Here is a 72,089-nt window from a genome sequence, read left to right as displayed (position 1 = left end):
CCATGAATTGACTAAGGAAAAATGAAAATGATCATTGGCAAGAAGATCCCGTCTGGCCCAAGTTTTTCTATTTGACGCCACTTCGACAAATTGCGAGTCTTTGTGATGAAGATGAGATGAAGTCTCCGAGCATAGAGAATATCCAACCCGGCCGAGAATCGACTGCGAGGCTGCGCGATCTAGAGGCAATGGCAATAACCGATAGTCAACAAATTGCAGACTTAGTTCAGAATACACGTTTAAGAAAGGTAGATCTAAGTTGGTAGAGCGGTTTTAGGCGCTTCAGTCGCAGAACGCAGCATGTCATTCTCAATGGAGAGAAGTCTTCCGAAGTCAGAGTGATTTCAGGTGTGCCACAGTGGAGTGTCATGGGGCCGTTGCTGTTCACAATATACGTAAATGACCTGGTGGATGACATCGGAAGTTCACTGAGGCTTTTTGCAGATGATGCTGTGGTGTATCGAGAGGTTGTAACAATGGAAAATTGTACTGAAATGCAGGAGGATCTGCAGCGAATTGACGCGTGGTACAGGGAATGGCAATTGAATCTCAATGTAGACAAGTGTAATGTGCTGCGAATACATAGAAAGATAGATCCCTTATCATTTAGCTACAAAATAGCAGGTCAGCAACTGGAAGCAGTTAATTCCATAAATAATCTGGGAGTACGCATTAGGAGTGATTTAAAATGGAATGATCGTACAAAGTTGATCGTCGGTAAAGCAGATGCCAGACTGAGATTCATTGGAAGAATCCTAAGGAAATGCAATCCGAAACCAAAGGAAGTAGGTTACAGTACGCTTGTTCGCCCACTGCTTGAGTACTGCTCAGCAGTGTGGGATCCATACCAGATAGGGTTGATAGAAGAGATTGAGAAGATCCAACGGAGAGCAGCGCGCTTCGTTAGAGGATCATTTAGTAATCGCGAAAGCGTTACGGAGATGATAGATAAACTCCAGTGGAAGACTCTGCAGGAGAGACGCTCAGTAGCTCGGTACGGGCTTTTGTTAAAGTTTCGAGAACATACCTTCACCGAGGAGTGAAGCAGTATATTGCTCCCTCCTACGTATATCTCGCGAAGAGACCATGAGGATAAAATCAGAGAGATTAGAGCCCACACGGAAGCATACCGACAATCCACCTTTCCACCAACAATACGAGACTGGAATAGGAGGGAGAACCGATAGAGGTACTCAGGGTACCCTCCGCCACACACCGTCAGGTGGCTTGCGGAGTATGGATGTAGATGTAGATGTAGATGAACCGCGCTGCTGCTACGGTCGCAGGTTCGAATCCTGCCTCGGGCATGGATGTGTGTGATATCCTTAGGTTAATTAGTTTTAAGTAGTTCTAAGTCTAGGGGACTGATGACTTCAGATGTTTAACGTCCCATAGTGCTTAGAGCCATTAGAACCAATTATAGATCTACGTCGTTAGCATTTGTGTAGATTAGCGTGGTGAGTTGCATCAAATCAGTTTTCAGACTGAAAACAGCAACATCAAGGATATCAGCTCTCTGTCGCCAAAACCATAAATTTTTTTTTTTGTTTATCTTTAACAATCTGTCGTGGACAATAGCTATAAGAGAGTGGAAGGTCAGAATGATAACAAGTATTTAGTCGGCTATGGTTGAGTCAGCGTAAGTTGATCCTTGACAGTTGCAGTGGGCTGCGCGTGGCAGCTTCGCACGCCTACCTCTGCCAATAACGTAACGTCATTTTTGGTTGGTTCAAATGGCTCTGAGCACTATGGGACTCAACTGCTATGGTCATTAGTCCCCTAGAACTTAGAACTAGTTAAACCTAACTAACCTAAGGACATCACAAACATCCATGCCCGAGGCAGGATTCGAACCTCCGACCGTAGCGGTCTTGCGGTTCCAGACTGCAGCGCCTTTAACCGCACGGCCACTTCGGCCGGCCGTGATATTTTGCGATTTTGTAAATGTCTCCATGGAAACGCCTGTGTGTTGTCACAGCTGTGTAAGGGGATACTGTTCTCGCCTTAAGCCGTTAGGGCATCGTAGTAGAAAACTGGCAACCGTGCCGCGAGCTGTCAGGGGTCATCTTACGCCGCCTGTACTACAGTGCACGGTCAGCCAAAATGATCAAAACAATTTTTAATCTGTCAAACAGGTTACCTGTTACACTACTTTCCGTTGAAATTGCTACACGAAGAAGAAATGCAGATGATAAACCGGTATTCATTGGACAAATATATTATACTAAAACTGACATGTGATTACATTTTCACGCAATTTGGGTGCATCGATCCTGAGAAATCAGTACCCAGAACAACCACCTCTGGCCGTAATGACGGCCTTGATACGCCTGGGCGTTGAGTCAATCAGAGCTTGGATGGCGTGTACAGGTACAGCTGCCTATGCAGCTTCAACACGATACCACAGTTCATCAAGAGTAGTGACTGGCGTATTGGGACGACGTTTTCAATTGGTGAGAGATCTGGAGAATGTGCTGGCCAAGGCAGCAGTCGAACATTTTCTGTATCCAGAAAGGCCCGTACAGGACCTGCAACATGCGGTCGTGCATTATCCTGCTCAGATGTAGCGTTTCGCAGGGATCGAATGAAGGGTAGAGCCACGGGCCATAACACATCTGAAATGTAACGTCCACTGTTCAAAGTGCCGTCAATGCGAACAAGAGGTGACCGAGACGTGTAACCAATGGCACCCCATACCATCACGCCGGGTTATACGCCAGTATTTCGATGACGAATAGACGCTTCCAATGTGCGTTCACCGCGATGTCGCCAAACACGGATGCGACCGTCAGGATGCTGTAAACAGAACCTGGATTCATCCGAAAAAATGACGTTTTGCCATTCGTGCACCCAGGTTCGTCGCTGAGTACACCATCGCAGGCGCTCCTGTCTGTGATGCAACGGAAAGGGTAACCGCAGCCACGGTCTCCGAGCTGATATTCCGTGCTGCTGCAAACGTCGTCGAACTGTTCGTGCAGATGGTTGTTGTCTTGCAAACGTCCCCATCTGTTGCCTCAGGGATCGAGACGCGTCTGCACGATCCGTTACAGCCATGGAGATAAGATGCCTGTCATCTCGACTGCTAGTGAAACGAGGCCTTTGGGATCGAGCATGGCGTTCCGTATTACCCTCCTGAACCCACCGATTCCATATTCTGCTAACAGTCATTGGATCTCGACCATCGCGAGCAGCAATGTCGCGATAGGATAAACCGCAATCGTGATAGGCTACAATCCGACTTTTATCAAAGTCGGAAACGTGATGGTACGCATTTCTCCTCCTTACGCGAGGCATCACAACAACGTTTTACTAGGCAACGCCGGTCAACTGCTGTTTGTGTTTGAGAAATCGGTTGGAAACTTTCTTCATGTCAGCACGTTGTAGGTGTCGCCACCGGCGCCAAGCTTGCGTGAATGCTCTGAAAAGCTAACCATTTGCATATCACAGCATGTTCTTCCTGTCGGTTAAATTTCGCGTCTGTTGCACGTCATCTTCATGGTGTAGCAATTTTAATGGCCAGAAGTGTATATTTCTGTTGTACAGAAAGTTGGCAAGAAGGGGTAGCTGAAGGTGAGAGGGGACGGAGGGGCAAAGCCTGGGAGAGCCGTAGAAGATGAACCGCCAGTTTGCAGGACTGCCCTACAAGACATCGCTGCCCCTGGAGGGCGCAGCCGCAAGCGTGGCTGGGCTATCGCCCGCTAACTGCTGCCTACAGCTTGCTGACGCCAGCTGCGACTCATCGCTCAGCCGTCAGCGGCGGCGACCGCAGCGCTGCAACTCGTAACAAGGCGCGGCGCGCAACTTGCCCCTGACGAAGGCGTCCGGGGCTGCGGCCGAAACGCAAGGGGCGACCGCGACCGCAGCGAGACAGGAGGGACGGCGCGAGGCGGCGTCTTGGCTTCTGGTCTTCCAGCCGTCCCTGCAGTCTGGAGAAGAGGGCGGGGCACGTTAAGCCTCTAATTGACAGCGCTGCTCTCCTGAAGAAACACTGCTTTCCAATGGAGGCTGGCTGTACAAAAGTCACAGGAAGGGTCGCCACATTTTTAAGATTCTGCGTGTGAAACGCCCGAATATTGTTGCTAGATGCGATTTACCCATTGGTGTAGCCAAGATACCTGAGCAGACTGTTAAAACACGTGTGAGGTGACTATGATTTCGCACCTTACAAGCACTCGCCCACATACTTTCCATGAACTACAACCACAAAATGGTTCAAATGCATCTGAGCACTATGGGACTTAACATCTAACGTCATCAACACACACATCCATGCCCGAGGCACGATTCGAACATGCGACCGTAGCGGTCACGTGGTTCCAGACTGAAGCGCCTAGAACCGCTCAGGCCCACCGGCAGGCAACTACATCCACAATTAGATGTCGTTTGATAGGTTGTACATCGTATATATGGATATATAAAGGAGACTGACATTGTCACCTACGTCTTGTAAATAATTGTTAACGCTTATTGCATGAAAAGTGACGGAGTGTCTTTTTTATTAGAATGGCGTAATGAATGATTGCCTATACTAGTAGAGGTTGGAACGCCAGTGGATATGAAACGGCAGGCAGAACTCAAGCTCTGGGTGGAAGGCCCGCACAGGTGTTGGTCCTGTTTAAACACAGGAAGTAGCTAGACAGACGTCGTGGCACGTTCGCTCTGGAGCACAATAGGGTGACGGCCGGCCGCTATTGTAGTAGGGCCAGAACGATAACGAGGAACTCTGCAAATCTTGGATACAGGTGAGAGGAACGAAGAAGCGGCACCTTGGCAACCACGCAGGCTGGGTTATTTCCAAGGACTTTTACTTGGCTGGCCGCTGTGGGCTAGCGGTTCTAGGCGCTTCAGTCCGGAACCACGCTGCTGCTACGGTCGCACGTTCGAATCCTGCCTCGGGCATGGATGTGTGTGACGTCCTTAGGTTAGTTAGGTTTAAGTATTTCTCAGTCTAGGAGACTGATGACCTCAGATGTCCCATAGTGCTGAGAGCGATTTGAACCATTTTTTATTTTACTCAGAAATGTACCTAACTTTCCGCGCTGGACGACAAAGAACTAAAATATGGTTGGTCGGCGTTCGGAAGAATCTGTAGAGAGGGAGAATGTTCCGTGGTTTCGGGAATATGATTCGTTTTCGGAATTACGAGGGTGGGGAGCCGAGCCTTGCTGGGAAGCCAGCAGTGGAGAGACGGAGTCTTCAGCTGTGAGCGCCCGTCTGTGACGGTTGCTCGGTATCAGCTTTGTTGGTAGAGACGGACTTGCTGCCTTTGATCTCAGAAGAGTTTATAGTTAGAACAGTTAGGCACTGTACTGTTGCGATACCGTAAGATTCTGAAATTCAACTCCGGGTTGGAAGTCATTGTTGAGTACGCAGTGTTGAGTAGCTGAGAGCACTACTTCTGCCTATACTTACGTTGAGACACTAGTACTCCGTCCTTGTGGCTGGGAGTTCGCGTTTCTCGTCTGTAGAACACAGAGAGGAGAAGACAGTATTAGAGTATATTAGCCAGAGGACCGCCTTCTGCCGTCCTAGTGTTTGAAAGAGTTTATTTGTGGCTGGAGTTGTTCCATCGTCGCAGACGAGAATGAGAACATCACTCCGAGGCACCGGACGCAGTACATACGGTGATATCGCAAACTGCTGTGACTTATTAGGGCTGTAAAGCTGAACAGCTGTGATCTCGTTAGTTTATTTCCACTGAGGTTCCACACCAGCGTAGATCATCTCTGAAAGTAGTGTCTTGTAGTGTTTGGTACGTGGATGATGTCAGTCATTTCGCGTTATTGGTATTAGATCGTGCAGTCATAATAAGGGGCAGAGTTGCGCAATTGATTAATAATTTTAGTTGGGAAATATCGTCAGTTGTACTTAAATGGTTGATTTTAATCTATAATAAATATATACTGAACAACAACGTTTATTATTTAGTAGTATTAGTTACCTTCATCATTCATTTATGTTTAGATTGTACGAGGGTAATCCCAAAAGTAAAGTCTCCTATTTTTTTTATAAGCACATAGACCTGTTTATTCCTACAGTGATTTACATCAGTTTACAGCTGGAACATCTAGCTATTTTTCGACGTAATCACCATTTCTGTCGATGCATTTTTGTAGACGCTGTGGCATTTTTTGTATGGCCATGTCATACCAGCTCGCCGCCATGCTGTTCAGAAAGTTATGAACCTCTCCTTTCACCTCGTCATCGGAGCTGTATCGCTTTTTGGCCAGATGTTCTTTTAACCTAGGTAGCAGGTGATAGTCACTGGGCGCCAAGTCAGGACTCTAAGGTGGGTGGGTGATTATGTTCCACTGAAAATGTTGCAGGAGAGCAACGGTTTGCCGAGCGATGTGTGGGCGAGCGTTGTCCCCGAAAATGTGTACGCCCTTGCTCAACATCCCTCTTCTCCGGTTCTGAATTGCCCGTTTAACTTTTTTCAGAGTCTGACAGTGCCTGTCAGCGTTAATAGTGGTCCAAGTGATTCAGCTGGTAATAATTCAGTGGTAATAATATATGCTCTACATCCTCGGCGAAGATCGGATTTTTGAACTTGGTGAGCAACCCCTTTCGTTTAGCTCGTCGTCTGTCTTCAAGTGTGTCCCACTTGAAACTGTCTATGAAATTTGTAACGCTTCGCGACGATTAAATCGACCAGTCACGAATCTTGCCGCTCTTCTTTGGGTCTTATCAGCCTCTTGAATCAGATCCAACTAGTAAGGGTCCCATACAAACGAATAATACTCTAAGACTAGACGAACTAAAGTATTGTAAGCAGTTTCCTTTGTTGAAGGGCTGCATCGCTTCAGGATTCTACCAATAAACCGAATCTAGAGTTCCATTACCCGTTACTTGTGTAGTCTGATCGTTCCATTTGAGATCTTTTCGAATAGTCACACCCAGATACTTGACGGATGTTACCGCTTCTTGAGCGTTTATTTTGTACTCGTACATTAATAGGGATTTTCGCTTTGTTATACGCAGTAGGTTACATTTACTAATATTGAGAAATAACTGCCAGTCATTACACCACGCATTTATTTTATGCAAATCCTCATTGATTTGTTCACAACTTTCGTGTGATACTACTTTCCTACTTTACAGCCTCATCGGCAAACAGTCCAATGCCGCTGTCAATACCATCAACCAGATCGTTCATGTAAATCGTAAAAAGCAGAGGACCTATTACGCTGCCCTGGGGCACACCTGAAGTTACTCTTGTTTCTGTTGAAGTCACCCCCTTCAGGACGACATACTGCTCCCTGTCTGTTACAAAACTTTCTTTCCAACCGCACATGTCATCGTATAGACCGTAAGCGCGCACTCTTTGTACCAAGCGATAGTGCGCAACTGAGTCGAACGCCTTTCGACAGTCGAGAAATATGGCATCAACCAGGGAGCCGGTACCTAGAGGCTGTTGTATATCATGCACAAAGAGGGCCAGCTGTGTCTCGCATGACCGCTGTTTCCTAAACCCGTGCTGGTTTCTGCAGATGAGCTTCTCACAGTCTAGAAAGGTCATTATGCCTCAACACAAAATATGTTCCATGATTCTATAACAAATCGATATCTGTGAAATTATGTGCAACCGATTTTCTACCCTTTATAGATTGCTATGACCTGGGCCTTCTTCCAGTCCCGTGCAACTTCCCACTGTTCCAATCATCTCTGATACATGATGCATAAGAAAGGTGCTATATTTGTAGCACGGCTGGTCCCGGCGGAGGTTCGAGTCCTCCCTCGGGGATGGGTGTGTGTGTTTGTACTTAGGATAATTTAGGTTAAGTCGTGTGTAAGCTTAGGGACTGATGACGTTAGCAGTTAAGTCCCATAAGATTTCACACACATTTGAACATTTTTGAACATTTGTAGCATGGTCAACATAAAATCTTACGGGGGTACCGTCTGGGCCAGATGCCTTCCTGGTGTCTAAGAATCTTAACTACATTACAATCCCAGATACACTAAACACTATGTCAGCCATCCTTTCGTTTGTTCGATAATTGAAAGGCGGAATGGTGCTGCAATCCTCTACCGTAAACGAGTTTGTGAAAGCTAGGTTTAGAATTTCGGCTTTCTGTTTATCATCATCCGTTACATTACCAGTACTGTCAGCAAGAGAAGGTATTGAATTATTTGTAGTGTTCATAGATTTTACGTACGAACAAACTTTTATGGTGTTATTTTTGGAATCTGCAGATACAATATTGCTTTCAAATTCGTTAAAAGAATCTCTCATTGACCTTTTGACAGATGCTTTCACTTCGCATAATTTCTGTTTGTCAGCGAGGCAGTGACTACGTTTAAAACGACTGTGCAAAATTATCTGCTTTCTCAGCAACTTCCTAATATGTTTGTTGAACCAAGGTGGGTCCTTTCCGTCCCCTACGTTTTTGCTAGCCACATATTTCTCTAGCACGTGGTGAACAATACCTTCCAATTCTGACCTTTGTGCCCCGCGGTGAATGCTTGAAGCTGACTATGAAGATATTCATTAATGACACTTCTATTTGCTTTCCCAAACAAGAAAACTCTACGCTGTTTCTTTCGTTGTTTTGCAACTTCCACTGATATAGAAGCCACAACGACATTATGGTCGCTAATACGTTCTTCTAGATTAACTTCCTCAAAAGGATCAGGTCTGTTTGTCGCCAAGATATCTAATATGTTCCAGTCTCGAATTGGTTTTCTTACCAGTTGCTCAAGGTTGTATGTTGAGAGCGCTCCCAGAATAGCTTCACACGTGTCTTTGCTTCCGCCCCCTGTGATAAACGTGTAATTTTCCCAGTCAATGGACGCCAGATTAAAGTCTCCACCTATAACTAATGGATAATTGGGATATTTATTTCCTATGTATTCAAGACTTTCCCTGAAACGTTCTGCGACGTTTGTTGCGGATGCTGGTGGTCTATAAAAACAATCTAATACAATGGTCACTCCGTGACTGATTGACAGCTTTATCCAGACTATTTGACAGTTCGACACAGTATCGATCTCATCTGCCCTTAAACCGCTTTTAACTGCAATAACACACCACCTACCATAGCATCAGTCCTATCCTTCCTAAACATTGTCCAATCCGAGTTCAAAATTTCACTGTTGTTTATGTCTGGTTTCAACCAGCTTCCGGTACCTAATACAATATTGGCATTACTACTGTTGTTTATGCCATTCGCTCTTGTCATTTCATGCCTATTGGATGATCGACCGGCTATTAGCTTACCACAAACAGTGCCAGCCTGTAGCTTTTGGTCACTCAGTTCATGAACACCAGGGGTCCTGAAGGTGAAATCTGGTGTGCGATCAGGCCGCGTCGTATTCCTCTTCAACGTCTCTCTTCAAACTCTACGTTTCAACCCATCCGGTGGGATGCTCCTCATGAGTTTACCGGTATTCAGTTTTCCAGGATTCTCTACATGGGGTCCTCTTGCAAACGACGAGAGTAACCATCACTCAGTTAAAAAGACGGAACCTTGTAACAGATGCTCGTTTACGTAGTCTTACAGGTGGGTCGCACAGTCTTAAATGCCTGTCCTATCTCTCTTCTACTAAAAATAAAAGCTGGCTTTACACACAGTCGTACAGTCGAGCCAATCTTTAACACAACTGTGATTCAGAACAATCAGTGGAAGTAGCCGACACAAAAACTGTAGGAATGAATTAAGTGATTTATTCTTATTCATAGTTACTTAGGTAGTCCATAGATCACACTCGCGATAAATGTTTTCATTCGGGACATATAAGTCCAACATGAATTGTGGAGACAGTTGTATATAGAACTACGATGGTAGTAGCAGAAATTCAGAAATTACAAAAGTTCCGTTTGAAAAAGTGAAGTTGATACCTATAGCTATGATATTTAATCTCTCTCTTTCCAAGCATTCATTCTGACATGCAGGGTCTGCTGTTATGGTTAACCAGATTTGGCATGTTAATTTTTAAGGGGTGGCCGGATGCTCTTACTGTTGCCACCCCATACCCCCCCTTCCCCCCCTCCCTTGGGACGGACTGTGTTTACCCAAATTGTATGCGTCTAGTGTAATCCATGGAATAGTGCGGACGTGTTTCAGATGTCTGCGATTCGTGTAACTGAGTCGGAAGGTGGGGACGAGTCCAGTATTCACCTACGTCTGGAAAACCGCCCAAAAACCACTCATCCGGGCTGGCCGGCACACTGGCCCTTGTCGTTAGTCCACCGGGCGGATTCGATCCGGGGCCGGCCAGCCTACTGGAGTCCAGGAAGCATCGCGTTAGGGCTCTCGGCTACCCTTGCGGGTTAACTCCGATATTTAATGTAGTTATGAAAAGAAATGAGGATTCTCTCACAGTTCATCTTGGTAAAAACAGAATTAGAGTGTCTCAAGCGCTTTTGGGACTATGTGGGGTGAACAGCTTAGCTTTTTAACGGTGTCCACCGGCTTACAGTTCGTTTCTCAAAGTTAGATGAGGAATCCAATAAAAGAAAGGATTTATTTTAAGAGATACCTTTTTGCATTACATGACTTCTTGACTGTGCTATGTTTCAACTACATTTTATGCGGACGAATGGGATGAATTTTTACAACCCGATAGCAATGTAAATTATAAATTATAATCCCATCTGTATTTATCTGGTCACTGATTAAATTCTAAAGAATTTTCTTTTGTATTTCAGGTAAGCAAGACCAGTTGGTTACAAACGCTGAAGTTGTTTTGGTAAGTGTTACTGCAAAGATGATTGACAAACGTGTTATTGTTAAATACTATTTTTCTAATGTCTTCCTTCAGAAAGTTCGACAGATTGAAACGTTATTTGTATTCTCCATGTTACAATTAAAATTTTAAATGTCTACGCTGCTGCGTTAGGCAATTATTTGGAAGATGATGAAATCGATAACGACTACGCAATGTATAAGTCTATCACACCGGCTATAGTTTTACGTGTCAAGAAGTCGTTTCTGAAAGTAGTTGTATGGAGTGTAGCCATGTATGGAAGTGAAACATGGACGATAAATAGTTTGGACAAGAAGTGAATAGAAGCTTTCGAAATGTGGTGCTACAGAAGAATGCTGAAGATTAGGTGGGTAGATCACATAACTAATGAGGAGGCATTGAACAGAATTGGGGAGAAGAGGAGTTTGTGGCTCAACTTGACCAGAAGACTGGATGGGTTGGTAGGACATGTTCTGAGGCATCAAGGGATCACCCATTTAGTATTGGAGGGCAGCGTGGAGGGTAAAAATCGTAGAGGGAGACCAAGAGATGAATACACTAAGCAGATTCAGAAGGATGTAGGCTGCAGTAGGTACTGGGAGATGAAGAAGCTTGCACAGGATAGAGTAGCATGGAGAGCTGCATCAAACGAGTGTCAGGACTGAAGAGGACAACCACAACAACAACAAGTCTATCACAGTTGCTGACGGGGTTTCAATATGCTAAAAATTCTTAAAATGTTGTCATCACCAACTCATTAAAATCTGTGATCTTCTATTAACGATTTAACCCAAAATATAAGTTTCAAAGTTGGAAACTTTGTGTATGTCTCGATGCAGTGTAACTTATGCCACATCACCGAAATTAAATTGATCTAGTCTTTGAGAATGAAAGCCCTTGCAGACTTGCAACACACTGTGACATGTCTGCCGCATAACGCTAAGTGATACTGTTTCGTTTTGTGCCAGTATTTCGTGGTTATTTTATTGAGAGTACTGGGCATATGGGCTTGTTGGGGAGGGGGGGTGGAGGGGGAAGGCTTTGATTTTTTTGCACTGGGAAGGTGTACTCCCAAGTTTGTCAACGCGTATTTTTATATGAAGAGTAGGAAGTTTCTGCTGCATTCCCTTGTACTTTCATGTAATAAGCGATACTATCGTCTGTCATATGGTGACAGCACTGAATCATTCCCTCCGTCTAGACTTTTTTGAAAGTATAGAGAACGGAAAAGTAATTTTCGAGGCATTCGTGTTCCCCTGCTGTGCCGTTCGCCTCCCGGCCGCTGTCTGGTATTGTTAGCCATATTGCTGATTTTCGCGAAATGTAGGCTAAGTTTCGCTCTCTCGCGTAGCTCGATTCATATTCTTAACAGCTCACTACTTGTTTGTTCTGTCACGCAATTTGACTTGCTGATTTTATTATGATTTTCTTACGATAACATTAAATTCGTGGGCTGTGCAAATAGGGATGCAGTCCTCCATAAAATTTGGCACCTCCCTATAGCGCCGCACGGGTTAGCCGCGCGGTCTCAGGCGCCTTGTCACGGTCCGCGCGGCTCCCCCCGTCGGAGGTTCGAGTCTTCCCTCGGGCATGGGTGTGTGTGTTGTCCTTAGTGTACGTTTGTTTAAGTTAGATTAAGTAGTGCCTAAGCTTTGGGACCGATGATCTCCGAAGTTTGGTCCCATATGCAAAAAACTGGTGATTTCTCAAATTGGGGAACAATCAATAATGGGGCGCCGCAAGGTTCGGTCTTGGGTCCTCTGCTGTTCTTAATATATATTAATGACTGGCCATTCTATATTCACGAAGATGCAAAGCTGGTACTTTTTGCCGATGATACAAGTATAGCAATCACACCCAACAGACAAGAATTAACTGATGAAATTGTAAACGATGTTCTTCAGAAAATCATTAAGTGGTTCTCTGCAAATGGGCTCTCATTAAACTTTGACAAAACACAGTATATACAGTTCCACATAGTAAATGGAATGACACCATTAATAAATATAGACCTCGATGAGAAATCGGTAGCTAAGGTAGAATATTCAAAATTTCTAGCTGTATGCATTGATAAGGGGCTGAACTGGAAAAAACACACTGATGGTCTGCTGAAACGTTTGAGTTCAGCTACTTATGCTATTAGGGTCATTGCAAATTTTGGCGATATACATCTCAGTAAATTAGCTTACCACGCCTGTTTTCATTCTCTGCTTTCGTATGGTATCATATTCTGGGGTAACTCATCATTGAGTAAAAGAGTGTTCATTGCACAAAAGCGTGTAATCAGAATAATTGCCTGAGCTCATCCAAGATCATCCTGCAGACACTTATTTAAAGAGCTTTAGATCTTCATTGTAGCCTCACAATATATATAATCACTTTGAAATTTGTTGTTAACAATCCGAACGAATTCAAAAGTAATAGTAGTGTACATGGCTACAACACTAGGAGAAAGGATGATCTTCACTACTCAAGGTTAAACATAACTTTGGCTCAGAAGGGGGTAAATTATGATGCCACAAAAGGCAGCAGAGGATCAAGTAGGTAAAAAGACGAGGGCTAATAGAAATCCTTAGGTAACAGAAGAAATATTGAATTTAATTGATGAAAGGAGAAAATATAAAAATGCAGTAAATGAAGCAGGCAAAAAGGAATACAAACGTCTCAAAAATGAGATCGACAGGGAGTGCAAAATGGCTAAGCAGGGATGGCTAGAGGACAAATGTAAGGATGTAGAGGCTTGTCTCACTAGGGGTAAGATAGATACTGCCTACAGGAAAATTAAAGAGACCTTTGGAGAGAAGAGAACCACTTGTATGAATATCAAGAGCTCAGATGACAACCCAGTTCTAAGCAAAGAAGGGAAGGCAGAAAATGGAAGGAGTATATAGAGAGTTTATACAAGGGCGATGTACTTGAAGACAATATTACGGAAATGGAAGAGGATGTAGATGAAGATGAAATGGGAGATAAGATACTGCGTGAAGAGTTTGACAGAGCACTGAAAGACCTGAGTCGAAACAAGGCCCCGGGAGTAGACAACATTCCATTAGAACTACTCATGGCCTTGGGAGAGCCAGTCATGACAAAACTCTACCATCTGGTGAGCAAGATGAATGAGACAGGCGAAATACCCACAGACTTCAAGAAGAATATAATAATTCCAATCCCAAAGAAAGCAGGTGTTGACAGATGTGAAAATTACCGAACTATCAGTTTAATAAGTCACAGCTGCAAAATACTAACGCGAATTCTTTACAGACGAATGCAAAAACTGGTAGAAGCGGACCTCGGGGAAGATCAGTTTGGATTCCATAGAAATGTTGGAACACGTGAGGCAATACTAACCTTACGACTTATCTTAGAAGAAAGATTAAGAAAAGGCAAACCTACGTTTGTAGCATTTGTAGACTTAGAGAAAGCTTTTGACAACGTTAACTGGAATACTCTCTTTCAAATTCTGAAGGTGGCAGGGGTAAAATACAGGGAGCGAAAGGCTATTTACAATTTGTACAGATACCAGATGGCAGTTATAAGAGTCGAGGGGCATGAAAGGGAAGCAGTGGTTGGGAAAGGAGTGAGACAGGGTTGTAGCCTCTCCCCGATGTTATTCAATCTGTATATTGAGCAAGCAGTAAAGAAAACAAAAGAAAAATTCGGAGTAGGTATTAAAATCCATGGAGAAGAAATAAAAACTTTGAGGTTCGCCGATGACATTGTAATTCTGCCAGAGACAGAAAAGGATCTGGAAGAGCAGCTGAATGGAATGGACAGCGTCCTGAAAGGGGGATATAAGATGAACATCAACGAAAGCAAAACGTAGTCAAATTAAATCGGGTGATGCTGAGGGGATTAGATTAGGAAATGAGACACTTAAAGTAGTAAAGGAGTTTTGCTATTTAGGGAGTAAAATAACTGATGATGGTCGAAGTAGAGAGGATATAAAATGTAGACTGGCAATGGCAAGGAAATCGTTTCTGAAGAAGAGAAATTTGTTAACATTGAGTATAGATTTAAGTGTGAGGAAGTCGTTTCTGAAAGTATTTGTATGGAGTGTAGCCATGTATGGAAGTGAAACATGGACGATAACCAGTTTGGACAGGAAGAGAATAGAAGCTTTCGAAATGTGGTGCTACAGAAGAATGCTGAAGATAAGGTGAGTAGATCACGTAACTAATGAGGAGGTATTGAATAGGATTGGGGAGAAGAGAAGTTTGTGGCACAACTTGACTAGAAGAAGGGATCGGTTGGTAGGACATGTTTTGAGGCATCAAGGGATCACAAATTTAGCATTGGAAGGCAGCGTGGAGGGTGAAAATCGTGGAGTGAGACCAAGAGAACAATACACTAAGCAGATTCAGAAGGATGTAGGTTGCAGTAGGTACTGGGAGATGAAGAAGCTTGCACAGGATAGAGTAGCATGGAGAGCTGCATCAAACCAGTCTCAGGACTGAAGACCACAACAACAACAACAACAAAAGTCTTTGGTCACTTACCTAATAGAATCAAAAATCTGACAGATAGCCATAGAGCATTTAAAAGGAAATTAAAAGAATTTATTGCTGGCAACTCCTTCTATTCATTAGACGAATTTTGGATATAGTAAGTGGGTAATTTCCTCAACCCCCACAAAAAAATTAAAAATTAGACACCTTTTATTAACCTGACACGTTCCACATCATTACGAAGTGTCGTATTCATGATCTATGAGACAAGTACTAATCTAATCTAAGACCTTACCACAAATTTCCAAATTTCGCTATACCGTTAGGATCATTTTGTGTGAAATCAGTCCAGATTTTTGGAAAACTTTTAACAGAGGCGGCAGCGCGGGGTGAAGTGAAACACGACTCGCTGCCCCCCTTTGAGCAAAGCGCCTCTCGCTGACAACACTGCGCCCACTCCCATCACACCTCCCTCTGCCTCCACGTGTCTCGCCCTCACGGGAAGTCCTCACACCTCCGGCCCCTCTGTGTCCCGCCGTAATCACGTTAAGTAGCGGCTTTGACGTCCGGCGACTCCGGACACCGGACACTTCTTCTGTTCCCGGCCACTCTCCCTGTGGACTCTGCCACCGCTGTCTTCTCACCCCGGGGCAGCTGACGTGCTGCCATTACGACAACACACAGTGGTCCACCGACAACCAAAGCACTGGGTTTTGCACAGATCTACGTCTACATCTACATTTATACTCCGCAAGCCACCCAACGGTGTGTGGCGGAGGGCACTTTACGTGCCACTGTCATTACCTCCCCTTCCTGTTCCAGTCCCGTATGGGTCGCGGGAAGAACGACTGTCTGAAAGCCTCCGTGCGAGCTCTAATCTCTCTAATTTTACATTCGTGATCTCCTCGGGAGGTATAAGTAGGGGGAAGCAATATATTCGATACCTCATCCAGAAACGCACCCTCTCGAAACCTGGCGAGCAACCTACACCGCGATGCAGAGCGCCTCTCTTGCAGAGTCTGCCACTCGAGTTTGCTAAACATCTCCGTAACGCTATCACGGTTACCAAATAACCCTGTGACGAAACGCGCCGCTCTTCTTTGGATCTTCTCTATCTCCTCCGTCAAACCGATCTGGTACGGACCCCACACTGATGAGCAATACTCAAGTATAGGTCGAAGGAGTGTTTTGTAAGCCACCTCCTTTGTTGATGGACTACATTTTCTAAGGACTCTCCCAATGAATCTCAACCTGGTACCCGCCTTACCAACAATTAATTTTATATGATCATTCCACTTCAAATCGTTCCGCACGCATACTCCCAGATATTTTACGGAAGTAACTGCTACCACTGTTTGTTCCGCTATCATATAATCATACAATAAAGGATCCTTCTTTCTATGTATTCGCAATACATTACATTTGTCTATGTTAAGGGACAGTTGCCACTCCCTGCACCAAGTGCCTATCCGCTGCTGATCTTCCTGCATTTCGCCACAATTTTCTACTGCTGCAACTTCTCTGTATACTACAGCATCATCCGCGAAAAGCCGCATGGAACTTCCGACACTATCTACTAGGTCATTTATATATATTGTGAAAAGCAATGGTCCCATAACACTCCAGAGGAGCGACTCGTGGTAACCTGAAAATTTCACAACTGCGGTAAATATCATTGTTGTCGTGCATTCCAGTACAAACATTACTTCTACATCTACGTGCTTACTCTGCTATTCACAATAAAGTGCCTGGCAGAGGGTTTAATGAACCACCTTCATGCTGTATCTCTACCGTTCCACTCTCGAACGGGACGCGGGCGAAACGAGCTCTTAAATTTTTCCGTCCCAGCCCTGATTTCTCTTATTTTATCGAGATGATCATTTCTCCCTATGTACGTGGGTGGCAACAGAGGAGGAGAAAACTGGTGATTGAAATTTCATGAGAAGATCCCGTCGCAACGAAAAACGCCTTTGTTTTAATGATTGCCACTCCAATTCACGTATCATGTCTGTGGCACTATCTCCCCTATTTCGCGATAATACAAAACGAGCTGCCCTTCTTTGTATTTTTTCGATGTCATCTGTCTGTCCCACGTGATGCGGATCCCACACCGCACAGCAATGCTCCAGAATAGGGCGGACAAGCGTAGTGTAAGCAGTCTCTTTAGTAGACGTGTTGCACCTTCTAAATGTTCTGCCAATGAATCGCAGTCTTCGGTTTGCTCTGCCCACAATATTATATATGTGATCGTTCCAGTTTAGGTTGTTTGTAATTGTAATCCCTAAGTATTTAGTTGAATTTACAGCCTTCAGATTTGTGTGACTTATCGCGTAATCGAAATTTAGCGTATTTCTTTTAGTACTCATGTGAATAACTTCACTCTCTTCTTTATTCAGGTTCAATTGCCACTTTTCGCAACATATAGATATCTTGTCTAAATCATTTTGCAAGTCGTTTTGATCATCTGATGACTTTACAAGACGGTAAATGACAGCATCATCTGCAAACAATTTAAGACAGCTACTGAGATTGTCTCCTATGTCGTTAATATAGATCAGGAACAATAGAGGGCCTATAACACGCCGGATATTACTTCTGTTTTACTCGATGACTTTCCGTCTATTACTACGAACTGTGACCTTTCTCACAGGAAATCACGTATCCAGTCGCACAACTGAGGCGATACTCCGTAGGCACGCAGTTTGGTTAGAAGACGCTTGTGAGGAACGGTGTCGAAAGCCTTTTCATAATCTAAAAATATGGAATCAATTTGACATCCCCTGTCCATATCACTTATTACTTCATGAGTATAAAGTGCTAGTTGTGTTTCACAAGAACGATAGCTCATCGCGCTGTTCTATCCTGTCCAAGCCACTTCATCTGTGCTTAGCTACCACAACCGCTACGATTTGAGCTTGTTTGTTGTGTTCGAGTCTTGGTCTCCCTCCACAACTTTTACCTCCTCACTTCTCTCTGTTGTCAGCCGTTATCGCCGAGTGGTTCTAGGCGCTTCAGTCTGGAACCGCGCTGCTGCTACGGTCACAGGTTCGAATTCTTCCTCGGGCACAGATGTGTGTGATGTCCTTAGATTAGTTAGGTGTAAGTACTTCTAAGTCTAGGGGACTGAAGACCTGAGATGTTAAAGTCCCATAGTGCTTACAGCCATTTGAACCATTTTTTTCTCTCCGTTGTGTGAGACTTCGTACACAACGGTAAGGAAAGATAGGTGCGGCAACTGTCGTCATAGGAAAGGTGGACAGGAGCAGAAATGATTAGCGAACAAGTTGACACAACAAACACAAGGTTTACTTAACTTGTATTTCTCCAAGCCTGTGAAGGGTCATAACAAATAATGCGGCAATACAATACCAACAGGCAGCGTCTGCATAACGTTACGTAGCGAAGTGGCTTTGATTGTGGCCGTCCTATACTGCATTGGTAGAGGGCGCTCGTAGTACCTGTGGGTCAGCGGGTGTGCGCCATTGGTCCACCGAATCCGTCACGATTACATCGGCGTCTGATGGGAACTTACATTGCTGTTGCCAACTTTGATATACTCATCTTTCCTGACTGCAACTGAAACATGTCAACGCAAGCCGGGGGATAATCCATTTCCTGACAGGCCACGGGCTGTATCTGGTACATTTAAACCGCATGGGACTAACTAACGATGAAGTATGTGTATACGGAGAAACTGGACAGCAGAATATGTCACACCGCTGTGCAACATGCTAGCACAAGTGAGACCTATACGGAATGACAATGACATCGCCAGAATAATACGTAATCCCAATGACTGGAACATGATAATAGCATAGCCGATATTGTATCGAACATGTGGTGTCACCGCCAGACACCACACTTGCTAGGTGGTAGCCTTGAAATCGGCCGCGGTCCGTTAGTATATGTCGGACCCGCGTGTCGCCACTATCAGTGATTGCTAACCGAGCGCCGCCACACGGCAGGTCTAGTCTAGAGAGACTGCCTAGCACTCGCCCCCGTTGTACAGCCGACTTTGCTAGCGATGGTTCACTGTCTACATACGCTCTTATTTGCCGAGACGATAGTTAGCATAGCCTTCAGCTACATCATTTGCTGCGACCTAGCAAGGCGCCATTATCATTTGCTATTTATCTTGTGATGCAAGTACCGTCAGACCGATGTTCACCCATTATGAATTAAAGTTAAGTATTCCAGAACCTACGTACTTTTTTTACTAGACTCAACTCCTTTAACTGTTCCAGACCTCACGCCAGCCTGCGTGAGCTTAAACGCGTGCCTTTGGGCTATCTCGTAGTGGCTTGGCTGTCTTGCCAAGTCACAACAGAACACTCTGCACGAAGAATACAAACGCCTAAATTTATATCGAAGGAAGTGTAGACCAGCACAAACAACACAACAAACCACATGAGAGGACAGGAACACGACCACAATTTCCTAAACCGAGGAAGAAACAGTAAGTGAACGTGATTCAGAAGGGTTCAACATGTAAGGGACCAAAACCAACAGCGCATGACTCTGTATGCCACTACAGTGTCAAACAACACAACAATCATAAAACAATAAACACCGGCACCACATACTAAGACTGTAGTAATAAGGTAATGTCGCTTCGGAGGAGAAGGCTCGAAGAACTTTTATGACATACTGCATAGTGTTTAAAGTGCACTGCACACATGCAGTAATATATTGCTCGTCTTATTGTGTGCAGACAGAAGTATATTCTCTTCTCTATTCAAAGCTACAATCAATGAATTTTATATAGCAGTAGTGTATTATTTAAGGAATAATGCATTCAAATAGCATTGAACTATATTCTATTTGTACTAACAAGTTAAATAAGTATATTACTCATGTAAATCTAAAATGCATGTATCCCATGTATGAAGTGCTCAGTATTTAATCTGCGTAAACATACATTAGCACAAACCATTTCAGATGAGAAGAGCTCAAGGTTGTACCCAGACCTGCTCACCTGAAATAGGTAGAACTAGGTCATTACTAGCCAACATGCTATTTAGACTATATTGTTGTTGTTGTTGTGGTCTTCAGTCCTGAGACTGGTTTGATGCAGCTCTCCATGCTACTCTATCCTGTGCAAGCTTTTTCATCTCCCAGTACCTACTGCAACCTACTTCCTTCTGAATCTGCTTAGTGTATTCATCTCTTGGTCTCCCTCTACGATTTTTACCCTCCACACTGCCCTCCAATACTAAATTGGTGATCCCTTGATGCCTCAGAACATGTCCTACCAACCGATCCCTTCTTCTGGTCAAGTTGTGCCACAAACTTCTCTTCTCCCCAATCCTATTCAATACTTCCTCATTAGTTATGTGATCTACCCATCTAATCTTCAGCATTCTTCTGTAGCACCACATTTCGAAAGCTTCTATTCTCTTCTTGTCCAAACTATTTATCGTCCATGTTTCACTTCCATACATGGCTACACTCCATACGAATACTTTCAGAAATGACTTCCTGACACTTAAATCAATACTGGATGTTAACAAATTTCTCTTCTTCAGAAACGCTTTCCTTGCCATTGCCAGTCTACATTTTATATCCTCTCTACTTCGACCATCATCAGTTATTTTGCTCCTCAAATAGCAAAACTCCTTTACTACTTTAAGTGCCTCATTTCCTAATCTAATTCCCTCAGCATCACCCGACTTAATTAGACTACATTCCATTATCCTTGTTTTGCTTTTGTTGATGTTCATCTTATATCCTCCTTTCAAGACACTGTCCATTCCATTCAACTGCTCTTCCAAGTCCTTTGCTGTCTCTGACAGAATTACAATGTCATCGGCGAACCTCAAAGTTTTTATTTCTTCTCCCTGAATTTTAATACCTACTCCGAATTTTTCTTTTGTTTCCTTTACTGCTTGCTCAATATACAGATTGAACAACATCGGGGAGAGGCTACGACCCTGTCTTACTCCCTTCCCAACCACTGCTTCCCTTTCATGTCCCTCGACTCTTATAACTGCCATCTGGTTTCTGTACAAATGGTAAATAGCATTTCGCTCCCTGTATTTTACCCCTGCCACCTTTAGAATTTGAAAGAGAGTATTCCAGTCAACATTGTCAAAAGCTTTCTCTAAGTCTACAAATGCTAGAAACGTAGGTTTGCCTTTCCTTAATCTTTCTTCTAAGATAAGTCGTAAGGTCAGTATTGCCTCACATGTTCCAGTGTTTCTACGGAATCCAAACTGATCTTCTCCGAGGTTGGCTTCTACTAGTTTTTCCATTCGTCTGTAAAGAATTCGTGTTAGTATTTTGCAGCTGTGACTTATTAAGCTGATAGTTCGGTAATTTTCACATCTGTCAACACCTGCTTTCTTTGGGATTGGAGTTATTATATTCTTCTTGAAGTCTGAGGGTATTTCGCCTGTTTCATACATTTTGCTCACAAGATGGTAGAGTTTTGTCAGGACTGGCTCTCCCACGGCCGTCAGTAGTTCCAATGGAATAATGTCTACTCCGGGGGCCTTGTTTCGACTCAGGTCTTTCAGTGCTCTGTCAAACTCTTCACGCAGTATCATATTTCCCATTTCATCTTCATCTACATCCTCTTCCATTTCCATAATATTGTCCTCCAGTACATCGCCCTTGTATAGACCCTCTATATACTCCTTCCACCTTTCTGCTTTCCCTTCTTTGCTTAGAACTGGGTTTCCATCTGAGCTCTTGATATTCATACAAGTCGTTCTCTTATCTCCAAAGGTCTCTTTAATTTTCCTGTAGGCAGTATCTATCTTACCCCTAGTGAGATAGGCCTCTACATCCTTACATTTGTCCTCTAGCCATCCCTGCTTACCCATTTTGCACTTCCTGTCGATCTCATTTTTGAGACGTTTGTATTCCTTTTTGCCTGTTTCACTTACTACATTTTTATATTTTCTCCTTTCATCAATTAAATTCAATATTTCTTCTGTTACCCAAGGATTTCTACTAGCCCTCGTCTTTTTACCTACTTGATCCTCTGCTGCCTTCACTACTTCATCCTTCAAAGCTACCCATTCTTCTTCTACTGTATTTATGTCCCCCATTCCTGTCAATTGCTCCCTTATGCTCTCCCTGAATCTCTGTACAATCTCTGGTTCTTTCAGTTTATCCAGGTCCCATCTCCTTAAATTCCCACCTTTTTGCAGTTTCTTCAGTTTTAATCTACAGGTCATAACCAATAGATTGTGGTCAGAGTCCACATCTGCCCCTGGAAATGTCTTACAATTTAAAACCTGGTTCCTAAATCTCTGTCTTACCATTATATAATCTATCTGATACCTTTTAGTATCTCCAGGGTTCTTCCATGTATACAACCTTCTTTCATGATTCTTAAACCAAGTGTTAGTTATGATTATGTTGTGCTCTGTGCAAAATTCTACCAGGCGGCTTCCTCTTTCATTTCTGTCCCCCAATTCATATTCACCTACTATGTTTCCTTCTCTCCCTTTTCCTACACTCGAATTCCAGTCACCCATGACTATTAAATTTTCGTCTCCCTTCACTATCTGAATAATTTCTTTTATTTCATCATACATTTCTTCAATTTCTTCGTCATCTGCAGAGCTAGTTGGCATATAAACTTGTACTACTGTAGTAGGTGTGGGCTTCGTATCTATCTTGGCCACAATAATGCGTTCACTATGCTGTTTGTAGTAGCTTACCCGCATTCCTATTTTCCTATTCATTATTAAACCTACTCCTGCATTACCCCTATTTGATTTTGTGTTCATAACCCTGTACTCACCTGACCAGAAGTCTTGTTCCTCCTGCCACCGAACTTCACTAATTCCCACTATATCTAACTTCAACCTATCCATTTCCCTTTTTAAATTTTCTAACCTACCTGCCCGACTAAAGGATCTGACATTCCACGCTCCGATCCGTAGAATGCCAGTTTTCTTTCTCCTGATAACGACATCCTCTTGAGTAGTCCCCGCCCGGAGATCCGAATGGGGGACTATTTTACCTCCGGAATATTTTACCCAAGAGGACGCCATCATCATGTAATCATACAGTAAAGCTGCATGCCCTCGGGAAGAATTACGGCTGTAGTTTCCCCTTGCTTTCAACCGTTCGCAGTACCAGCACAGCAAGGCCGTTTTGGTTAATGTTACAAGGCCAGATCAGTCAATCATCCAGACTGTTGCCCTTGCAACTACTGAAAAGGCTGCTGCCCCTCTTCAGGAACCACACGTTTGTCTGGCCTCTCAACAGATACCCCTCCGTTGTGGTTGCACCTACGGTACGGCTATCTGTATCGCTGAGGCACGCAAGCCTCCCCACCAACGGCAAGGTCCATGGTTCATGGGGGGGGGGGGGGGGGGGTAGACCTTATTATACATGTTTTTTGCTCGCGTATCATGTCGTTTTTGGAAACCCAGAATCTACTCTGTAGGAGTCAACATGGATTCCGGAAACAGCGATCGTGTACGACCCAACTCGCTTTATTTGTTCATGAGACCCAGAAATAATTGGATACAGGCTCCCTGGTAGATGCTATTTTCCTTGACTTCCGGAAGGCGTTCGATACAGTTCCGCACTGTCGCTTGATAAACAAAGTAAGAGCCTACGGAATATCAGACCAGCTGTGTGGCTGGATTGAAGAGCTTAAAGCAAACAGAACACAGCATGTTGTTATCAATGGAGAGACGTCTACAGACGTTAAAGTAACCTCTGGCGTACCACAGGGGAGTGTTATGGGACCATTGCTTTTCACAATATATGTAAATGCCCCAGTAGATAGCGTCGGAAGTTCCATGCGGCTTTTCGCGGATGATGCTGTAGTATACAGAGAAGTTGCAGCATTAGAAAATTGTAGCGAAATGCAGGAAGATCTGCACTTGGTGCAGGGAGTGGCAACTGTCCCTTAACATAGACAAATGTAATGTATTATGAATACATAGAAAGAAGGATCCTTTATTGTATGATTATATGATAGCGGAACAAACACTGGTAGCAGTTACTTCTGTAAAATATCTGGGAGTATGCGTGCGGAACTATTTGAAGTGGAATGATCATATAAAATTAATTGCTGGTAAGGCGGGAGCCAGGTTGAGATTCATTGGGAGAGTCCTTAGAAAATGGAGGTGGCTTACAAAACACTCGTTCGACCTATACTTGAGTATTGCTCATCAGTGTGGGATCCGTACCAGATCGGGTTGACGGAGGAGATAGAGAAGATCCAAAGAAGAGCGGCGCGTTTCGTCACAGGGTTACTTGGTAACCGTGATAGCGTTACGGAGATGTTTAACAAACTCAAGTGGCAGACTCTGCAAGAGAGGCGCTCTGCATCGCGGTGTAGCTTGCTGTCCAGGTTTCGAGAGGGTGCGTTTCTGGATGAGGTACCGAATATATTGCTTCCCCCTACTTATACCTTCCGTGGAGATCACGAATGTAAAATTAGAGTGATTCGAGCGCGCACGGAGGCTTTCAGACAGTCGTTCTTCCGGCGAGCCATACGCGACTGGAACAGAAAAGAGAGGTAATGACAGTGGCACGTGAAGTGCCCTCCGCTACACACCGTAGGGTGACTTGCGGAGTATAAATGTAGATGTAGATATTATACATCCAAATACAGCATATAACTTTCCTCTACATACTGCAAATTAATTTCACCACCCTCATTGTATTACATTTTCTTTTTTTTATTTCTCTTTGACATTTGCATTATATAAATCATATTCTCATCATCTAGGTAGTAACAAATTACATGGAATCATTTTAGCAATTGTTAAGCATACAATTCGCTGTAACCTCAGAGATATCTTTATGCATTATGTTCCTTATGTAATTTTTTACAAAAAGCATTAACAACTCTATACCAATAAGGCTGTAACAATGAGAAGTCTTTGCTGTTACATTCAGGAGCATCCGACACACCTTACATTTCAAGGCGGTGGGTTACTCAGTTCTGTTAATGAAATAAATAAATAAATAAATAAAATAATGCCCTAGGATGATATCGATTTGTGACACCACACCTTCCATTACCTAACTAACAATCGGTTCTTAAATGAGATTTTCACTCTGCAGTGGAGTGCGCGCTGATATGAAACTTCCTGGCAGATTAAAACTGTGTGCCGGACCGAGACTAGAACTCGGAACTTTCCCTTTGGCGGGCAAGTATTTTACCATGGTACTGGCAGAAGTAAAGCTGTGAGGATGGGGTGTGAGTCGTGCTTGGGTAGCTCTGTTGGTAGAGCGCTTGCTCGCGAAAGGCAAAGGTCCCGAGTTCCAGTCTCGGTCCGGCACACAGTTTTAATCTGCCAGGAAGTTCCAATCGGTCCATGCACAACAGTGCACGTTACCAATGACCCGTTGCCGGGACATTGAGGTTGAAATGGTTCAAATGGCTCTGAGCACTATGGGACTTAACTACTGTGGTCATCAGTCCCCTAGAACTCAGAACTACTTAAACCTAACTAACCTAAGGACATCACACACATCCATGCCCGAGGCAGGATTCGAACCTGCGACCGGAGCAGTCGCGTGGTTCCGGACTGCGCGCCTAGAACCGCTAGACCACCGCGGCCGGCTTGAGGTTGAAAGTTACTGTACTTACGCACGTAAAACGTGCACGTAACATCCAGTATGAGACGTATATGTACACTCCTGGAATTTGAAATAAGAACACCGTGAATTCATTGTCCCAGGAAGGGGAAACTTTATTGACACATTCCTGGGGTCAGATACATCACATGATCACACTGACAGAACCACAGGCACATAGACACAGGCAACAGAGCATGCACAATGTCGGCACTAGTACAGTGTATATCCACCTTTCGCAGCAATGCAGGCTGCTATTCTCCCATGGAGACGATCGTTGAGATGCTGGATGTAGTCCTGTGGAACGGCTTGCCATGCCATTTCCACCTGGCGCCTCAGTTGGACCAGCGATCGTGCTGGACGTGCAGACCGCGTGAGACGACGCTTCATCCAGTCCCAAACATGCTCAATGGGAGATCTTGCTGGCCAGGGTAGTTGACTTACACCTTCTAGAGCATGTTGGGTGGCACGGGATACATGCGGACGTGCATTGTCCTGTTGGAACAGCAAGTTCCCTTCCCGGTCTAGGAATGGTAGAACGATGGGTTCGATGACGGTTTGGATGTACCGTGCACTATTCAGTGTCCCCTCGACGATCACCAGTGGTGTACGGCCAGAGTAGGAGATCGCTCCCCACACCATGATGCCGGGTGTTGGCCCTGTGTGCCTCGGTCGTATGCAGTCCCGATTGTGGCGCTCACCTGCACGGCGCCAAACACGCATACGACCATCATTGGTACCAAGGCAGAAGCGACTCTCATCGCTGAAGACGACACGTCTCCATCCGTCCCTCCATTCACGCCTGTCGCGACACCACTGGAGGCGGGCTGCACGATGTTGGGGCGTGAGCGGAAGACGGCCTAACGGTGTGCGGGACCGTAGCCCAGCTTCATGGAGACGGTTGCGAATGGTCCTCGCCGATACCCCAGGAGCAACAGTGTCCCTAATTTGCTGGGAAGTGGCGGTGCGGTCCCCTACGGCACTGCGTAGGATCCTACGGTCTTGGCGTGCGTCCGTGCGTCGCTGCGGTCCGGTCCCATGTCGACGGGCACGTGCACCTTCCGCCGACCACTGGCGACAACATCGATGTACTTTGGAGACCTCACGCCCCACGTGTTGAGCAATTCGGCGGTACGTCCACCCGGCCTCCCGCATGCCCACTATACGCCCTCGCTCAAAGTCCGTCAACTGCACATACGGTTCACGTCCACGCTGTCGCGGCATGCTACCAGTGTTAAAGACTGCGATGGAGCTCCGTATGCCACGGCAAACTGGCTGACACTGACGGCGGCGGTGCACAAATGCTGCGCAGCTAGCGCCATTCGACGGCCAACACCGCGGTTCCTGGTGTGTTCGCTGTGCCGTGCGTGTGATCATTGCTTGTACAGCCCTCTCGCAGTGTTCGGAGCAAGTATGGTGGGTCTGACACACCGGTGTCAATGTGTTCTTTTTTCCATTTCCAGGAGTGTAGTTTTAAGTGAAGTAGTGAACATACAGCAAGGATTATAGGGTCGTCGAAAGGGTTCTTGGTTCTGAGGTCGCTATTTTTTCACAAGTACAACTTCATGTCGCACTTCACGAGTGTACAGGTTGCTTTGACTTCAAAAATATTCGATTGAGCCATTTGGCGGCGTAAGCAGCCAACAAAAATTATTTTGTCATACGAAATTCTTTGTACTTTCAAATTAAATACCGAATTTTTGTGTACTGTAGGTAGAGCCCTAAATGTTGTAATTCTGTGTAAAGCAGTGTAAAGTGAACTTGCCCTGGGTGGGAGACGATTTTACGCGCTTATTTGTCATTTATATGTGTCAATGTATGTAAATGTATTGCAGTATATAAATAAACTGTCAAAACTTGAGTGACCTACACAATTCGTTTTACATTACACCGTGCTTTAGCAAGGGAAAGAATGGAACTCGCTGGAAATTGCTCCTTTCGGAGCAGAAAAAGGCGAATATGGTCCTGTTGAAAAGACTGACAGAAAGGTGGGGTACCAGTTGCCCCAATCCCCATTCCATCTTCCTCACCAAAAATGTTGGCATACTAACATATTCTCACTTTTTGCGCTGAAAGAGAGTAGCAGAGGCACATTGAGGGTGGATGAGGGAGGGGAGAGTGGCAAAGAGGTAGGAAGACAGAGGAGACAATAGTGGTGGAGAGAGAAACTTGCAGTGGAAGAGAAACAGAGATGGGTGAAGACATTAGTAGTGGGAGCCAAAGGGAGAGGAGACAGCGGTAAGTTCGGCAGGGAGAGTCGCCGAAGTGGCGTCAAATTGACAGACCGGCACCCGGCGAACGGCCTGCACGACGGGGGCCTTAGCTATACGAATAAATAAAAAATAATGCACGTGATTGTTCCTTTTGAACTGTAGTGGAGTCTTTACAACAAACTTCATGAGAGAATAAATATATTGTGTAGCAGTAGTCAGAATGTCCAGTCCTTAAACAGATGACCGCTGGTGAGCACCACACATTATTCTTACAGCACGTTTTTGAGCAATGAAGACCTCCTTTCTTAATGTTGAGTTAACACAGAACATTATTCCTTATGAAATTGCTGAATGAAAATAAGTGAAATATGTGAATTTACTGATCTTTCTATCCGTTAAATTTGCTATGATTCTAAGCGCAAATGTGGCTGAACTAAGTTGTTTAAGAGTTCCAAAAGGTGTTTTTTTCCAATTTAAATTCCCTGCAGTATGGACATCTAAGAATTTTGAAGTTTATGTATTATTGCATTACTATGTGTTACACTTATCAGTGCTGCAGTACCGCTAGAGGTGCAGAACCGAATATGATGTGACTTTGTGTAATTCAGGGTGAGACCATTTGCAGAAAACCAGTCAGTAATACTTTCGAGAACTTTGTTCAGCATTTCTTCCCTTTCTGTTGGTATACTGGGAGCGATTACAATACTCGTGTCATCTCCATAAATAACTAATTCTACTTGTTGTACATTAGACGGTAAATGATTTACATGTATGAGAAACAGTAGTTGGCCTAAGATTGAGCCTTAGGGAACACCTTTGCCCCTGGATTCTGTTGGCTGAATTACTACTAAGTACAACTTTCTGCATTCTTTTGGTTAAATATAACAGGATCCATTGGTTGGCTGTACCATCAATTCCATAAAACTTCAATTTATCTAGGAGTATACTATGATTCACACAATCAAATGCTTTGGATAGGTCACAGAAAATACCTACCGGAGATATTTTGTTATTTAATGCTTGTGTTATCTGGTGTGTGAACATGTAAATGGCATTTCCAGTAGAGCAACCCTTCTGAAACCAAAATTGTGTTTTTCTGAGGATGTTATCGTTGCCAAGGTGAGACACTATTCTAGAATACATAACCTTTTCAAAACTTTTGAAAAATGATGTCAGCAGTGAAATAGCTCGGCAGTTACTGACGTCTCCCTTACTACCTTTCTTAAAGAGGAGGTTTAACAACGTCATATGTTAGTCTCCCTGGAAAAATGCTTTGAGTTAGTGATGCATTACATATTTCGGACAATACCGGACTTATTATATGGGAACAAATCTATAGTACTCCATTGAAAATAGCTTTAGAACAAAAGCGCTTTTATTTTCAAGAGAAGTTATAACCCTATTACATGGCTACACCCCAGAGAAATAGCTGCAGAAAAGACTTTCTAACGCTTGAATCTATATTCAGCGTTAATAAATCACTCTTTGTCAGATTTGCTTTTCCTGCTACAGGCAGTCTCCATCTTCGTCCTTTCTACTTCAACCACCGTCAGTTATTTTGCTGCCCGATTAGCAAAACACATCTATCAATTCCGTGAACATTGCGTTATTTAAGTCGACTGCACTCCTTTACACTTTTTTCAGCTTTTTATATGTTCGTTCATATAACAACTTCTTTTTAGTGCGCTATTCGATCCAACCGGTCTTTCAAGCTCTTTAGCACCTCCGGTAAAATTACAGCGTCATTGTCAATTGTTAAGCCGGGAAGTAACATACCGTGGAATGGTAGTTGGAGACAGACGTATGCGACATTCAATTTAGGAAGGGAATTCGATATTCCGAGATCCTCAGCGTCAAGAGTGTGCCGAGAATTTCAAATTTCAGGCATTGTCTACCAACAAGGACGACGCAGTGACCGATGGCCTTCACTTAACGACCGACAAATGGTTCAAATGGCTCTGAGCACTATGGGACTTAACAGCTGTGGTCATCAGTCTCCTAGAACTTAGAATTACTTGAACCTAACTAACCTAAGGACATCACACACATATCCATGCTCGAGGCAGGATTCGAACCTGCAACCGTAGCGGCCGCGCGGTTCCAGACTGTAGCGCCTAACGACCGACTGCAGTAGCATTTGAGTAGAGTTGTCAGTGCTAACAGACAAGCAACACTGCGTCAAATAACGGCAGCAATCAATGTGAGACATACGACAAACGTATCCGTCAGGACAGTGCGGCGAAATTTGGCGTGAATGGGCTGTGGCGGCAGACGACCGACACGAGTGTCTTTGCTAACAGCACGACATCGCCTCCAGCGCCTCTCCTGGGCTCATGACAACATCGGTTGGAACGTAGACGACTGGGAAACCATGGCTTGGTCCGATTAGTGCCGGTTTCAGTTGGTAAGAGCTGATAGTATGGTTCGAGTCGGGCGCAGACCCCACGAAGCCATGGACACAAGTTGCCAACAAGGCACTGTGCAAGCTGCTGATGGTTCCATAATGATGTGGACTGTCCAAATGGTTCAAATGGCTCTAACAAGGGAACCTCCCCATCGCAACCCCCTCAGATTTAGTTGTAAGCTGGCACAGTAGATAGGCCTTGAAAAACTGAGCACAGATCAATCGAGAAAACAGGAAGAAGTTGTGTGGAACTATGAAAAAATAAGCAAAATATACAAACTGAGTAGTCAATGTGAAAGACAAGCAACATCAAGGATAACGTGAACTCAGGAGCGCCGTGGTCCCGTGGTTAGCGTGAGCAGCTGCGGAACGAGAGGTCCTTGGTTCAAGTCTTCCCTCGAGTGAAAAGTTTAATTTTTTATTTTCAGACAATTATTATGTGTCCGTGCGTCCGTCCGATGCGAGGTAACTGCGCCGTAGTATGGGGACGCTACACCTAAACAAACATCGAAACTGTTGCATTCATTTTTGCAGTTTATGTGACAAACTCTTATGTTTTCATCACTTCTTTGGGAGTGATTATCACATCCACAAGAAAATCCAAAACGGGCAAGGTAGAAGAATCTTTTCACCCATTCGCCAAGTGTACAAGTTAGATTGGTCGACAACATATTCCTGTCATGTGATGCACATGTCGTCACCAGTGTCGTATAGAATATATCAGACGTGTTTTCCTGTGGAGGAATCGGTTGACCTATGACCTTGCGATCAAATGTTTTCGGTTCCCATTGGAGAGGTACGTCCTTTCGTCTACTAATCGCACGGTTTTGCGGTGCGATTGCAAAACACAGACATTAAACGTATTACAGTGAACAGAGACGTCAATGAACGAACGGACAGATCATAACTTTGCGAAAATAAAGAAAGTAAATTTTTCAGTCGAGGGAAGACTTGAACCAAGGACCTCTCGTCCCTCAGCTGCTCACGCTAACCGCGGGACCACGGCGCTTCTCAGTAAACATTCTCCTTGATGTTGCCTATCTTGCTCATGGACTACTCAGTTTGTATATTTTGCTTATTTTTTTCATAGTTCCACACAACTTCTTCCTGTTTTCTCGATTGATCTGTGCTCAGTTTTTCAAGGCCTATCTACTGTGCCAACTTACAACTAAATCTGAGGGGGGTGCGATGGGGGAGGTTCCCTTGTAAGCAGTGTGGGACTTAACATCTGAGGTCATCAGTCCCCTAGAGCGTAGGTCAGTTACGTTTAAGTAGTTCTAAGGATATCACACACATCCATGCCCGAGGCGCGATTCGAACCTGCGACCGTAGCAGCAGCGCGGTTCCGGACTGAAACGCCTAGAACAGCTCGGCCACAGCGGCCGGCGATGCGGACTGAGTTTACGTGGAATGAACTGGGAGCTGGTTATGTTCGGCTACCTGGAGATCATTTGCAGCCATCCATGTTCATTTTCCGAAACAACAATAGAATTTTTGTGGATGACAATGCGCTATGTCATCGGGCCACAATTGTTCGCGATTGGTTTGAAGAACATTCTGGACAATACGAGTGAATGATTTGGCCACCCAGATCGCCCGACGTGAATCCCATCGAATATTTATGGGACATAGTCGGGAGGTCAGTTAGTGTACAAAATCCTGCACCGCCAACACTTTCGCAATGACTGACGGTTGTAGAGGCAGCGTGGCCCAGTATTTCTGCAGGGGACTCCCAACGACTCCCAACGACTTCCTGAGTCTGAGGCGTGCGCGGTTCGCGCTCATGCCGTTTATTGCTCGACGTCTTGTTTTTATGGTTCTGTCGCCTCGTATTTTTCTTTAATTCGATTTACTGGAGTCACTAGGTTGCTGGTTTGCCTACCCGTGAGTGGCAGCAGCAGCGCTTATCGATAAGTGCACTGTCGTACCATCTCTGGAGCGACCGATAGTATTTGCGGGTCGCCATTTACTGGCGTCACTGAGTTTCTGCCCTGCCTACCCGTGAGTGGCAACAGCAGCGCTTATCGATAAGTGCACTGTCGTGCCATCTCTGGAGCGACCAATAGTATTTGCGGGTCGCCATTTACTGGCGTCACTGAGTTTCTGCCCTGCCTACCCGTGAGTGGCAGCAGCAGCGCTTATCGATAAGTGCACTGTCGTACCATCTCTGGAGCGACCAATAGTATTTGCGGGTCGCCATTTACTGGCGTCACTGAGTTCCTGCCCTGCCTACCCGTGAGTGGCAGCAGCAGCGCTTATCGATAAGTGCACTGTCGTACCATCTCTGGAGCGACCAATAGTATTTGCGGGTCGCCATTTACTGGCGTCACTGAGTTCCTGCCCTGCCTACCCGTGAGTGGCAGCAGCAGCGCTTATCGATAAGTGCACTGTCGTACCATCTCTGGAGCGACCAATAGTATTTGCGGGTCGCCATTTACTGGCGTCACTGAGTTCCTGCCCTGCCTACCCGTGAGTGGCAGCAGCAGCGCTTATCGATAAGTGCACTGTCGTGCCATCTCTGGAGCGACCAATAGTATTTGCGGGTCGCCATTTACTGGCATCACTAAGTTCCTACCCTGCCTACCCGTGAGTGGCAGCAGCAGCGCTTATCGATAAGTGCACTGTCGTACCATCTCTGGAGCGACCGATAGTATTTGCGGGTCGCCATTTACTGGCGTAACTGAGTTCCTGCCCTGCCTACCCGTGAGTGGCAGCAGCAGCGCTTATCGATAAGTGCACTGTAGTACCACATCTGGAGCGACCGATAGTATTTGCGGGTCGCCATTTACTGGCGTCACTGAGTTCCTGCCCTGCCTACCCGTGAGTGGCAGCAGCAGCGCTTATCGATAAGTGCACTGTCGTACCATCTCTGGAGCGACCGATAGTATTTGCGGGTCGCCATTTACTGGCGTCACTGAGTTCCTGCCCTGCCTACCCGTGAGTGGCAGCAGCAGCGCTTATCGATAAGTGCACTGTCGTACCATCTCTGGAGCGACCAATAGTATTTGCGGGTCGCCATTTACTGGCGTCACTGAGTTCCTGCCCTGCCTACCCGTGAGTGGCAGCAGCAGCGCTTATCGATAAGTGCACTGTCGTACCATCTCTGGAGCGACCGATAGTATTTGCGGGTCGCCATTTACTGGCGTCACTGAGTTCCTGCCCTGCCTACCCGTGAGTGGCAGCAGCAGCGCTTATCGATAAGTGCACTGTCGTACCATCTCTGGAGCGACCGATAGTATTTGCGGGTCGCCATTTACTGGCGTCACTGAGTTCCTGCCGTGCCTACCCGTGAGTGGCAGCAGCAGCGCTTATCGATAAGTGCACTGTCGTACCATTTCCGGAGCGACCGATAGTGTTTGCGGGTCGCCATTTACTGGCGTCACTGAGTTTCTGCCCTGCCTACCCGTGAGTGGCAACAGCAGCGCTTATCGATAAGTGCACTGTCGTACCATCTCTGGAGCGACCAATAGTACTTGCGGGTCGCCATTTACTGGCGTCTCTGAGTTCCTGCCCTGCCTACCCGTGAGTGGCAGCAGCAGCGCTTATCGATAAGTGCACTGTCGTACCATCTCTGGAGCGACCGATAGTATTTGCGGGTCGCCATTTACTGGCGTCACTGAGTTCCTGCCCTGCCTACCCGTGAGTGGCAGCAGCAGCGCTTATCGATAAGTGCACTGTCGTACCATCTCTGGAGCGACCGATAGTATTTGCGGGTCGCCATTTACTGGCGTCACTGAGTTCCTGCCCTGCCTACCCGTGAGTGGCAGCAGCAGCGCTTATCGATAAGTGCACTGTCGTACCATCTCCGGAGCGACCGATAGTGTTTGCGGGTCGCCATTTACTGGCGTCACTGAGTTTCTGCCCTGCCTACCCGTGAGTGGCAACAGCAGCGCTTATCGATAAGTGCACTGTCGTACCATCTCTGGAGCGACCAATAGTATTTGCGGGTCGCCATTTACTGGCGTCTCTGAGTTCCTGCCCTGCCTACCCGTGAGTGGCAGCAGCAGCGCTTATCGATAAGTGCACTGTCGTACCATCTCTGGAGCGACCGATAGTATTTGCGGGTCGCCATTTACTGGCGTCACTGAGTTCCTGCCCTGCCTACCCGTGAGTGGCAGCAGCAGCGCTTATCGATAAGTGCACTGTCGTACCATCTCTGGAGCGACCGATAGTATTTGCGGGTCGCCATTTACTGGCGTCTCTGAGTTCCTGCCCTGCCTACCCGTGAGTGGCAGCAGCAGCGCTTATCGATAAGTGCACTGTCGTACCATCTCTGGAGCGACCGATAGTATTTGCGGGTCGCCATTTACTGGCGTCACTGAGTTCCTGCCCTGCCTACCCGTGAGTGGCAACAGCAGCGCTTATCGATAAGTGCACTGTCGTGCCATCTCTGGAGCGACCAATAGTATTTGCGGGTCGCCATTTACTGGCGTCACAGAGTTCCTGCCCTGCCTACCCGTGAGTGGCAGCAGCAGCGCTTATCGATAAGTGCACTGTCGTACCATCTCTGGAGCGATCGCTAGTATTTCCGCTCGTCGTCAGTCTGGGGCTGAGTTGGGAGCTCAGTCGGGACGCAGCAGCAGTGAAGTCGGGGGCGGAGCGCCGGTGAGGCGCGGACAGCCAGTGCTCGCCGACCGCTGCCGACACACGTGAACTGCCCGACGGAGGGAGATCGGAGCGGGACGACCGTTGGTTGGTCGTTCGGTTGGTCGTCTCATGGGGTGACGTGTATTTGGTCTTTTGACCGTCTCTGGGACTCGTCAGTTCGTCATCTTGTCGGACGTGGGTCGGTTCCATCCTTGTGCACAGATGTCGTGGCCAATGGTCAAGAGTTACCTCTGCATGGTTGGGTCCGATCCAGGGTGCCCTGGTCGCTGTGTTATCCGAGTTCCGAACGGACATCGCGTTGAGTCGGGTTGGAGCTGGAGTCAGCTTCGGACAGCCAAGACTCGCCCGACCGTCGCCGACACGTGTAACTTCAGTGGGTACCACATGGGTTCGTCGTCTCATCGGACGACGTGTATTTGGTCGCCGACCGGGTGTGGAAACTCTGTGTGTCGAATTGATTCGTCCTTGTTGTTCCACAGTGATTCCTTTTTACGATTGTCCGAGTTCTTGTGCAAGTGTGTTTACGTCGAACAGTGTGTAACTTCTGTCATTTCCACTGAGCAGATGAATGCTGTTTGCGTCCTGGAGTAGTCAGTCAGTCGGTCAGTTGAAATACAGCAGTGGGTGTGTCGCGTGGAAGGGAATTGATTCCTCAGCCGTCCCTAGGTCGTGTTACGCATGGCTGCCTGTCTCGCCTAAACCGTGCTTCGAGTTTCCTCCCCAGGCCGACCCTTCGATCGCTTCTGAGCACCACTGTTTGTTGTTTGTGATTGTCATTTTATTTGGTCGCAGGTTCTGTGCCATGCCTTCAGCCCTGTATTAATAACTTCTGTTTTATGTTTAGTATGTGGCCTTCAGCCGAACTTCATGTCAATTATTTTAAGCTGTGACTCGTTTAAAATTCTTGTTACTCTGTATATAGGCCTTTAGCCGCGTTTGTTTCAGCATCTGTCGCTTGAATATGTAAATCCTAGTCTGTAAGGTTTCTCTTTAAATATCTTGAATTCTTGAAACGGCCTTCAGTCGTGTTCTGTAAATGTTTATCTTAAGGTTGTCTTTAATTATTCTTGAGTAATTGTTTGGGCCTTCAGCCGACAAAATACTTCAACTTGTCTTCCCCAAGATATTTTACTGTGAAAGCTTGTCTTTAAAGTCTCTCTTTTTAATGCAAAGAATTACTTTTCTTTAAGTTAGGTAGTTAGTTGGGCTTTCAGCCGCAGAATTAAGTTGAATTTTCCTTAATATGGCCTTTAGCCGGAATTTGTAGATTCTTGGCTTTTAATGAATTTCCTTAGCTAATCTGAAATATTATTCCGGCCTTTAGCCGAGGAGATGTTGTAATTTACTTAAGTAAGGCCTTCAGCCTTTTCTCTATATCCTGATGTTTTAAAAGCAATCATTTAAACTTTTTCTGGTGAAGTTACTTGGGCGTTCAGCCGTGAATTGATCTTTGTTGTTTTAAAGAGAAAAGCTGTGCATTGGTTGAAATGGCTCTGAGCACTATGGGACTTTACATATGAGGTCATCAGTCCCCTAGAACTTAGAACTACTTAAACCCAACTAACCAACGACATCACACACATCCATGCCGGAGGCAGGATTCGAACCTGCGACCCTAACGGTCGCGCGGTTCCAGACTGTAGCGCCTAGAACCGCTCGGCCACCCCGGCCGGCCTGTGCATTGGTTTGAGGAATAAAGTTGTATGTGTTCTTACGTAACTAACAGTAATTGACCTTGGCCCCATTTCACAACCTGATCCGCTCTGTCCTGCAAAACGGTATTTCAGAGTCCACGCCACGTCCAGTTGCTGTACTACTGTGTTAAAGAAGGTCCGACGCGATATTAGGATATATCCCACGACTTTTGTCACCTTAGTGTACTGATAATAGTAATGGTCGTTTAAAAATTATTATTTTCGTGACCGAACCACAGTTGGACCCTTTCTGTTTTTACCCCTCAGAAAATCAGATTGGGAACCACTGTGTTATATACACAACTGGCAGCTGGTGCTAGGGTTCCGGTATAGCGTATTTGGAACATAGATGACGCAAACCGTAAAACTAGTGGAAGATTGCGTTCGTTAACAAACCAGCGAGAGGCGCTGACAGCAAGTGCCGGTGAGCGTGGCTTACCGCCTAAAGCCGTCAGCACACGGACCGTGCTGTCTAACGTGAACGTTGAGCGTGCTGAGTTCAGCGTGCTGCTGAACGTTCAGGAACAATGCGACTTGTGCATACGGTACGTGGGCCCCAACGTGACATACGCGATCACAACGCAATCCAGCGCCAGTTGCGGGATGTTTCTACGTTTCTAGTTCGTAAATCACACTGTTTACAAAACGGTTGCGCGTAAAATTCCTACATTAACTCTGTCAAAACGCACATTTCGTCCGTTACCCTGAAAGGGTACAGTACCGCCCGACATTGAAAATAGGTACGAAATACTTCATTATTTTTGTCAGAAGAACACATTTTTTTTTGTAAAATAACTCAATTTCAATTAATACAGTGAAGCCGGATACCAGTGTGGGAAAGAATGACAATTTATTTATTTAATTGATCACATGTGCACTCCCACTAAGTAAATCCCTACATCCAGTTTGGTGAGATCTGAGAAATGAATGAATGTATGGTCATCTGCTAACCGCAGATAGTGAATGTGAATATATGATCATCTTTGAGTCGATCCTTTGGCCACCTTTGGTGGGACCAAAGAGATGAAATTTACCAGAGCTTTGAGCGCCTGAAATGTGGCTGACCAATACGATAGCAAGGTGCTTACCCCACCTCGACAGAGATGGGAGAGGACCTAGAGAACGGCCATGTTTCAGCACTCTGCCGCTGGATCTTGTGCTGTTAAGACCTGTTTTAGTTGTGCTCCGTAATGACGAAAGAGTGGAGACATGGTATGCATGTGGAATATTTAAGAGTAGTTTGAAATAATAATTTCTCTATTTCAGGAACTTTTGTGGGGGGAATTAAATGTCAGGCAGGTAATATTAATGGGATTGTAGTAATCTTCGGAAGTGACCAACGGTCACAATGAAACCACGTGTAGCAATAAGTTGAAATACTTCCGTGTGCTTAAGTTAAGCTGAATTACTAGCGTGTGTACAATAAGTTGAAATATTTAAGAAATAGCGTGTGTACCATAAGTTGAAATATTTAAGAAATGGCGTGTGCAGGACTTGAAATTAGAGACGAGTACTTCCACGTGGTGAGTACTGTGTGAGTCTCAAACTGTGTATGAGACAAAAGATAAAGAGAAGTACTCGTCCATGGTATCAGATGAGGACTCGCGTGTGTGCTTAATATTACTTTGCGTGATATGATTCCGTGTGACGCTAGATTCAAACTCTGAGAGAGAATCAAGGTGACTCGGCCGTCTATCCAGCAACGCCACTTGGCTTGCATTGCACAGGAAGACGTGCAAATATCTCCAGAGTTCATAGTAGGAAAGTAGAATTACGAAGTGGGGCTGTGTCGTGTGAAACTGGGATAAATATTAATTGAAGTGGGAAAGCTGAAAGTGATAATGTTGTGACCATTCTCTGTGTAGTATTTCATATTGTAGTGTGGTGTATGTCATGTAATTTGGGTATGTGTGGTTTGCATGAGAGAGTAGCGAGGTAGTTTCAAAAGATTAGTGGGTTATGCTTGTTCCTTCGGTACCGCTCGGTCTGGAGGAATGTTTAGTGATGATGATTGTGAGAGTCGAAGTGTGAGGTATAATAAAAGATCCACCATCCTATCCAGAAAGTGCACTGTAGCGTTAAAAATAATTACGAGACCATAATATAGAGATTCACCATTGTAAAGCCATGCCCACTGGGCGGAATTTCTCATGTGTTATTGTTCTAGGTTATAGAATTTGTGTGTTTAGGTTAGAGAATTTATCTGAATAAATAAGATAGTGAAAAGAAAAAGATTGGTCGACTTTTCCTTGGAATTGTATGTTGTCATAATGTCCCGAATTTATAATGTGTGCGCCATTCATATTCAGTGCGGTGGCCACGTGTTGACAAAAGCCGTTAAATAAAAGACAAAAAGAAAATGTGGTATTGCCAGTGCGTAGTGTACAATCAGAGTTCTGTAAATTATTGATAGTCAGATGCGTGTTTCCGTTGCGTATTATTCATACAGGAGGTTGATTAGTGACTTAATTGTGAGAGTACTAGAGTTCATGTTACTCGATAAATAAGAATGAATCCACTCGCTTGGCAGACCACTCATCTTGCAGGCCTGACTGCTTGATGCCACAGTATGAGCAAGGCATGTGGGTACCTCTCAACCCAGAGGCTAGTTACGTTGTTCTGTATGTAATATACACAAATAAAAACTGCAATATCCATGTACACGTTTTAAGATGACAAGGAAAGTACCATGTCCAAGAAGTAAAGACACAATCTTACAAAAGATCTACTACAAACAGTGCGATACAAATTTGTAGTAGTTCTCCACATAAGATAAGCATTATTTCACCATTCTCACATTATGGTAAAACCCTAAGGTCATTCTTACTTGATCACTGTTCCTACACAGTAGCGGAATTTTTGCAACATGTTATTTTTCTTTCTTTCTTCATTTTAATTCTCGGGCCTTTGTCCTGCCCCAACGCGGGGTCGGCTTTGTTATGACGGAATTAGCAGTGTTAGTTGGAGAGGGTGGCCGGATTCCCTTCCTGCCGCCACCCCAAACCTCGTGGGACGGAAGTAGTGTACCCCAGCTGTCTGCGTCTAGTGTAAGTCAGGAATTAGTGTGAACGTTTTCAAATGTCTGTAACTCGTTTAGCTGAGGCGGAACTTGGGGACCAACCCGGTAATCACCTAGCGGGATGTGGAAAACAGCCTAAAAACCTCATCCAGGCTGGCCGGAATACCTGCCCTCGTCGCTAATCCTCCGGGCGGATTCGATCCGGGGCCGGCGCGCCTACCCGATTCCAGGAAGCCTCGCATTAGCGCTCTCAGCTACCCTGGCAGGTCTTTTGCAACATCTCAATTACGAAACATAAAAGAAAAAGGAGCAAATTATCGTTATACTAGCAGCGCAGGCTGTCCTGTAGATTAAGCCAATCGAACAAACTCACTCCTCAAAAAAAAAAGTTAACTTATATTTACATAACATCAAATACTGTAGTATATACTTATATTAAACTAATAATGCGTCAGAACCTATTACACGAATGTTAGGAAAAAACAAATGTAGACGCGGCGAGGCGCGAACCATCAGCATTTCTTGCACTTCGATGGGAGTCGGTAACGCTACTCACTACGCCTCTTTTTTTTTTTTTTTTTTTTTTGTCCTGATCTCATTTTGTTCTATATTGTCCGTGGAATTTGTTCGGGTGAGACATCCGGTGTCACCCGTTTAGGTCCTTCGTTGATCCGTTCACTCAGTTTTTTATTACAGAGAGTAATTAACCCACTGACCGAAAACGCTGAGCTACCGTGCCGGCGCTAATGGTTCCTGTATCGTTCCAATATTGCTATACGTACCGCCGAAGCGAGTACGCTAAACTGACAATAAACCCCACTTAGGCAATCCTGTTATATTGCCATTTGCTAAAAGCTTTAATCGTGGCTATGTTACTAATTGAAATTTAATTGTAACAAATTGTACCAAGAAAAATGCGTTTTTGGTGGATCCTCAGTGTGTCGTTGCTGCCTTCAAATGGCATACTCTCATAACACTCAAGTTACAATAATTCTTTTGCTACGAATATGACGTTCCTCTTTAATGTTTTGCAACGAATCACACAGTGGACAACGGGTTTTCGGGTGATTCTCAATTTGCTGCTGCTCAGGAACGGCATATATACGTATAGGCTTGAAATGGATGCCAATGTGGCGCTTCACAACTCTATGATGAAGGGAGATGGCGTCCATGTGGTGTAGGTGGCGCTGTGCCATCTCATTGGTCAACGGTCAGACGCAAGCTCACAATATCTGACGTGCTACATATTGCCCTGCACGTTCGGAAAGACTCTCGAACGTGCTGTTCCCCGCTATGATGTCAGAAACTCGACACGCTCAACGCTCAACGTTCAGATCACGGTCCATGTGCCGACGGCCTTACGCCGGCTGCGTCCAGTTATAGCGAGCCGCGCAGCCCGTGTTCCAGCTCCAGCTGCGGCGCCGGCTGATGGGTTTCGTACGTACCTGCGGGGTCCGCCGCACGCCGCCTCCAGAAATACCTCCCCCACACTCCCCCCCCCCCCCCCGCCCCCGCCCCTCTCCCCACAACACGCACGACTTCCGCCGTGTCACACCTGCCGCTGTGCAGGCCGCAACACGAGAGAGCTTCCACACGCTGGCGTCTCGGCAGCTGGATCTTGGCACCCACCTACTGCACTATTACGGTTCCGGGCAGCCTTTAACGTTTAGGCTGTCACAGAAAGATCTGGAAAATAATGTCAGTTCCATGTCCTGTAGATAATATTCACGATGCATGACAAATGTTATGATGTGGGACGTGTCGAGTAAACAAAATGTTTGCATAAGAAATGCACTAGAGTGTCACTTGGACCCTATGACTTCAATTATTTGTTGGATATCTTCCAATCTCTGTCTTTTCGCCCTGTACAGCTCTCTCTAGTACCAAGGAAGTTATCGCCTGGTATCTTAACATATTGGCCATTTATTTAGGAGTAGCTACGCGGCCAGGTGCTTTTTTAGATTTTTAATACACTATGGCTGATTAATTTCAATACATTCTGGTATTTCAGATTTACAACACAAATCAAACGTTATTTCTCACATAATATAATTATATTAATTTCCACATACGTAATACAATCACAATCATTATATTTTACCTTCATCAAAGTATCCTCCTTTGGATTTAATGACTGCCTCACAAACTCGAGGCATGCGCTCAATCAGTTTTTCTAGGTATCGTGAAGTATGATTCCCCACATCCTTAATAATAATCCAGAGACGTCCCTTGATGGATATATTAACTTCCTCGATACGCCTGTCCACTTCATCCCAGACAATTTCAATAGGATTACAATCGGGGCTTTGGGACGGCCATACCATATCATTCAGTACTCTCTACTTTTCCTTTGATACAATGTAGTTCGTACAGTATGCCGACCGATGTTTTAGGTCATTATTCTGTTGTAAGGTGAACCCTTTCCCTATTAAGCGCCATTCACTTTTTAGTGTATGATATTGAAGTATGCGGTGGACTTGCCTCTGATCCATACATCCTTCTGTTTTCACAATGTCGCCAACTCTATCTCCGGCAAAACATCCCTAAACCATAATAGAACCTCCACCGTGGAATACACCGCTGGGCTACCCTTTCCCATACAAATCTGCGAACAAATATTCTCCTTCGGGTTCCAAAAATCTCGAACGTCGATTCATCGGTGAATAACATCTTCGTCCACTCGTCCGATGTCCAATTACGATGTTTTCTAACCCATTCAAGCCTCTTTAGTTTATTTATGGGCCTTAGAAGGTGTTTTCTTGCTGTGACAAGTCCTTTCAAACCACCATCAGTAAGTTTCCTTTTTACTGTTGCAACAGATATTGCTGTCGTGTTCATTTCTAACAATTCTGCACGAAATTGGGGCGGTGCTACAATTGCACCACGTTTTTCTATGGATGTATCCATTCGTGGAGCCATACTAGCGATGTGTACACTTCTATGTCACGAAGGAACTGACGTGTTGGAACCACATCTTATGTATCGTAGCAATGCTTGCCGTTCTCTGCCGACAATGTAACCGCCCCCCCCCCCCCCCCGTTACAAATCGGCCTATCTCACTTGCCATATGAAATATGGCCGTGGATCGCGTGTATGCCTAATCGATTTTTACTAGTTGGATAAGGCTACCTCTGCCGAAGAAGTAATACCGATAAGTAGGAGGAAAGTGTACAACCGACCCTTCTGATGAAAAAGTCTGCTGAAAAAATAAAAAGAATTAAACCAAACAGAGCTATAATTTGGAAAAAATGAAAGTTATTTTGTACATCCACTCACGAACAACATTGGACAGAAAAGGGGTACCACTGATCATGAATCCAAAAGTTACACTAACGAACGAGAAGGAAATAATTAACGGTCGCCAGCCCACTAGGGCCATTTATATTCAAATTACTGTACAAGATGATGGGAAAGAAAAGACATGTATTATTAAACACTGACGTGGCCACTGAAGGTTGTCACGTTTTTTTTACACTAATTTTAAGTGAGTATGTAATGATAAAGAAAAAAGTAAGACCTTACTCTTACGTAATGTTTGGCATTAAATTTTGAAAAAGGCAGTCGAGTAATGATTTGAAAATATACACGTAAACTGTATGTTAGTATCGAACTTCGTTACGTGAATAATGACTTTCCGTGACGTCAACATAACGTCATCAAAGAAATTTAGAAAAAAAACAAGCACTATTTTCTTTGCAGTTACTTAATTTTCAAATTGGATTTCATATTATTGTCTGAATAACTCAGCCTTTTTTACTGACTTGAACAGAATTAAATACTAGAATACGTACCAAACCAAACAGCCATGTGCTCCAAGTTATATGCAAAATAAATAACTTCTGCACACTTAATTTGTGCATTTCTTTATATTTGGATTTTTTCCGGTGATTGATTTTCAAACTTTAAAATTGAAATTGCTTTACGTTAGTCATATACTGAAGCCTCTGTTACACAAAAGTTAATTGAAAACAGACTGTCGCTAAAATTCTCTAAAGTGAAATTATTCATTAATGAACTGGCTGTAACTATTCAATTTGTTTCTTACGAAACTCAGTTAGCATATAAGGAAAAAAGGAACAAGGACCCTGCTTGGTAACAATGTCTGAGGACAATGAGGACACAATGTAAATAAATTTTATCAATCACATCACATTCAGTTGTGCTGGTGGGTTAGCCATTAATACTTTCCACCAATGAACAGTCTTACTTCAGTGCTGTTCATACGGCGAAACTCAGAGCCGGCGAAAAAAATGTATTGCTCGAACTGCTGCTGTTGTTGAAGACGGTGGCAACTTGTGGGGCCACGGCTAGTTACAAGAACGGGCAATCGTAATTAATACAGCCTCTTCCGCCCGTCCACTGTCTGTACTCCTGCTACTAGACATCTGGCCGGCGCGCGTACATGATGCCGCCAAAATGGTACTGTCTACTGCGAGAGCGTTAACACCACACTTCCGCACACTACAAGCCATGGAACCCGTCTCCCTCTCCGCACGCGCTCCGCGCAACAACCCCCTTACCCCCTACCCAAAGATTTTACAACGCACAAGCACTGCTGTTATCGCTGCTAGTCGATGCAAATATCAATTCCTTTGGCTTATTCCCAGAGCTTATAAGTTTCACAGTAAGACACAGATAAATACAATGAAATGGCTACAGACTACTACCTAAATTTACGCATACAGTGAAGCAATATCCTTACTTGTTAAAAGAAGCATTTAAATTACAAATATTTACACACAAGTCAGAAAAAATTATGTATCGGTAGCAGGTGCCATGCATCCTGCGTTTTCGGTGTTACAACATCACATCACTACAGGGAAAATGTGTGAATTCCTGAGGGACCAAACTGCTGAGGTCATCGGTCCCTATAAGCTGACTTATGCTAAGAACAACACACACACCCATGCCCGATGGAGGACTCCAACTCCGGCGGGAGGGGCCGCGTAATCCGTGACAAGGCGCCTCAAACCGCGCGGTCACTCTTCGAAGGCACACTTTAGGGAACAACACAGCTGCATCAAATGCGGCGTCCATCGGCAAATAAGAAAACAAACAAATCAGATAGGTATATAAAGTTTATGTACACACATCGTTTGTTGGATGCTATTGTATCTCGATGACCAGAAACAAAAATCATAACATGTGTACAACTGTTGTACTACCCCTTTGCTTCCTCAACCGTACCCGCCGTATTAGACACTATCTACAGAGCACTCGATGTCATTTATTGGGTGCATTGAATTTAATGAGCGGCAGTGTATAATTTATTGTACACAAAATAATTTTGACTTTAACAACAAAATTTATACCCCAGCGGATGGAGCAGCCCTGAGTAATAGTGTAGCAGGCACATTATCCGATATTTTCCTAAATTCTCTGGAAGAGAAATTCCTTAACTCAGACTGGCCTATTCTCAACCAAATTGTATACTGTTTTAAGTATGTAGATGATACCCCCATGTTGGTAAATGGCAGCCTTGCAGGTATCGAAAATATCTACTAAAAACTCAACAAACTACACTCTAAAATTAAATTTACTATGGAACAACACTTTTGGTCACGTGAATACAGGTTTATAAATACAGAATCAAATAGGAGTAATGCAGGAGTATGTTTAATAATGAATAAAAAAATAGGAGTACGGGTAAGCTACTACAAACAGCATAGTGAACGCATTATTGTAGCCAAGATAGACACGAAGCCCACGCCTACTACAGTAGTACAACTTTATATGCCAACTACCTCTGCAGATGATGAAGAAATTGATGAAATATATGATGAGATAAGAGAAATTATTCAGGTAGTGAAGGGAGACGAAAATTTAATAGTCATGGGTGACTGGAATTCGGTAGTAGGAAAAGGGAGAGAAGGAAACGTAGTAGGTGAATATGGATTGGAGGAGAGAAATGAGAGAAGAAGCCGCCTGGTGGAATTTTGCGCAGAGCATAACTTAATCATAGGCAATACTTGGTTCAAGAATCATAAAAGAAGGTTGTATACGTGGAAGAATCCTGGAAATACTAGAAGATATCAGATAGATTATATAAGACAGAGATTTAGGAACCAGGTTTTAAATTGTAAGACATTTCCTGGGGCAGATGTGGACTCTGACCACAATCTATTGGTTATGAACTGTGGATTAAAACTGAAGAAACTGCAAAAAGGTGGCAATTTAAGGAGATGGGACTTGGATAAACTGAAAGAACCAGAGGTTGTAGAGAGCTTCAGGGAGAACATTAGGGAACGATTGACATGAATGGGGGAAAGAAATACAGTAGAAGAAGAATGGGTAGCTCTGAGGGATGAAGTAGTGAAGGCAGCAGAGGATCAAGTAGGTAAAAACACGAGGGCTAGTAGAAGTCCGTGAGTAACAGAAGAAATACTGAATTTAATTGGTGAAAGGAGAAAATATAAAAACGCAGTAAATGAAGCAGGCAAAAGGGAATACAAAGGTCTAAAAAATGAGATCGACAGGAAGTACAAAATGGCTAAGCGGACATTGCTAGAGGACAAATGTAAGGATGTAGAGGCTTATCTCACTAGGGGTAAGATAGATACTGCCTACAGGAGAATTAAAGAGACCTTTGAAGAAAAGAGAACCACTTGTATGAATATCAAGAGCTCAGATGGAAACCCAGTTCTAAGCAAAGAAGGGAAAGCAGAAAGGTGGAGGGAGTATATAGAGGGTCTATACAAGGGCGATGTACTTGAGGACAATATTATGGAAATTGAAGAGGATGTAGATGAAGATGAAATGGGAGATACGATACTGCGCGAAGAATTTGACAGAGCACTGAAAGACATGACTCGAAACAAGGCTCCGGGAGTAGACAACATTCCATTGGAACTACTGACGGCCTTGGGAGAGCCAGTCCTGACAAAACTCTACCATCTGGTGAGCAAGATGTATGAGACAGGCGAAATACCCTCAGACTTCAAGAAGAATATAATAATTCCAATCCCAAAGAAAGCAGGTGTTGACAGATGTGAAAATTACCGAACTATCAGTTTAATAAGTCACAGCTGCAAAATACTAACGCGAATTCTTTACAGTCGAAAGGAAAAACTGGTAGAAGCCGACCTCGGAACACATGGAACACATGAGGCAATACTGACCCTACGACTTATCTTAGAAAATAGATTAAGGACAGACAAACCTACAATCCTAGCATTTGTAGACATAGAGGAAGCTTTTGACAATGTTGGCTGGAATACTCTATTTCAAATTCTGAAGGTGGCAGGGGAAAAATACAGGGAGCGAAAGGCTATTTACAATATGTACAGAAACCAGATGGCAGTTATAAGAGTCGAGGGGCATGAAAGGGAAGCAACGGTTGGGAAGGGAGCGAGACAGGGTTGTAGCCTATCCCCAATGTTATTCAATCTGTATATTGAGCAAGCAATGAGGGAAACAAAAGAAATTTTCGGAGTAGGTATTAAAATCCATGGATAAGAAATATAAACGTTGAGGTTCGCCGATGACATTGTAATTCAGTCAGCGACTGCAAAGTACTTGGAAGAGCAGCTGAACGGAATGGATAGTGTCTTGAAAGGAGGATATAAGATAAACACCAACAAAAGCAAAACGAGGATAATGGAATGTAGTCGAATTAAGTCGGGTGATGCTGAGGGAATTAGATTAGGAAATGAGACGCTTAAAGTAGTAAAGGAGTTTTGCTATTTGGGGAGCAAAATAACTGATGATGGTCGAAGTAGAGAGGATATAAAATGTAGGCTGGCAATGGCAAGGAAAGCGTTTCTGAAGAAGAGAAATTTGTTAACATCGAGTATAGATTTAAGTGTCAGGAAGTCGTTTCTGAAAGTATTTGTATGGAGTGTAGCCATGTATGGAAGTGAAACATGGACGATAAACAGTTTGAACAACAAGAGAATAGAAGCTTTCGAAATGTGGTGCTACAGAAGAATGCTGAAGATTAGATGGGTAGATCTCGTAACTAATGAGGAGGTATTGAATAGGATTGGGGAGAAGAGAAGTTTGTGGCACAACTTGACTAGAAGATGGGATCGGTTGGTAGGACATGTCCTGAGGCACCAAGGGATCACAAATTTAGCATTGGAGGGCAGCGTGGAGGGTAAAAATCGTAGAGGGTGACCAAGAGATGAATACACTAAGCAGATTCAGAAGGATGTAGGTTGCAGTAAGTACTGGGAGATAAAGAAACTTGCACAGGATAGAGTAGGATGGAGAACTGCATCAAACCAGTATTAGGACTGAAGACAACAACAACATGGAAATTGAGAAAGACAATACTATTAATTATCTAGACCTCAGAATTGGCAAAAATAATACCACTCATTTGATATCTGCATAAAGAATACCACATCTGACAATATAATAAATGCCAATTCCTGTCATTCAATGGCCCATAAACTAGCATTTTCCATGCAATGATCAGTTCATTAAATAACCTACCTTTTGAAATATCGGCAACTGAAAATGAACTTAACACATTTCATTGTACAGTCTATACAAATGATTTTGAGACGAACATAATCGCAGAATTGTACTACAAGTGTAAAACACCAAAGCAAAATACAATACATAGCGAGATATGCCTAACTCGACAAACATCACCTACACAGAAAATAAGATACGTACCAGCAGTCTACCTTGGTAGATTCTCCAACAGAATTAACGCACTTTTTAAAGCTACAAATGTTCAACCAGCCTTTCAACAAAATTGCGTTCCACCTCCACTAGGACACGGAGATTTATTGCACCGTTATAACCTTTTTGAGCCACTGCAGGCTCATCATCCGATGGAGGTATTACACAATGATATTATACGGCGGACCAAGTGTACTTAGACGCTGTGTTAATGATGCTGGCGAAAGTAACTAAATTTCCGGAATTTTAGACAGAATCACCGCCACAGCATCTAACTACACCTGGCCCACTGTATAATATCCCTGTATAGTCCGCCTGCTTAGCTGCGTGGTCACGTGCTTGCCTACAATGTAGCTGGCGCGGGTCCGATTCCCGGCCGGGTTGGAGAGTTTCTTCGCTCGTGGATTTGTTGTTGTGTTGTCCTCGTCACCATTTCATCTCCATCACAAGGACGCAAGTCGTCCATTGTGGCGTCGACTGCAATAAGACTCGCACGCGCGGCGGCCGAACTTCCTCGGTTGGGGCCTCCCGGCCAACAATGTCACACCAAACATTTCATTTTTTTCATCCCTGTATAACATCTCTATCTGATGATAAGCCTGAAGTGGCTCAAATACGCTATAATGGTACAATAAAGTTTACCAAAAATCCAAAAAAGCGACTCTTTGTGTATTTATCTCCAAATAAATCGCCGATTTGAATCACAATTGCAGTTCATCATCCATAACGCATATATTGGTCTTAACATACGTCCCATCGTAATTTCGCTTGTTTTTGTCAGTTTTCTTCCATCTCTTCCTTTCTTCGCCAATTCTGCAGAGAATCACCCCATTTCTTACCTTATCAGTCCAACTAATTTTCAACATCCTTCTGTAGCACCACATCTCGAACGCTTCGATTCTCTTCTGTCCATGATCCACTAACATACAAAGTGCTCCAAACGTACATTATCAGAAATTTCTTCCTTATACTAAGGCAGATGTTCGATGATAGTTGACTTCTCTTGACCCGGAATGCACTCTTTGCCTTTGCTGGTCAGCTCTTTATGCCCACAGTTGTTCTGCTTCCGAGGTAGCAGAATTCGTTAGCTCGCCAACTCCTAGTTGCCCAAATTTGGTGTACGGTTTGTCGGTAATTACTTTCGTCTGTCTTGGTCCACATTCTGGATTCATTAGACTGTTAATGCCATTCATCGCTTCCTGTAATCGTTCTTCACTTTCACTGAGGTTAGTAACATCATGAGCGAGTCTTACACTCTATATCATTCCGCCCAATAGTTTAGTCGAACTCTTCAACATTTCACTTATTTCCGTCAATGGTTCTTCGATGTATACATCAAACAACAGGAGCGGAAGAGTACATCTGTGGATTGCATCCTTTCTAGTCCGAACACTTCCTTCTTGGTCTTCCGTCTTTATTATTCTTTCTCACTTCTTGTACACATCGTATGTTATCCGTATTTCCCTACAACTTGCCCGCGAATTTTGAACGTCTTGTAGCACTTTACACTGTCGAACGCTTTTTCCGTCGACAAATCCTATGAACGTGTCTTGGCTGTTGTTAGCGTACGGTACAATAAACAGTTCAAATGGTTCAAATGGCTCTGAGCACTATGGGACTCAACTTCTGAGGTCATTAGTCTCTAGAACTTAGAACGAGTTACACCTAACTAACCTAAGGACATCACACACATCCATGCCCGAGGCAGGATTCGAAACTGCGACCGCAGCAGTCGCGCGGCTCGGGACTGAGAGCCTATTGCAGCGTGTTATATGGAACATCTGCTCAGAATTACTGACGTCATATTCATTTACTTCTGAACTGTTGCAGATGACAGGTACTTTCAAAGTCTGCTGATGGCGAATGTGTCGCAGCGCTCTGTCAGTTGCGGTGACGGGGGCAGTTCCAGGCGTCAGCTGTTCCGAGAAGCACGTGAGGCCACAGGAAATGGGTTTACCTATTTAGTCTGTTTGTAAACAAAGGCGCGCCGAGGCGGCATTTCTTAACTAGAACCGCAAATCAGCTCGCTATTTCTGCAGGCCCGCAGACCTTCATCTGAAGACGCGTCGTGTGTGCCGGCGCGGCGTTATTTGGAAGATCCGAGTGATCTGCGATTGCAAGAGTAACAAGTACTGGCAGTTGGCTAAATGTGGACTGCGGGGGGAAAGCAACATCGGCTGCGTCTCGATGTGGCGAAACAGCGTCCTCTGCCGTGGTACTCTATAAACGGAGTGATCGGTGACACAGATTTATTTCCTGTTGTTGCATACAAAAGACAGATCGGTCGGTTTCTTGAGCAACACGTGCACCAGAATTAAGCAAGTTAGGGAAAGTTGAAATGAAGTACGTCTCGCTACCGTTATAAGTCTGTGCCCCTGTTGAAATAGCCTTGTTCCATCATCACGTAAATTGTGCATGTAAAATGTCGCAGAGAGGGATTAGCTGAGCGGTTCTAAGGCGCTGCAGTCATGGACTGTGCGGCTGGTCCCGGCGAAAGTACGAATCCTCCCTTGGGCATGGGTGTGTGTTTGTACATAGGATAATTTAGGTTAAGTAGTGTGTAAGCTTAGGGACTGATGACCTCAGCAGTTAAGTACCATAAGATTTCACACACATTTGAACATTTTGTAAAATGTCGAAAATTTGAGGAAACGGTAAGTATACTGATAAAACTTTCGAAAAATCGATATTCGAGACAAACAGTTTATTACATTATGAATGGAAACAGACAAGACACTGGTGTAACATTCAACAATATCATCATCATCATCATCATCTACATCATCTACGTGATTACTCTGCTATTCACAATAAAGTGCCTGGCAGAGGGTTCAATGAACCACCTTCAAGCTGTCTCTCTACCGTTCCACTCTCGAAAGGCGCGCGGTAGAAACGAGCGCTTAAATTTTTCTGTCCGAGCCCTGGTTTCTCTTGTATCGTGATGATCATGTCTCCCTATGTAGGTGTTGCTAACAGATGTTTTCGCAATGGGAGGGGAAAAATGGTCACTGAAATTTCATGAGAAAATCCCGTCGCAACGAAAAACGCCCGTGTTCTAATGATTGCCACTCCAATTTACGTATCATGTTTCATGAGAAGATCTTGTCGCAACGAAAAACGCCGTTGTTCTAATGATTGCCACTCCAATTGTCGTGTCATGCCTCTGGCAATATCTCCCATATTTCGCGAGAATACAAAACGAGCTGCCGTCCTTTTTACTTTTTAGATGTCATCCGTCAATCCCACCTGGTGCGGATCTCACACCGCACAGAAATACTCCAGAATAGGGCGGACAAGTGTGGCGTAAGCAGTCTTTTTAGTTGCATCTTGTGTCAATGAATCACAGTCTTTGGTTTGCTCTACCTACAACATTATCTATGTGATCTTTCCAGTTTAGGTTGGTAGGTTGGTTGGTTGGGAAAGGAGACCACACAGCGAGGTCATCGGTCTCATCTGATTAGGGAAGGATGGGGAAGGACGTCGGCCGTGCCCTTTCAGAGGAACCATTCCGGCATTTGCCTGGAGTGATTTAGGGAAATCACGGAAAACCTAAACCAGGATGGCCGGACGCGGGATTGAACCGTCGTCCTCCCGAATGCGAGTCCAGTGTCTAACCACTACGCTACCTCACTCGGTCCCAATTTAGGGTATGTGTAATTGTAATTCCTAAGTATTTAATTCAATTCACAGCCTTCAGATTTGTGTGACTTTTCGCGTAATCCAAATGTCGCAGATTTCTTTTAGTACTCGTGTGAATCTTCTGATTCAGGGGCTCTGTAAAAGTATCCAATTAATAGTTTAGTCCGGTTGTCAAGTGTAACCTCTACCCATACTATTTTGCAGGAAGTATCCACTACAAGGCAAACTATTTCTGACAGCAATAAATACTGTGTTTAATCCATCCTTGCTGAACACTGCTAGATCGTTTGTGTGTGTGTGTGTGTGTGTGTGTGTGTGTGTGTCAAGTTCCTTCCCGTTTGTTGCCATACCACGTATTTGAACATGCATTGAACCCCAATACGTGGGACGGACGCCACATATTCTATGGAGCAACATGGGGACTCGTGTTACTTTATATGTACATTTGTTTATTTGCAGACGATGCCTAGAAATTACGGAGAAGCATCCTTACCGATCCAGCATTCTTGGTGGATCTGCAAACTCAGAAACCAACACTCTTAATGAATCAGTAGGCGCAGAAATTGCATCTAGCGCAAGTGTTGCAGCTGAGGCAGGGGCTTCTACCTCGGTTGAAAAGATTGCACAGATTTCGGAAGAACCAGAGAAAAGAAGGGAGAAAACCGCTTCGCTGTTGACAGACCAGGAAACCCTATGGCGTTTAAAAGCAGCGCAACGGCAAAGGACTGACAAAAGGAAGAGAAACCATCAGACAAGGGCGAAAAATGAATCGTCTGCCGAAGACAATAACTGTGTTGTGTGTAAAACAAAGCACCATGAAAAAATCAATCGTAAGTTTACTACATTCGGGCAGTCGACTCTAAGAAGTGGCTTCATAAAAAAATGCACAGCTGAAGCAGATACGTGTAATGATCGCGCTGTAAAACGATTGTAATTGCAATAGAAACTCTTACATCGTGTTACTTGACAATAAAATATATAGCAATATTGGTGATGACATCAAATTTATTTTGCAATCTTCGGGATGAGCTGCCTAGCACTCCAACCTCCAAAAAAGAATATTTGTACAGGGCATGAAACATACGATTTTATAATCTACATTGGTTTTAATTTTGAAGAAAGCTTGACAAACAAGTGTGAGTAATTTGTAATTTGTTCTTGGAAACCTCAAAAATCCTGTCATAATTTCTTGTAGGAGTAGAAAGTGTGGCATCTTCCCCCGTCGTGCTATATGAATGAAACGGTTTACTGCCTCAGACAGTCTGAACAGCTTCGATGTCTTTTTTAATCGGACCCGGTGGCGATCACAAACGCTCGAGCAGCAGTCGAGAATGGGTGGCACTAGTGCTCTATAGGGATCTCGTTTGTACCCTCATGCTCATAAATTAAGGCTAATGCTGATACAAGGTGAAACAACGCTCTGGTGGGCGGTTTGCGGGTTTCAATCACCTCGGGGTATGACCATGCGGTTCATTTGACCTGTGGTCGTCGCACGGTGGCGCTGGCAGCAGTCCACGTACGCAGAGGTGTGTTGGTGCATGGCAGAGTACGGTGCAGCGAGTAAGTGTGCAGACGTTTTCAGACGTGCTAATGGTGACTGTGTGTTGAAAATGGCTCAAAGAACACATATTGATGACGTTATGAGGGGTAGAATACTAGGGCGACTGGAGGCTGGTCAAACACAGCAGGTCGTAGCACGGGCCCTCCGTGTGCCACAAAGTGTGATCTCAAGATTATGGCAACGATTCCAGCAGACAGGAAACGTGTCCAGACGCTACAGTACGGGACGTCCACAGTGTACAACACCACAAGAAGACCGATATCTCACCATCAGTGCCCGCAGATGGTCACAGAGTACTGCATGTAGCCTTGCTCGGGACCTTACCGCAGCCACTGGAACAGTTGTCTCCAGACACACAGTCTACAAACGACTGAACAGACACGGTTTATTCCCCGGAGACCTGCAAGGTGCATTCCACTGACCCCTGGTCACAGGAGATCCCGTGAAGCCTGGTATCAAGAACACAGTACGTGGTCATTGGAACAGTGCTCCCAGGATACGTTCACGGACGAGTCCAGGTATAGTCTGAACAGTGATTCTCGCCGTGTTTTCATGTGGCGTGAAGCAGAAACCAGATACCGACCCCTTAATGTCCTTGAAAGGGACCTGTATGGAGGCCGTAGTTTGATGGTGTGGGGTGGGATTATGGTTGGTGCACGTACACCGCTGCATGTCTTTGGCAGAGGAACTGTAACAGGTCAGGTGTGTCGGGACGTCGTTTTGGACCAGTATGTCCGCCTTTTCAGGGGTGCAGTGGGTCCCACCTTCCTCCTGATGGATGATAACGCACGGCCCCACCGAGCTGCCATCGTGGAGGAGTACCTTGAAACAGAAGGTATCAGGCGAATGGAGTGGCCTGCCTGTTCTCCAGACCTAAACCCCATCGATCACGTCTGAGATGCTCTCGGTCGACGTATCGCTGCACGTCTTCAAACCCCTAGGACACTTCAGGAGCTCCGACAGCCACTGGTGTAAGAATGGGAGGCTATACCCCAGCAGCTGCTCGACCACCTGATCCAGAGTATGCCAACCCGTTGTGCGGCCTGTGTACGTGTGCATGGTGATCACATCCCGTACTGATGTCGGGGTACATGGGCAGGAAACAGTGGCGTTTTGTAGCACATGTGTTTCGGGACGGTTTTCTCAACTTATCATCAATACCGTGGACTTGCAGATCTGTGTGGTGTGTGTTCCCTATGTGCCTGTGCTGTTAGCGCCAGTTTTGTGTAGTGCCACGTTTTTATTTTATGAGCATGAGTGTACATGAGCCACACTTGTGTGCCATAAGGTCGCTTTATGCATCTTTGCCTATGTTGTAAACATGCCCTGCGTTGTGTTAAGAGCGAACACGCGTTGCAAAGGTGGATGTGTCCTGTACGTTTTACTGAGTGACGTGCCATTTTTGGTAATAGCGGAACATTCTGTACTCTTGCCAGTAGCCTCGGGCGTTTTTACCCTTGGATGTATCTTGCAAATTTCATTGGATGACGTCCCTTTTGGGTGGGTGCAGGACCTTCTGTTCACTCGCTAGTGTTCCCCGAGTGTTTTTACCCGATATCTGATGCTGTTCCTGTGAGAGTGAAACGCGTTACAAATTAAATAAAGAAAAAGAAAAAAACATTTTGCAACCGAGACTGCCCATTCTTTCTTGGCTGTACACTATTATACAGGGTGTCCCAGCTATCTTGTCCACCCAAAATATGTCTGGAACACTAACAGCTATTGGAAAACGACTTTCACCGGTATCAATGTAGGGCTGGGGCCCATGAATGTACATATTTGGAAACATTCTAAAACGAAAGCATATGTGTTTTTTAACACAAACTTATGTTTTTTTTAAATGGACCTCCTATATTTTTTCTTCAGCAATCCATAGCATGACAAAGCACATACACAATGGCGTTGATTGCATCACAATATTCCCATTACATCCCGAGATATTGAGACGCGAAGTTGACGCTTGAAACACCCGACATGCGCTGCTAGCGCACGTCCTGAGGCTCGGGCGTGAACCCCATGCTGCCCGTAATCGCGATGTGATTGACAAGTAAGTGTCCCTCTTGATAAGTATGGAGGTGTGATTACACATGTCAATCACATCGCGATTACGGGCAGCATGGGGTTCACGCCCGAGCCTCAGGACGTGCGCTAGCAGCGCATGTCGGGTGTTTCAAGCGTCAACTTCGCGTCTCAATATCTCGGGATGTAATGGGAATATTGTGATGCAATCAACGCCATTGTGTATGTGCTTTGTCATGCTATGGATTGCTGAAGAAAAAATGTGAGGTCCATTTAAAAAAACATAAGTTTGTGTTAAAAAACACATATGCTTTTGTTTTAGAATGTTTCCAAATATGTACACTCATGGGCCCCAGCCCTACATTGGTACCGGTGAATGTCGTTTTCCAATAGCTGTTATTGTTCCAGACATATTTTGGGTGGACAAGATAGCTGGGACACCCTGTATAAGACACTGAAATACAGGTTGCCACTGATTTACAGCAGTTTTTACTTGTGACTGTTAGCCTCACTTTATTGGGTGGATTTCTTACTGTGTTGGCTTGATTTCAAACTTAATGTTGATCAGTTCATTTGGTTGGTGCGGGAAAATACCTAAGTGAATGTGACTCTTTATTCTTAAGCCGCCCTCACACGGGATGTGTTTCTCATCGGGATGCGCGCCAGACACGGTGGCCGTAGCGTTCGCAGCACCCTTTGAAACCAGCTCTCTACGTCTCACGGAGTGAAATACAACGTGCCGCTCACCGTGATTTGCAACCTCAGCGCTGCTGAACAGCGGCAGTTTCCGGATGCACCTGGCGCGTTAATCACACACCTTCCGCACAAAACTGGACGCGCGTGAAATATTTTCGTTAACTCTGTTGGCGACTGTCGCAGAAGAGCGGAGAAAATCGCGAAGAGTGATCTGAAATCACTAATCACTTGACAGCGAATTACTGATCGAGGAACACTACATAACGCTGTACAAAAATCGTGAATACGTACTACTAGAAATTATTCGTCAACTCAATGGATGTTCATGCCATTTTCGATTTTGTATTAAATACGGATAAAGTTACCGTCTAATATGCATGATATCCGTATTCTTGGTGTTGTAATGCCTACCATCACGCTGAAGCAATTTACATCATCATACAGTTTTCAAGTTCGACATTCATTTCTTAATTTGATTTGAATGGAAGAGGAGACTCTTTTTAAGCTGCCTACCGTCGCTCGAAGAGATATTTACAGCAACATAGAAACATGACGCAGTCCATAAAACCGAACGATAGGAGCATGTACGAGGGTTGCAACTTTAATAGTGGCAACTATTTATTTTCAGCTCGTACAAAATAGATACGCGCTTAAAAGTTCTACTGACCTTCAAAGTAGTCACCAGCATTGTGTACAACCCGTTGCCAGCGGTGTGGAAGGCGTAGGATACTCTTAGCTGTGCCAGTTGTGTTGACAGTTCGAGCGGCGCGGTCTGTTGACCGACGAATTTGTAGCAGTTCTGAAGCGAATGCCGTGAAGTGTTTCCTTCAGTTTAGGAATCGAGTTGAACTCACGAGGGCTTAAGTGAGGGGAGTGCAGTAGGTGGTACAGCACTTAGCAGCCCCTTAAGTCAGACAAATCAGTAACAGCTTGCACTGAACGTGCTTGAGCGTTGTCCTGCAATATGATGATTAGGTCCTGCAGAAATTGTCATCATTTCTGTCTCTAAGCTGGTCGCAGGTTGTGTTCCAAAAATGAACAGCGTAGAGACAGAAGTGATGACACTTTACGTTTTCTAAATCCATACTGACTGTGTATCAATAGACTGTTTGCTTCGAGGTAATTCATAATGTTCGAACGCAATACATGTTACAGAATCCTGCTGCATATCGACGTTAATGATACGGGCCTGTAATGAAGTGGATTAATCCTACTACCTTTCTTGAATATTTGTGTGATCTGTGCAACTTTGCAGTCTTTGGGTACCGTCGTTCGTCGAGCGAACGGTTGTATATGATTGTTGAATATGGAGCTATTGGATCAGCGCGCTCTGCAAGGAACCTAACTCGTATACAGTCTGCACCGGAAGTCTTAATTTTATTGAGTGATTTAAGTTACTTCACTACTCTGGGTATGTCTGCTTCTAAATTACCCATGTTGGCAGCTGTTCTTGATTGGAATTGTCGAATAACTGCTTCGTCTTCTTTTGTGAAGGCATTTCGGAAGGCTCTGTTTGGTAACTTTGCTTTGGCAGCACTGTCTTCGGTCGTATTTCCATTGCTATCTCTCAGAGAAGGCATTGATTGTGTCTTGTCGCTACCACACTTTACGTACGGCCAGAATCTCTTTTGATTTTCTGTCAGGTTTAGAGACAAAATTTCTTTTCGGAAACTACTATAAGCATCTCGGACAGAATCTTCTGTAAAATATAACCAATTTTTGAGATATTGCATTAGTCTTAATTTGGCATGCTTTTTTCGTTGTTTCTGCAAGAGCGTTCTGACCCGTTTTGTGTACCATGGGGGATCAGGTCCGTTATTTGTTAATTTATTTGGTGTATATCTCTCACTTGCCGTCGATACTATTTGTTTGAATTCAAGAGACATCTGGTCTACACTTACATCGTTAATTTGGAAGGAGTGGAGATTGTCTCTCAGGAAGGCATCAAGTGAATTTTTTCTGCTTTCTTGAATAGGTATATTTTTCGTTTATTTTTGGAGGGTTCGGGAGTTACAGTATTCAATCTCGATACGACAACCCTGCGATAACTAATCCCTGTATCCTTCTGATGCACGTTATTAACTCAGGATCTCTTGTTGCTAAGAGGTCAAGTGTGTTTTCACAACCGTTTGCTATTTGCGTGGGCTCATGAACTAACAGCTCAAAATAATTTTCAGAGAACGGGTTTAGCACAATATTGGATGATGTTTTTTCGCCAACATATCAAGGCTAAATTAAAGTCACCACCAGCTATAATTGTATGAATCCGATACGTGTTTGAAATTAAACTCAAATTTTCTTAGTACTTTTCAGCAATTCCATCGTCTGAGTTTGGAGGTCGGTAAATGGTCAGTATTGCCGTGCGTGTGTTATTCAGAAATACGATGCAATGTTCCTTCGGAAACTGCATACATACCCGAAGGAACAATCATTGGGGCGACTGCATTCGCTATGAAATCCATTAAATGTATTCGCATTTGCGAATGTGGACAACCATCAGCTGTATAATGGAATGACGACAGTGAAAATTCGTGCAGCACTGCGCACAGAGTCTCGAACCTGGATTTACCGCTTACTGTAATACGTCGCCCTACCATTTTCTTCATATTTATACTATAAACCAATAATACAGCTTCAATGTTTTGTGTTTTGACACTATTAGACACACAATATTACTGTCACTTAAGTTCTGTACATTAGCTTATAAAATTTCAAACCTACTTTCTGAAGTAGAAAAAGCACACACCAAAAATTTACAGTCTTCTTTTTTATATTAACCATTACCCATTCTTTCAAATATAATTTTTAACATATTACCGAACTTTTTCTTGTGATTCGAATATCTTATAATTTTGTGGTATTCACACGGCATGCGTACCTTGAACTTTATGGTGCTGTCGGATCGTAGTTTTTTAATGACGTAATTAACAAAATTTCCCAGCAACCGGTACACAGTGTTATTTTTTGCCTCTGGGAAAAATATCGTGCTTCAGACCTGTGTAAAATGACAGCCATATACTTTCAGGGGATGTCCTTGTAATCAGAACTATTTGCTCCTGCATCCAGTTCCAACTATTCATGTGGCCGCTACAAGTGTATTTATGAATTATTGTGTCAACTAGACGGCATTGTTGACACAAATTTGTGTCACAGAGTCTGATTGCGTGCAGTCTTTCATTTGCATCATTAGGCTATCTGAGAACGTGCCACAGCAAGAACCAGACTTCCATACGTCGTCAACCCTGTGTCTACGGCCTGCAGTCGTGCATCCATTACGGATATTCCCGTACGGGGGAGACATTTTAATTGAAAGTCGCTTCCTGGTGTCGGTGGATATGTACGGTAGTGCAGTGCCTGTATTATTCATTGTCGTCATTCCGTTATACAGCAGATGGCTATGCATATTCACAACTAAGAATACATTTCATGTAACACTTACGTCAATTATCGACAGGTACTTTTATGTAACTTCTATGTTTCCTATGGGTATTGTAGTATCTGAGTTATGTATGTTCTCTGAATTGGCATTCGTTGAAATAATTGTTTTTATTTCGCAAATTTATGCACCCACAATTACTTTGTATATGTCTTTTTATAAGTATATTCTTTCACAATACAAATGTAGTAAATTATTATGTTTATCACTGGTTCATACTTAGGGACTGCATAATTTCAAGAAATGTAAAAGCTGGTAGGACGTCCCTTCGTAACGAAAGCTTTTGGGCGGGAGAGAAAAGGGTGGTTTGACGAGAACTAGTGGTAGAAGTCTTTATTGTTGAGTTCCTGTGGCCAGCATCCAAAAGGCCAACATTCTGGGTGCTTAATAGGGCAATAACTGTAGCAAGAGTGGATTAATTGCACCTCGGAAGCGGATTTATGTTGGCTATTAGATGGTGGCGTTTATTATTTGTTCTGAATCGTGAAATTCCAAAGTAGTATTTCACATCAAGAGCCATGATCACGTCTGACGGCTTAATTTGCTTGCCACAGTAGATTACCACTGTCTCCACCTTCACGACAAGTAAAGTTCAGTATCGTACCTATATGCATGGGCCTGTGATTTGCTAAACTGTAAATAATAAGAGTTCCACTCTTAACTTTGTTCCGAGAACACAGATTTATCCTTAGTCACTTACCTGCATAGGGTGCACTTCCTACTGCTGAAATATTCCGCGTATTTCTGGTTGTAAAGAAGTAGAGAATCATTAGTGTTGAGAATAATTATTTAACTTCGTGGAGTAATAATTTCCTCTAGTATTTAGTTAATCTTTCCTGTGAAACTCTCCGAATTTTTCAAAGCAATTAGTGTGTGAAAATGTTTTCATTGAAACAATTAGTTTCGGTTCTTATTAAAAGCTCTGGGCAATGCTAAATGTTGCATATAGATCGTTGGTTACAAAAATCAAGTACAGGCCATAACAGCTCCGAAACCTAAACTTATCTTACTTGCATTACAGGTTTGTAATAGTGGTGGTTTATTTTCTTATTTCTGTTTATGTGTGTATTACTACTGTGTATTAGTACTGTGTTTTGTTAGAATTATTGGTCAAAACTTCAGTTAGCACTCTGAACAGTTCCTAGATAACCCTTGTTGTTGAATCTGTGGTTTCATGAGGCAATAGTGCAAGCGTATATAAAGCTCAGCAAACTTTCTAGGAACAATTTGTGCTCATTAAGAAAAGACATTAACTAAGTAAAGTTATAACACTCATCGACTGTTCCGTTTGTTCTTGGTACAGTATTTTGTACCGTATCAAAGAAACACACACGTATTCTACAATTGTATAATATTACACAAGTGTTCTGTGTATTGCATTCATAAAATTACACTCCTGGAAATGGAAAAAAGAACACATTGACACCGGTGTGTCAGACCCACCATACTTGCTCCGGACACTGCGAGAGGGCTGTACAAGCAATGATCACACGCACGGCACAGCGGACACACCAGGAACCGCGGTGTTGGCCGTCGAATGGCGCTAGCTGCGCAGCATTTGTGCACCGCCGCCGTCAGTGTCAGCCAGTTTGCCGTGGCATACGGAGCTCCATCGCAGTCTTTAACACTGGTAGCATGCCGCGACAGCGTGGACGTGAACCGTATGTGCAGTTGACGGACTTTGAGCGAGGGCGTATAGTGGGCATGCGGGAGGCCGGGTGGACGTACCGCCGAATTGCTCAACACGTGGGGCGTGAGGTCTCCAGTGGTCGGCGGAAGGTGCACGTGCCCGTCGACCTGGGACCGGACCGCAGCGACGCACGGATGCACGCCAAGACCGTAGGATCCTACGCAGTGCCGTAGGGGACCGCACCGCCACTTCCCAGCAAATTAGGGACACTGTTGCTCCTGGGGTATCGGCGAGGACCATTCGCAACCGTCTCCATGAAGCTGGGCTACGGTCCCGCACACCGTTAGGCCGTCTTACGCTCACGCCCCAACATCGTGCAGCCCGCCTCCAGTGGTGTCGCGACAGGCGTGAATGGAGGGACGAATGGAGACGTGTCGTCTTCAGCGATGAGAGTCGCTTCTGCCTTGGTGCCAATGATGGTCGTATGCGTGTTTGGCGCCGTGCAGGTGAGCGCCACAATCAGGACTGCATACGACCGAGGCACACAGGGCCAACACCCGCCATCATGGTGTGGGGAGCGATCTCCTACACTGGCCGTACACCACTGGTGATCGTCAAGGGGACACTGAATAGTGCACGGTACATCCAAACCGTCATCGAACCCATCGTTCTACCATTCCTAGACCGGCAAGGGAACTTGCTTTTCCAACAGGACAATGCAGGTCCGCATGTATCCCGTGCCACCCAACGTGCTCTAGAAGGTGTAAGTCAACTACCCTGGCCAGCAAGATCTCCGGATCTGTCCCCCATTGAGCATGTTTGGGACTGGATGAAGCGTCGTCTCACGCGGTCTGCACGTCCAGCACGAACGCTGGTCCAACTGAGGCGCCAGGTGGAAATGGCATGGCAAGCCGTTCCACAGGACTACATCCAGCATCTCTACGATCGTCTCCATGGGAGAATAGCAGCCTGCATTGCTGCGAAAGGTGGATATACACTGTACTAGTGCCGACATTGTGCATGCTCTGTTGCCTGTGTCTATGTGCCTGTGGTTCTGTCAGTGTGATCATGTGATGTATCTGACCCCAGGAATGTGTCAATAAAGTTTCCCCTTCCTGGGACAATGAATTCACGGTGTTCTTATTTCAATTTCCAGGAGTGTATAACAGCTTCGGTGTCCTGTTACATCACTCCTGTTGTGTGAAATGCAAAGACTTCCATGCTTCCTGCGAAAACGAATACTGTTCATGTTCGGTAAAATGGCGGTTTCATAACTGATTAAAAATTACTGTCTTTCTCCCTTTCAAATGGTTCAAATGGCTCTGAGCACTATGGGACTTAACTGCTCAGGTCATCAGTCCCCTAGAACTTAGAACTACTTAAACCTAACTAACCTAAGGACATCACACACATCCATGCCCGAGGCAGGATTCGAACCTGCGACCGTAGCGGTCGCTCGGCTCCAGACTGTAGCGCCTAGAACCGCTCGGCCACTCCGGCCGGCCTTTCTCCCTTATTAAGTGGTACTTTATAATGAGCATTATTCTTTACCCTTTAAAGCAGACGGTTTACGTTAGAGTGAACTCGATTTATGCCAGTACATTCTCATCATTATTCTCCTATTATCATTATTATTTTGCTATTACATGGTAGGGTCTGCTGCTGTTTTCGTGTCCGTTTCACTGAACAGGCTTATGTTCGAAGTATTTGTAGTATATTAACATGGCATTAGTTTGCCTAATTAGGCTGACACCGTATTCATGCGTACGACTACAGATCTACTTTCCAACCATAGTGGCGATGGTTTGATTCCTGCTAAAATACCTGGCGCTCCCTTCCATTAAGCAGTCTTTCAGGTCTACATCTACATTATAGACCACAAACCACATGACGGTGCGTGGCGAAGGGCACTAACTGAAGCCGCCTTCCCTATTCCACTCGCGAATGGTCCATAGGAAGAATGATTGTCGGTAAGCCTTTGTATTAGCTCGAATTTCTCGAATTATGTATGTGAGAGGAAGTGATGTGTTGTCAGTCTCTTCTCGGAAAGTGCTCTCTCGAAATTTCAATATTAAACCTCTCCCTGAAGCACAGTGGTTCTCTTGCAACGTCTGTCAGTGGTGTTTGTTGAGCATCTTTGTAACGCTCTCACGCCGATTAAACGATCCCGTGACGAAACGCGCCGCTCTTCTTTGGATTTCTCTACCTCTTCTATCAGTCCTATCTGTCAAGGATCCCAGACTGATGGACAAGACTCAAGAATCGGTCAACAATCGTGGATGAGTTACATTTCAGTAAGATTCTACCTATGAATCCGTGTGGCATCTGCTTTTCCTGCTATTTGCTTTAGGTGGTATTTGGAAATTTGTGGTAAGTTCCTATGGGACCAAACTGCTAAGGTCATCGGTCCCTAGGCTTACACACTACATAATCTACCCTAAACTATCTAACGACAACACACACACACCCATACCCCAGGGAGGAGTCGAACCTCCGACAGGGGCAGCCGCGCGAACCGTGGCAAGGCGCCTCAGACCGGACGCTTTAGGTGGTCATTCCACTTAAGGTTGCTATCGATAACTACTCCTAGATAATTTAAAGTGGTACCGTTGCGAGTAATTACTTGTCAGTTGTGTAGTTGTAAAGTAATGGATTTCTTTTCCTATATATGTGCATTATGTTATACAGGGTGTTACAAAAGGTACGGCCAAACTTTCAGGAAACATTCCTCACACACAAAGAAAGAAAATATGTTATGTGGACATGTGTCCGGAAACGCTTGCTTTCCATGTTACAGCTCATTTTATTACTTCTCTTCGAATCACATTAATCATGGAATGGAGACACACAGCAACAGAACGTACCAGCGTGACTACAAACACTTTGTTACAGGAAATGTTCAAAATGTCCTCCGTTAGCGAGGATACATGCATCCACCCTCCGTCTTATGGAATCCATGATGCGCTGATGCAGCCCTGGAGAATGGCGTATTGTATCACAGCCGTCCACAATACGAGCACAAAGAGTCACTACATTTAGTACCGGGGTTGCGTAGACAAGAGCTTTCAAATGCCCCCATAAATGAAAGTCGAGAGGGTTGAGATCAGGAGAGCGTGGAGGCCATGGAATTGGTTCGCATCTACCAATCTATCGGTCACCGAATCTGTTGTTGAGAAGCGTACGAACACTTGGACTGAAATGTGCAGGAGCTCCATCGTGCATGAACCACATGTTGTGTCGTACTTGTAAAGGCACATGTTCTAGCAGCACAGGTAGAGTATCCCGTATGAAATCATGATAACGTGCTCCATTGAGCGTAGGTGGAAGAACAAACTAAAATGAGCTCTAACATGGAAATTAAGCGTTTCCGGACACATGTCCACATAACATCTTTTCTTTATTTGTGTGTGAGGAATGTTTCCTGAAAGTTTGGCCGTACCTTTTTGTAACATCCTGTATATGTAACGTATTACAGTTCAGGGTCAACTACCAGAGCCTGCACCATTAATGAATCCTCTGGAGTCATTCTGAAATTCTGTACTGTGCTCTAGCGCTGGTGCTTTGTTGTGGATAACCGCAATGCGAACGACCTTAACTAGCTTTCAAGGCTTTACGCTAAATCGTTGAAAACATCCTTGGGATACCCTGGGAATTAGCTTTACATCCGTCGAGTTTGTTCCATTGAGAGCGACGTGTTGAATTTCATCTGCAAGGCAGTCTTCAATCCAGTCGCAAATCCGGTCTGCTAATCGGCAATCTCACTTTTTATTTTTCATTAAGTGGCAGTGCGGGACTGTGTCAAACGCCCTCCTGAAATCTACAGCGTTATGGAACTCATGGAGGAACAAAGCGAGCTGAACTTCACATGAAGTCTGTCTACGGGATCCATGCTGATTCCCATTTTTTCCCTTTTTTCCTTTTTTGTTTTGTTTTTTTGAGTCCTCAGTCTTCTGACTGGATGATGCGGCCCGCCACGAATTTCACTCCTGTGCCAACTTCATCATCCCAGAGTAGCACTTGCAACCTACGTCCTCAATTACCTGCTGAATGCATTACAATCTCTGCCTTCCTCCACAGTTTTTGCCCTCTACAGCTCCCTCTAGTACCATCTAAGTGATTCCTTGATGTCTTAACAGCTGTACTATCATCCTGTCCCTTCTCCTTGTCAGTGTTTCCCTCATATTCATTTCCTCTGCGTTCTGCTGATAAGTACCTCATTCTTTACTTTATAGGTCATCATAATTTTCAATACTCGTCTGTAGCACGATACCATAAATGCTTCGATTTTCTTCTGTCCTGGTTTCTCACCGCCCATGTTTCATTACCGTACAATGAAGTGCTCTAGACATAATTTCTCAGAAATCTTTTCCTCAAATTAAGCTCTGTGTTTGACTTCTGGAATGCCCTTCTTGCCAGTGCTGGTCTGCTTTTCCTGTCCTCCTTGCTCCGTCCGTCATTGGTTATTTTGCTGCATAGGTAGCAAGATTTCCGTACCTTCACCTGTTTCGTGACCATCAATCCTGATGTCAAAGTTTCTCGCTGTACTCATTTCTGTTGCTTCTCATTACTTTCGTCTTTCTTCGAATTACTCTCAATTCGTATTCAATGGATTGTTCATTCTATTCAGGAGATCATGTAATTTTTCTTCACCTTCACTCAGGGTAGCAATGTCATCAGCGAATCATATCATTGATATACTTTCGCCTTGAATATTAACTCCACTCCTCAACCATTCTTTTATTTCTAACCGGCCGCTGTGGCCGAGCAGTTCTAGGTGCTTCAGTCCGGAACCACGCGACTGGTACGGTCGCAGGTTCGAATCCTTTCTGGGGCATGGATGTTTGTGATGTCCTTAGGTTAGTTAGGTTTAAGTAGTCCTAACTTCTAGGGGACTGATGATGACCTCAGATGTTAAGTCCCATAGTGCTCAGAGCCATTTCAACTATTATTTTTATTTCTATCGTCGCTTCTTCGATGTACAGATTGAACAGTAGAGACGAAAGATTACACCCCTGTCTTACACCCTTTTTAATTCGAGCAGTTCGTTCTTGGTTGTCTACTCTTATTACTCTCTCTAGGCTCTCGTGCATGCTGTATATTACCCGTCTCCCCCTATAACTTATCACTTTTTTTCTCATGATTGTCGGACTCTTTTTCAAGATCAATAAATCTTAGAAATGTGTCTTGATTTTTTTTTAGTCTTGTTTGCATTATCAACCGCAACGTCAGAATTACCTCCCTCGTGCCTTCACGTTTCCCAAAGCCAAACTGATCGTCATCCAACACAATTTTCTTTTCCATTCTTTGGTACATTATTTTTTTCAGCGACTTGGGTGCATGAGCTGTTAAGCTGATTGTACGATAATTCTCACACCTGTCTTGTGAATGATATTTTTCCGAAAGTCAGATAATATATCGCTAGACTCATATATTCTATATACCAACGGGAATAGTCGTTTTGTTGCCACTTCCCGCAATGATTTTAGAAATTCTGTGTAAGTGTTATCTTCCCTTCTGCCTTATTTGATATTTAGTCCCTCAAAGTTCTCTTAAATTCTGATTCTAACACTGGATCCCCTATCTCTTCTAAATCGACTCCTGTGTCTTCTTCTATCACTTCAGACAAATTTTCCCCTCATAGTGTACTCTTTCCATCTATCCGCTCTCTCCTGTGTGTTCATCTGTGGAATTCCTGTTGCACTCTTAATGTTACCACCCTTGCTTTTAATTTCACTGAGGATTTTTTAGACTTTCCTATATGCTGAGTCAGTCCTTCCAAAAACCATTTCTTTTTCGATTTCTTCACATTTTCAGGCAAGCATTTCCTCTTAGCTTCCCTGTACTTCCTATTTATTTCATTCCTGAGCCATTTGTATTTCTGTATCCCTGGATTTTCCTGAACATGTTTGTACCTCGTTCTTTCATCAATCAACTGAAGTATTTCTTCTGTTATCCATGGTTTCTTCGCAGCTACCTGTGGTTTTTTTTTCCAGCTTCAGTGACCACCCTTTTTAGAGACGTCCATTCTTCTTCAACTGTGCTGCCTACCGAGCTATTCCTTATTGCTGTATCTAAAGCCTTAGAGGACTTCAAGCGTATCTCTTGTAAGACGTCGTGGTCTCCTGATCTTCATTGCTTACATATTCTGCCCTCACAATCATATTCCGCACATCAAGACGCTTCATTCGAACCCGAACTCGATAAGATAAAGTCAATGTTGTATGAATTCATGTAAACGATATGCAAATAACAAGTGCGCACCGGGGTTGAAATTCTCGAGGCTTGCGTACACACATACATTCCAGACACGACGGTCACAGGAGCTTTTAGTTCAAGAGAGGCAGGCCACACACCGGGAGGCCAGTCCCTTCAGAGGACGAGTCAACCTCGGCTGCCCATGGAGCAGACAGCGTGTGCCCGAGCGAAAGGGGGAACGACCCCGTGTTCGGCTTAAAAGCAAATTCCGCTACATTGTGTGGAAGCGCCCAGCCTGTGCATTCTTTACAAACATAGAACGCAATTTCAGAGATTTTCACAGGCAAACAGTAAACGCTAAACTCCAATGCTACAGATTTCCAGATTGGTCGCCTTTAACAAAACGTCATTCTCCTGTTTTAGAAGAGCAATGCTGATTGGCAGATGATATTTCTGACGCCTTGAACTGAAGGAGTAATGGAGGAGACTGTAAGATATACCCCTTCATGTTTGGCGTGGAGAGGTGCCATTCCGTTGTCACTCTTGGAGCGAGGAACAAGTCTCTCCTCAGTACTTCACTGGGAGAGCACCTCTGTCGAGAGCGAATCGAAGTGCAACTCTGTATTGAGACCTTGCGCTTAAGCGTTGTTCACTGTGTTGGCCGCCACACTTATTGTGCGGTGTGAACGGACAGTTAAACGCCTGCAAGCGAATTTTTGAGCGGCATCACGGTGGACTGGTTATCTGACCGGTGTACCACGCCAATAGTTAGACTAAGGGCGAATAGGAATCCTTGACTTCATTAAGGCATAGGGAGAGTTTGATTGGCGAAGGTCAGTCCAGATAGAACGAGAGTTATCTTATTTGTCAGCAGCGAGCGGCGCAGACAGCAGTCATCGCAGCATACGGTATCGTGCGCTACAGCTATTGCAAGCCCCATATTTCCTCCACAACAGTACACTTCACTGCATTTCACACGCGAGAGCCTCGACCGTACCTAGCAACATTCTAAAGGATAATTATTCAAGTTGAGTAGGGGCGCCTCTCAGCCATTCTGCCAAGTCAATAACAATCTTAAGCTTTGTATAGACATATCATTAGCGATTCCTATCCTTGAGAGGTAACTTCACTTTCCGAAAAGAACCAGGATATAACTTGTTCAATTCATAACTAAAAGTGTCATTGTGATTTCTCAGAATTTTTGCAAAATAAATAATAGCTTCAGTTACTTTCATGTTTTTCTTACACTAACTAGCACTACTGCAGTAGCCAAGTATCCCACTAGTTACTTAAGAAATTTTGTGAATTTTTGTGTCATTTCCTTACAGCGGATGACTCCAGAAGATGAAAGTTTTTCAGGCATTACTCTTTAGAACGTTAGGAGCGTCTTTCTGACTTCTGTAGTAGTGTGGGGGTGGAAATTGCATCTCGCAGGAGCCACAGGGCGAAGGATACATCTCAGATTAATCCGTTGCGCAGAATAACAGATCAATCCCACATGCTCACACTCTTTACTCCTTAGTACTTCCCTACCCCACTTCTTTGCGTCTTGATTCTTCCTTACTAATCTCTTAAATTTCAGCCTACTCTTCATAATTACTAGATTGTGATCTGAGTCTATATCTGCTCTTCGGTACGCCTTACAATCCAGTATCTGGTTTCAGAATCTCTAGCTGACTATGATGTAATCTAACTGAAATCTTCCCGTAGAACCTGGCCTTTTCTAATTATAACACCTCCGCTTGTGATTCTTAGCAGAGTATTCGCTATTACTAGCTGAAATTCATCACAGAACTCAATTACTCTTTCTGCTCTCTCATTCCTTGTCCCCATCTCATATTGTCCTGTAATCTTTCCTTCTACTCCTTCCCCTACAACTGCACTCCAGTCCCCCCTGACTATTAGATTTTAATCTCCCTTCACGTACTGCATTACCCTTTCAATATACTCATACACTTTTTCTATCTCATCATTTTCAGCTTGCACGTCGGCGTGTACACCTGAACTGATTTTTATAGAGGAAATTTTCGTTTTCCTAAAGTATAATAATTCTTGAGCATCAAACATGTTTGATGATTCTGCAAGAGACTGACATCAACGAAGTATGAGGTCTACGATTATGTACATCTCTCCTACGATCTTCTTCGAAACGGGTATGTCGTCCGTATTTTTGTTTCTTTTTTCTCAGTCACTAAGTACCTTCCGTTGCTCAAGCGATCTACGATTAACTGCTGGCAGTACGATAGCCACCTCTTTCTCACAATCTTTGTAGAATCTTATAGATATCTCGTCTGGTCCTGACGCCTCACCACTACTAACCGATTGTGGATGGTGTTTTTTATCCACGATAGGTTACCTCAATACCTGCCATTTCGACGTTCGTAAGATGATTGAAAGGAGGTGCCGTGACGATATTTCGCAGTGAAACAATATCGGAATACGGAATTCAGTATTTCGACTTTTTTTTTTTTTTTGGTCATCAGTCTACTGACTGGTTTGATGCGGCCCGCCACGAATTCCTTTCCTGTGCTAACCTCTTCATCTCAGAGTAGCACTTGCAACCTACGTCCTCAATTATTTGCTTAACGTATTCCAATCTCTGTCTTCCTCTACAGTTTTTGCCCTCTACAGCTCCCTCTAGTACCATGGAAGTCATTCCCTCATGTCTTAGCAGATGTCCTATCATCCTGTCCCTTCTCCTTATCAGTGTTTTTCACATATTCCTTTTCCCTCCGATTCTGCGAAGAACCTCCTCATTCCTTGCGTTATCAGTCCACCTAATTTTCAACATTCGTCTATAGCACCACATCTCAAATGCTTCGATTCTCTTCTGTTCCGGTTTTCCCACAGTCCATGTTTCACTACCATACAATGCTGTACTCCAGACGTACATCCTCAGAAATTTCTTCCTCAAATTAAGGCCGGTATTTGATATTAGTAGACTTCTCTTGGCCAGAAATGCCTTTTTTGCCATAGCGAGTCTGCTTTTGATGTCCTCCTTGCTCCGTCCGTCATTGGTCATTTTACTGCCTAGGTAGCAGAATTCCTTAACTTCGTTGACTTCGTGACCATCAATCCCGATGTTAAGTTTCTCGCTGTTCTCATTTCTACTACTTCTCATTACCTTCGTCTTTCTCCGATTTACTCTCAAACCATACTGTGTACTCATTAGACTGTTCATTCCGTTCAGCAGATCATTTAATTCTTCTTCACTTTCACTCAGGATAGCAATGTCATCAGCGAATCGTATCATTGATATCCTTTCACCTTGTGTTTTAATTCCACTCCTGAACCTTTCTTTTATTTCCATCATTGCTTCCTCGATGTGCAGATTGAAGAGTAGGGGCGAAAGGCTACAGCGTTGTCTTACACCCTTCTTAATACGAGCATTTCGTTCTTGATCGTCCACTCTTATTATTCCCTCTTGGTTGTTGTACATACTGTATATGACCCGTCTCTCCCTATAGCTTACCCTTACTTTTTTCAGAATCTCGAACAGCTTGTTACTGACTGTAAAGACAAGATCGGTTGACAAAATTTTACTTTTAAAGTTATTGAACAGTTTTTTCATTGCTCTGCTTGCGCTCATCTTCGCTTTGTTCAACTTTTTCTTTATCACATACGCTGTATAGATTATGACTTCACTTGAATCTGTAACGAAGCTGTCTTTGTTTTCGTGGGAGCTTTCTAACACAGCTCTTAAACAACAGCGGGGCTTTCCCATCCCTTAAGACCTCGCTCGGAATATATTCGTCTGTGGAATACTAAGCGATTGTTTCGAATTTTTTCCATTTGTGCTTCACATTTTCGTCCGCAGCGCTGAATATTTGCTGCTGATTAGTCAGGTACTCTGTGATTTGTATCCTGTGACACCTGCTAAGCAAAGATATTTTCCTACCTTTCTGAATATTTTTTGTAACATCTTTTATGATAGTTGTTATCACAGCCATAAGATGAATGATACCTGCCTCTAAGTTAACTGATCCGATAAGTTCAGATCCGTTTGTTGTTAGGAGATATAACACGTCACCTTCTGGAATTGGTTCTCTAATTATATGTTCCAATAATTTTCGGACAAGATATTCCGAATAATTTCATATGTAACACCAGGTACCGAAATATAGCCAGATTAACTTCCATTAGTGCATGATCGCGGTCAAACTTAAATTCCTGTCGAAGGAGTAACATTAAACAGGACTTGTTCCTGCAGTAAAAACCTGCAGTGCTATAAGTTGTCTGGCTCGTAACACACAACGCTGACATGGACCACGTCAGCGGTTGAGCTTCAGATGACAGCCTGGTACCAGTTGTACCCCACCTACAGAGGTGGGAAGCTTTTACTGGAGAGCCAAAGAAACTGGTACACCTGCCTAATATTGTGTACGGTCTCCCCGAGAGTACGCAGAAGTGTCGCAACACGACGTGGCGTGAACTCGACCAATGTCTGAATTAATGCTGCAGGGAACTGACATCAAGAATCCTGCAGGAGTGTCCATAAATCCATAAGAGTACGAGGACGAGGGGGTGGAGATCTCTTCTGAACAGCACGTTGCAAGGGATCCCAGATATGCTCAATAATGTTCATGTCTGGGTAGTTTGCTGACCAGCGGAAGTGTTTAAACTCAGAAGAGTGTTCCTAGAGCCACTCCGTAG

The sequence above is a fragment of the Schistocerca serialis genome, chromosome 12, assembly GCF_023864345.2.
Source record: "Schistocerca serialis cubense isolate TAMUIC-IGC-003099 chromosome 12, iqSchSeri2.2, whole genome shotgun sequence".
NCBI classification, from domain to species: domain Eukaryota; kingdom Metazoa; phylum Arthropoda; class Insecta; order Orthoptera; family Acrididae; genus Schistocerca; species Schistocerca serialis.
The sequence above is the reverse complement of the archived record's forward strand: the minus strand, read 5'-3'. Positions refer to the sequence as shown.